The sequence below is a fragment of the Lactuca virosa genome, chromosome 1, assembly GCF_052849685.1.
Source record: "Lactuca virosa cultivar CGN04683 chromosome 1, Lactuca_virosa_CGN04683_v6, whole genome shotgun sequence".
NCBI lineage: Eukaryota > Viridiplantae > Streptophyta > Magnoliopsida > Asterales > Asteraceae > Lactuca > Lactuca virosa.
Genome location: NC_136426.1, coordinates 152,512,573 through 152,584,661, shown reverse-complemented (window position 1 = coordinate 152,584,661; position 72,089 = coordinate 152,512,573).

The window sequence follows — 72,089 nt, the reverse complement described above, 5'->3', positions numbered from 1 at the left end:
AATGATGGAATTTTTGAAGGCAAATGAGCTTGATTCATTTGATATATGTGAATCCTATTTATATGGGAAGACGATTCATAAGTTTCTTTATCTATTAGTAGTTAAAGAACAAAAATACATGGCAAAGAGTTATACACAAGTGATGTATGTAATCTTTTCAATCCATGGATAGATTTGGTGATAGATACTTAATCAATTTCACCGACGACTTTTATTCGTTGTTGATGAAACCTTTTGATTTGATCAAAATTTTCATAGTGAAGATTGAAATACAACTTAATGAGATCATCATTACCCTTTCGTTGTGATAAAGAAAATGAGTTTTGTTAACCAAGTCTTCTTAGAACATCTTAAGAGTTGTGGAATCGATTCACAACTCATTCCAACAAAACACTCACTTGTCATTAGTATGTTTATTGCGGCACAGGATCACCTGGTCACTTGAATCTATCTTTTGATATTCGAGGTAGCCTTTGAATTCTATAGTGGCATATGGTCACCTAGCCACTAGCTGAATATCGATAGTACAAGTTTTTCAAGAGGATATAAATAGACCTTGCAATCTATTGTATAATTTTTTAAAAGAACTATTTACTTTACAAAATTTTGGAATTATGCTCACTGCAACAAATATATATTGAAAATATATATTTGTTCAATCAAACAAGTGGATTAAATACTCTCATTAGACTAAGGATGTAATGGTTTATCCTTATCTAAAAGGTATAGAGTTATAGGGCTTATGTTAGACAATAAGTTTAACCACTCTAGCATCAACTAACTGCATTTATGTAGAATATCCTAAATGATTGTTTAGAATGAAGTTTCTACTAATCCCACTAATTGTCATTCCATAAGACAAATGATTAGAAAGTGCTTTTTCTAAGTGGGAGCAATTTGGAGATTTAAGAGCTAAAGAACCATAAGCTAAATGCATCATAGTTTGGAACTAGCAAGTTTTCAACTGTTGTTGAATCTGCTCAATAGTTGATCAGAAAATAATAAAACACATAGAGATGCATTCATGTATGATTATCAAGTATGGGCTTGATTAATCTTCCTTGATATAGTTTGACTATAAAGAGTAAGTGAGTTTTCAAGGGAGAAAACATACATGATTGAAAATCTTTTCAGATTTAAGCTAACATCTCAAAGTAAGAATCTTCTTTCTTATAAGATAATTACATGGTGTGATTTAATTATGAATCTAGATGACTCTTATGTTTTTCTACAAAGCTAGTGGGAGCGCAGTAACATTCCTAATGTTATATGTATTCGACATATTAATTCATGTAATAAAGATCAATATAGATAGATAATGGCAACTTAAAGGATTAAGTAAAATTGCATTAATTGTCAAGGATCTTAAAGAGCTTAAGATAAAGGACTCTGAGAGAGTCATCTTGTCAAATACGACAAGACATGATTTTGAGCAAAATCCTAGTGCAAATGTTTTTGAACTAAATAACATGATTGTATTCCATATGCTGCTGCAATTGGAGAAATCATATATGTTATGATTATGCATAAAGGCCAAATAAGTCATATTCTTAGAGCATGTCGAATAATACCAATATAATCCGAGAACAAGTCATTGTGTGAATTATAGGAACATTCCAAAGTACTTGCGAGAACTAGAGAAATATTCATAGTCTACGAAGTATTTGAAAGAAAGTTATGTTTAAAGTTGTTACACATGTGCTAAATTTTCAAATAGATTGAGATGACTCTTAGTCACAATCGTGCGTGTCCTCATTATGAATGAATAGATAGTTACTCGGATAGTAGTTCCATGTAGATTTCAATTACAGTTACACATCAGAGTTAGAGTACCTCGTGGTTTGGAGAACAACGTATAAAGATGCTTAATGTATAGTTCATTATGACTGTGAGTAATCCTGTTACGCAGGTATTGGTATCTAAGTCATATTCAAGCATCTGATTCATTATCAATAGTTTTTCTTTATATATGAGTTATATATAAAACCAAAATTATTGTAATCGAAAGTTTACACAAATCAAGTTTGTCAAATCTACTTAACAAAGCTGGTTTATTAGCTAAAGCATGAAAGTCAAGCTGGTGCTATAGAGCATTGTTGATACAAGTAGATATATTTGATTGGAATTTAGTATTTGGATATTGGAACAATAAAGCAACATATATTGTAATGAATGATATATTGGATATGAGTCTTTCATTAAATAATTGTTGTGTTTTATATTAGCATGTTTAAATCCTTGAATAACTAGGTTATTCTAAATGTCTATAGTCGTTCATAGTTGTGGGAGCATCTATGAGGTAAGACTAATATGAGTGGATTGGTGGATTCTCATGGAGATGAGAATGGCAAAGAGTTGCTACCAACTTCATAGGTACTTGATTGGGAGAATAAGTATTGGACTTGACCCACATCAAAACCACTTTATGGATCATAGTCAAGAGTGATGTTTTGATCAAGGTTGTATCTTTTAATCTTAGACCTAAGGTACATATTTGGGTGTCACGCCCCCAAACCATAATGACGGAAACATTCGGGGGTGGATGACTTCATGTAGTATCATAACAGTTGAATATTTGTAAAGAAAGTAAACACAACCATCATAAATATAATTTAAAAGTTACATTGTTGAATACAATACATGTCTCAAAATAAATTACAATATGATGATTTAATAAGTTTTAAGACTGACGTCTTAGCGTCCCTTCTCCAAAAGCTGATGATTTACCTGTATTACTGAATCCCTGAGAAATACAAGTAGTTTTGAAAAAGTGTCAACAATTAAGTTGGTGAGTTCATAAGAGTTTTTGTATAAGAATAGTATCCTTTTTGGTGTAAAATAATTGAGTTTGTTCCTAGAAAATCCAATATTTTCCATATATGTGTGGTAGTTTGAAAAAGTTCCAATGACTGGATGCATAAGTGTTTTCCATACTTGAAATAGTATAAGTAGATTTATATAAGTATATATAATCACTAAGGCGTTTAACAGCCCCGTAAATCGAGATGTATTGATGTTCCATGTGAGTTATTATAACCGTGCTATTGACCCAGACTGCCTGTAACAACGTTCTTCAGGCGTTGGAATAATATGACGTTTGTCACCCCAGACCTGCCGGTCTAACTGTAGCTAACAGTTTAGGTGCGGGATTGTCAGTCCCATATAGATTTATACACAAATATCACGCTCTCCCTATAAGAGATTATGGCTTATAAAACAAGACTTAATCTGTGAACTGAATGGTTCGATGAATTCAGATATCTCACAAAATTTGGTATCAACAGGTTTATGTATGAAAAGTCCATTTTTCTTGTGAATATAAGTATTCCTTCTTTTGTTTATAGTATGTAAAAATATCATGAATATCTCGTAACTATACTGATTATAGTTTTAAAAAGGGGTGTTCCGTTAGAATCAAAAACCTTGGTGTATTACCAACCTTGCATGAAAAGTAGCCTTTAATGTTAGTAGTTACGTTATTTTATGTATTTAACATTTATACATAAGATGTAGGTAAAACATTTGAACTTATAAGCATTTCAACGTAAGTTTTTCTTGTGTTTCACTTGTATTCCCCCCCTAAAACATAGAAAAGACGTGAAAATATAGGGGTATGAACTCACCTGATAAGTGGTGAATCGGGCAGCGTGTCGTTTCTAGGAATGATCTTTCTTGACGTAACCGCGGGTTTCTGGTGAAGAAACGAGCTTCACGCGTGCAGCACTTCGACTGGAAAGAATGTTTTTCTCGGGAACTTCGGGGCGTCGGGACTCGTGTCGTGCTTTAGGGGTGTTACCGGGGCTTCGGGGTGGTTTAGAGGGGCTTAACAGTGTGTAGAAGTAGGAGAGAGGATAGATTTTAGCAACCAAGGTCGGAAGGCTTTGATTTCTATATATAGCCCAAGATTTGACTCTCACGTCGTGAGTTTTGCATAACTCACGTCGTGAGTTTGGTCCTGCTTCGCTCATGGTATGCGTCACAAGTCCACTTGCTCTGGAAGAGTCAATCAGCCTGCTCATGTCGTGAACACTGTGTTCACGTCGTGAGTTTTGACATAGTGTCGAAGTTCGTGTCCCAAACTTTAGAAATTCATATCTTTCGCATACGAACTCCGTGTTCGACGTTCTTTATATCCACGTGTAGGTGAGATTATGCTCTACAACTTTCGTTTAGACTCCGTCAGCTAATTTTGACTCTAATTTTTATTATATTATTTTTAGTAGGCCGGGACAGGAAAACTCCGTTATAAACTCATAACTTCTTCATCTGACGTCCGTTCTCGGCTGTCTTTTTACCGTTGAACTACTATCGACGAGATCTTCGATTCTCGTTTAGATTGTTTCGGCTAGAAATCCCTTGATCTCTTATTCGAACTTCGGGCTGCATACTGCTAAGCTGAAACTTAGAAAATTCATAACTTCCTCATACGAAGTTAGATTTGGACGTTCTTTTTATTTATGTTTACGGTTTAATGAGATCTACGACTTTCATTTAGATACCTAAGGCCAAAAAGTATTTTTTTGAGATTTCGCTTTTTACGCTTAACAGTGTTTTACCGGTTTTGACGCGGATCTTTGATTGGTCGTAACTTCTTCGTTATAACTCGGATTTGAGTGTTCTTTATATTTCCGAAAACCTTGACACGATATCTATCATTTTATGCAACCGAATTGAGACTTTTGAACATTTCATTTTTGACGCTATATTTATTATATCAAAATAGATTACCATACTTGACTTTAGGTCATTATATTGACTTGAAATATTGGGTTGTCACATTGGGACTTGAGGTGTAGAGATTATTGTGCTTAGACATGGTTCAACGCTGTTTCGTAAAGGGGCAGTCATAAAGGCCATCGTTGGGTATGAAATGAACTGCATTGATAGGCGTATGTAGTCTAGATGATCTTTTTATTCTTAGACCTTAGATGCATATCTGGAACTTGAAGTGTAGGGATTGTTGTGCTTAGACATGGTTCAACGCTATTTCGTAAAAGGCAGTCATAAAGGCTATCGTTGGGTATGACATGAACTGCATTGATAGGCGTATGTAGTCAAGATGGGATTTGTCCCTCTTATTCGATGAGAGCATGACATCTAAGGCCTTAGTTAAAGTTAAACAGTAAATGAGATTGATCGCGATCCATATCTCATGTTCGACATGATGTCTGAGACAAAGGAATAATTGATACCATACCTTTAGTAACAATTGTTGCTTAGAGCTCATGGAATTGGTTGTTGATGAGATGACACCCTTCATAAATTGTTAGGGCAGTAGCCCGTTGCTAGACGTCAGCTATTGTCTATATCAGTCTTTAATGAATCTTGTGCAAGTAGGAGATTGTTGAATCTATATGCCCAAGAATCATTATTGAGTGATATTGCTAATAATATATGATCCTATAAGGTCATACCTTTATCAAGTTGACAATTATTGAATATTTATTAAGTATTTGATATTAATAAATAATTCAACTCTTGTATTTAATTAGAGAATAATTATTGTTTTATGAGAATAATAATGAAAGAAAGAACAAACTAGTTATTATATGATATGGTATCATATAATAAGTCATGTACAAAGTTTTGGACCTTTTGGTTAACCATAGATAAGTTAAGAACTTACTCTACCATGGTTAAAAGAGTTGGAGACAATTTTTGTCTTCATTCCCACACTTGTCCCTTGTTACTTTATGCTTTATAATACTTTAGAATATTATAATCCATGCCTTGTCCCATTTGACTTTTTGCTTTATAATACTTTAGAGTATTATAATCAAAATGTCTTTCTTTACATGGTGTATATAAGAAAAGTCTTGGGGGTTCATTTTAGCAAGTTCTTTTGTTCATCTTCTTCTCCATTTTCTATCCCAAAATCGTGAGCACCAAGAGAGATCTCTCTCTCTCCATCTTTTGAAGATGGTGCTTGCATTTTGGTGTTCACTTTGTGTCTCCCTTTAGTGCTTAATTGTTTATGCACTTAAGGCTTAAAGATCAAAGTCATACAAGAACGAAACTAGCATTTCATGGTGCCTTACTCTTGATGGTGGATACTTGTAGAGAAGATCATACACTTTGATTTTTTGTTATCTTCATCAACACCCCAAAACCAAGTGGGTTCAAAGGCTTCAAAGGTTATCTCTAAAACATCCTATGGTTGGTTTTATTTCATTCTAACCTCTATAAATGGATCCATGATGGTTCAGTTTTGTTATGAACTAAAAATAAACTTTTTATTTTTAAAGTCTTCCGTTGCCGGATTTTATGAAAAACAAACTTTTATTTCGTATCAAACCCCAACATTTCATTATACTTTTAATGAGGATTTAAGTGTCCTGTCAAACCCATTCGGCTAACTACCCTCTACTGGTCAAGGGTGCGGTGGGTAAGAGTGGATACCCAATGGCGGTCATTTACATGCCGCTTCCTTAAACACCCCTAATAGACCAGCTTCGTGAATGAGGCCTACTAACGGTAAGACTGACTTTTTCACTTATACATATATAATATATTAAACTTTTAATTTTATATAGCATAAGGGTGTTTTTTAAACTTTTAAAACACTTTGTGGTTTAATCTATTAATTAAACTATACTCTTAATTTAATTAAACTTGAACCATTGTTTATGGATTTATTAATCTCTTTTAATTAAACATTTAATTAACTATTAATAAAGTCCATAAGAGTTAATTTGAACTATTCAACAAAAACATCAAGGTTCCAAATACTAAATTCAAAATTAAAACCATTTAATTAATTTTTTTAAGTTATGAACCCAAGAGTTTTAGAATTCAATGTTTCATAAAAAACTTTTCAAGTTCCATAACTTATGGAGTTAATGTTTAATGAAGATGATGAATGAGACTTTTCATGTTCCATAACTTCAGGACAAGTTATGAAACTCTTTAAAAACCTTTTGATCTCCAAAACTTGATGGCTTGTTTTTGTAACTCCTTTAAAACTTTTGAGTTCCAAAACTTGATGAGAAGTTTTTTAACTCTTCAAAACATTTACATCAAATTTTAAACTTGTAAAATAACCATTTTATCTTTTACCAATTTGATCATAATACAACTCTTGTAGTAAGATAATCTCAAATCAAAATTACAAATAATCAGCTTTATCATATAAACTATTAATTATTTTATAACTTGACAATTTATCTTTTAATTGGATGAGGATAACCACTACCATATCAGAAAAAACATATTTTATGATACAAAACAGTTTGTGGTAATGATCATAATCCAATTTTGGCCAAAAAAACCCAAAAAATTGCAAACAGGTGATCCAACTCGCCGAGTTTGATAATGGACTCGTCGAGTTCATCACTGATGAACGTGGACTCGTCGAGTTCATGTATGGACTCATCGAGTCCTTCAGTCAGAATGCAATTTTTCAACTTTTTCAACTTTGAACAATTAATCTATGCATCTATATAACAGAAAACACCCATGGCTCTGATACCACTATTGGGTTTTATGTACTCTAACATTCCTATGGTGCACACACAACCATAATAGCTTTGGATCTAAGTTTTCTCTAGTTATACATGCACCAAAAATATCCAAAGCATGAAGCCTACAACTAGCATACAAAAATTTAATATATGAATCATAAACGAGCTAGAATATTACCTTTTGATGTAGCTAGTAGAACTTTGGCCTTAAGAGAACTTAGCACCCCAAGTGTTGTGCCTCAAACAAGTCACAAACACCATGAGCAAGTAGAAGATGACGAGAGAGAGTCTGGGAGCTCTATAATCGGCTAGGGTTACACATGGAAGACTCATAGTCCCGATTTTAGCAAGCTAGGGGTTACATATATACTGTAGAATTCCAAGAGTCATATGAAACCCTAATTCTTACACTTAGGCTTATGATCCATAACTTATTTGGACTAACACTTTATGGACTTTCACATAAGCTTAGCCCATTACAAATCAATCATGGATCATTAGCCCAAACCATATGTATCACTGATTTACATAATCAGTCCCCGCCAATCTAATCAGTCTCTTTTGATTACTAAATTAATTCCAAATTAATTATTGATCAAATACTAATTAAATAATATGATTTCTCAATTAATATATTATACTTATAATATAGTAATAAATCACAAATAACCTCTTTCTCAAAATCCATCCTATCAATTTGTCCTGATGAAGGAAACTCGAAATGGACCATGCTACTCTGGGGTCAAGTACATACCAATTATAGTTATGGGCTTAGACACCTAATCCAACAAAGGTCCTATTAAATTCATCCCTTTAATTTTATTATATGAAATTTTGGCCCCCATGTCTATGAGAATGTGCCTTGAATCCCTAGCAGCATTCTCATAATTTCGGTAGGAGAAGTACGCCAAACGTACATGTGTGTACGCTGAGCGTACTAGGGCGCACCCTAATATGCTGGGCATACACTTATGTACGTGGGGCGTACTAGCTAAAGTTGGAAATCCTAATTTTTAGGGTTTGGGCTGTATTTAAACATCTTTATGTCTTCGTTTCTCTCCACCTAAACAGCCTCTACCCTCTCTTCGTGATTGAAACCCTAGAATCATCTTGTGAGGTCATTTCAAAAATCAAAGAGTGTGTTTGTGTGATTAGAAGAAGAAGGAAGGAGGTCAAGCTCAACTTGGAGAAGTGAAACATCTTGGATCTCGAAGTTTTGCACCATTCTCCATCATTTCAATGTATGAAGCTCATACCTTGATGACTTGTTTGCTAGATCTCATTTTTGGCTGTTTTATGTTACCTTTTTGGTCCTAAAAGTCTAATATTGTGCATGGGTTGTTCTTTTCGATTTGAGATGTCCTTTCAGACCCTAGGATGGGTCCTAAGCCATAAAAATGAGGTCCCATGTAACATCCCGATTCTCAGGTATGAGATTTATTCTTTTAAAAGCAAGTTTCCCTTGGAACTCGACGAGTTGATGGCCTCAAATCGACGTGTTGAAAGGATTTTAGGCCACACATCTTTTTGGACCAACTCAACGAGTTGATGAAGAAAACTTGACGAGTTGGCGGCTGGGTGAGAAACCCTAAATTTTAGGGGTTTGCACCCTATATAACCTCCTTAAGTCCTTGAGGCTGATCTTTTATTAGCCTCCAAACTCTCATATCGTCCTTGTGAACCCTAATCCTCATTCAAATCCTTATTGTGAGCTAGTGTGGTATTTTGGAGCAAAAAGGAGAAGAAGCAAAAAGAAGGAGGCAAGGATCTAGCAAGCAAAGCTCTCATCTTCAGTTTGAGTTTCTTCTAGACCTTTGTAAGTGTCCAAGACTCGATTTTTATCTATCTATGTAGCTAGATCTTAAGTTTTGCCCCTTTTTCTCCTCATTCTAGAATGTTGGAATGGATGGACTTCATATAGGTTGCAACTTTATGGATCTCATGATCAAGGTGACCCTATTATGGTTTGGATCTGGTCCTTAGTCAAGTTTTGATGCCATGCATGGAGTTAGGTCACATTTTTCCCTCTTTTGACCCATTTTGGGTTCAATACATGCATTGGACATGCATGTCTATAAAGAACCAACATTTGGGATGTTTTTAGGCTAAAACCACTTCTGGAAGAGTTGGATTCCAGATCTCAAGGATTTTGTGCTTAATGGCTAAGCCTTTCAGTTTTCAAGCCTTGTGGATGTTTTTTTGAGCATTTGGAGTAGTCCTAAAGGATAAAGTTGGAAACTTTATCCTTTTAGACACATTTGGAGTTTAGATCTGAACCTTAGAGTCCCTAGAATCGCAGAATCATCTGAATGTGTTAAGCTGGGGAAAACTCGGCGAGTTGGCTAAGGTGTTCCCCGACATTCTAAGTACTATAGAAACTCGATGCGTTGATGGGTGCACTCGACGAGTTCGGTCAACATGGATTGTTGACCTTGACATTTGACCTTGACTTTGACCATTGTTGAACAAGCTGATCTTTGAGGGCATTTTGGGTATTTTGGGGTTTTTAATGGAATTGGTCACATGGTGGTTGTAGGCATTTGAGTTAGGAGCTGATATTCGGAGTTAGATCTTATCAGTTCTGCTGCTTGTGAGGTGAGTGTTCCTCACTATACTTTCGGGTAGAAGGCACCAAGGCCGACCCTTTGGTTTGATAACCTGATATTGCTAATATGATAAGTACGGAATAGATATACATGAGTATGCTAGTTATTGTAATGCTAGTATGGTAGATCTGTAGGACTACCCGTGACACTGTCTGTTTATCTGTATGTGAGATTATCTGTTATATGTCGACATATTGTGTGGGTTGGGTTGAGATTATACTGCTTTGTGCTATAATCAACAAACCCTGGAGTATGCCAGATATGAGTTGAGGGCTAGGGAGGATTGCCAGACTCATACTGAGGACTCATAAGCATTCCAGATACGAGCTAAGGGTCGGGTAGGGCATGCCAGACTCATACTGATGGCTTAGTAGTATTCCAGATACGAGCTGAGGGCCGGGTAGGGCATACCAGACTCGTAATGAGGGTCGGGGAGTACGCATAAGTTGTGGGCCTAGGGGGAAAACCAGACTTATGCTATGGGCTTAGGGGTAATCCAGTCTGTTAACTTGTGGACCCATTACATGCTGTCATTATATTTGTGCTATTTGTTATGTATCAGTATTTTAGGGGAACTCACTAAGCTTTCGGCTTACAGTTTTGGATTATGTTTTAGGTACTTTAGAGGATCATAGAAAGGCGAAGGTGTGATCATGCACCTCCTCATATTTTATTTCACAATTTTGGGATTTCTCTGATGTGACACTTATTTTGAAAACAATTTGTAAACAAGGATGATTTTTGGGTTGTTTAAAAGGTTTAAAATTTTCTAGAATTTTATGAATGTTACAAGTTGGTATCAAAGCCTTGGTTTGAGTGAATTGGAGGAACACTCGTGTGAATCCAGTCGCAAACTAAGGAAATATTTTATAAATGATTTTTTTCAAATGATTTTCAAAATACTCTAGGAGGATGCGATGTGTACGATCAGCCGGAGCCTGTAAGTAGACCCCAAAATACCATACTGTTAATTGATATTATGATATGTTAGAAAAGTATGCTAGTGATAGACTAGGGATCTTCAGGAATTGCATGATAGAATTGCCTGATTATATGATGCCTGATACCCTAGGACCTTTCTTTTATGGAATTGACATCATTACTATAGTTGCTTAGTGTATGCATCATGGTTATATATAACCAAGATCTTATAGCATGAGAATGTTTGGTTTAGCCTTATTTCCTGTTCTTGTTCGATGAAGGGCTTATGGTAGGATCAGTTATTCGAATGTCTACAGGGTCCAGTGTTATGTATGGCTAGCATACACGAGTGCTGCAGGGTTGGTGGAAGTTTCATGAATGAATCGTATGGGGTCATCCAGCCAGTTGTGAGATGTTTAGCCTTTCCTCTAGGGAGTGAGGATTGAGTGTTCGTCTTTTCTTATGAGTTTTGTTAGGGCGTTGTAATGATCCTTGAGACAAATATAGGTAGGTGTGAAAGGTAGTGTGGGCCCGTACTACTGAAAGCATAGGACCCGTACGTGTAGCAATGAAGTCACAACCTCTAGGGTTTCGTTGGGAGTTGGTTCCCCGCTATGCTTTATCGATTATCTGATATCTTCCTGGTGTATTTTCAGTATGGTGACTACGAGACGAGTTGAGATTGGATCCGGGTCGGGATCAGGATCGTATCAGGGAGATCGTTCACAAGGAGGTGGTTGCTATTGTTCAGAGTCAGATTCCGGAGATGTTCGGGTCTATCAAGACCGTGGTGATGGAGTTCTTTCATGATCGCTATGCAGCCATTGCTGAGACGGCTGCTGCTATAGCCTCCACAGCTGTAGCGGCTGCAGGTGTTGGGACTCGGCGGGTCTTTCAGTATCGGGGCTTCGATAATAGGATGCCCCGACTTTCGATGGAGTTCAGGACCTGATCGTAGCCATGATGTGGCTATCTGATGTGAAGGGATGTTTCTTCACTTGTTCATGCCCAACTCACCAGAAGGTCAGGTGTGATCTGAACCTTTTGAGGTCTGGAGCCCAGGATTGGTGGAGATTCCCTACTAGTTCTTATTCTGTTAAGGATAGGGCTACTGTGACTTGGGAGCAGTTTTCTGAGATGTTTCGCTCCCAAAATGTTTATCTGGTGGAGAGGGAGAGGTTAGCACAGGAGTATCTGGATTTTAGACAGGGTTCTGAGACGGTGACGGAGATCACCAAGATGTTCACGAAGATAGCTATGTTCTGCCCTGAGTTTGCTTCATCTGAGCAGGATCAGATGACCCGTTACTTGAGCATGCTCAAGACGGAGATCGGACAGTTTGTTTCTACACATCGCTTTAGTTCATTTTTGGAAATGCAGGAGGCCACGAGGCGACGTGAGATTGAGATTGATAGGCAGAAGAGGGAGCAGAGGAAGGCCCTGGCGCAGTCATAACCTGCACCAAAGAGGTTTAAGACCGTTGATGTTAGATCTGGGGCCGAAAGGGCCGCACTTACAGGAAGTGCCACAAGGCGCACGAGGTTGCCTGTCGATCATCGTCTAGGTGCCATAATTGTGGCCGGCAGGGTCACATGGCGAGGGACTGCCCCCAGCAGGTTCCAACACTCAGTTCTAGGATTTGTTATCATTACGACCAGGTTGGCCATGTGAAGGCCAACTCTCCATCGCTCGCTACTAGACCGGCGTAGGCTCCAGTGCCGGGTACTTTGAGGATCACTGACGGGAGTCAGGGCAGGGCGGAGCCCCCGAGGGCTCGAGGTCGCGCTTTCCATCTTACTTTCGAGGAGGCCAGGGCAGCACCAGATGTTGTGACTGGTATGTTTCTATCCCTTATCTTATTGATTATGTTTGTTTTATGCTCTTATGTTTGTACCTCTATAGGTATGTTCTTAGTGAACTCCTTGCCTGCTCTTGTAATTTTTGACTCGGGTGCGAGTAGGTCCTTTGTTTCTTAGTCTTTTAGTAGGGAGTTTGCTTTTCCCATAGGGGAGTTGGAGTTTCTGTTGCGAGTTTCTATCTCCAACGAACATGGGGCTTCTGCTACTTTGATTTATCATGATTACGTTATGAAGATATTCAGAGTATCCTTCCCGATCGATTTGATTCCTATTCCCATGGGGGATGTCTGCATGATAGTGGGTATGGATTAGCTAAGCCGTTTTAGTGTAATGATCGACTCCGAGGGTCAGTGTGTGGTAGTTCGAACCCCAAGTGGGGGAGAACCGGTTATTTATGGAGAGGGCACCAGGATGGATTCAGGCTTTTGTTCGGCAGCCATGGCTCGACAGTATATTCAGTACGAGTGTGCAGGTTAGTTGGCTTATGTGGTGGATATGCGGGTTGGGGATCCAGTGTCGGTTACTGATGTTCCAGTTGTCGGGGAATTTACGGATGTATTCCCGGAAGAGTTACCCGGTGTGCCTCCTGAGAGGCAGGTCCAATTCAGGATCGACCTTGTACCAAGTGCGACCCCTATTGCCAAGGCGCCGTACCTATTGGCACCACCTGAGATGCAGGAGCTATCATCTCAGTTGCAGGAGCTGCGAGTCAAGCAGTTTATCCATCCGAGAAGTTCTCCGTGGCGAGCACCGATTCTATTTTTCAAGAAGAAGGATGGTTCACACAGGATGTGCATCGATTACCGGGAGTTGAACAAGTTAACGGTGAAGAACCGTTATCCCTTCCATTGATTGATGATCTCTTTGATCAGCTATAGGGAGCGTCTTGGTTCTACAGGATAGATTTGAGGTCTGGATACCATCAGGTCAGGGTGAGGGAGGAGGACGTGGAGAAGATAGCGTTCCAGAATCGTTATGGGCCTTACGAGTTCATGGTGATGCCATTCGGGCTCACTAATGCACCTCCAGTATTTATGGAATTGATGAATTGAGTATGCAGGCCGATGCTCGATCGTTTGGTTATCGTGTTTCTTGATGACATCTTCGCGAGCTCCTGGGGGTTTTTAGGTGAGAACTACTTTATGCTTAGTTCTCCAAGTGCGAGTTCTAGTTACGAGAGGTTCAGTTCCTTGGAAACCTCGTTAACCAGGATGGGATTTTGGTCTATCCGGCCAAGATCGAGATGGTAATGCGGTGGAAGGTTCCGAAATCTCCTTCGGATATCAGGAGTTTCTTAGGTTTGGCAGGGTACTACCAGAGATTTATTCAGGATTTCTCCAAGATTGCAGTACCCGTCACTCGTCTGACGAAGAAGGGGGTGGATTTCCGGTGGGGCCCTGAGCAGCAGTCAACATTTGAGACCCTTCGGTAGAGACTTTGCGAGGTCCCAGTTTCGACTCTCCCTAAGGGAGTCGGGGATTTTGTGGTTTTCTGTGATGTGTCCATCACGGGGTTTGGGGAAGTTCTCATGCATAGAGGACGAGTGATAGCTTATGCTTCACGGCAGCAGAAGCGACATGAGACGAGATATTCCATGCATGATTTTCAGTTGGGGCCGATTGTTTTTGTTGGATTAGATGTCTAAGCCCATAAATATAATTGGTATGTAATTTACCTGATAGTAGCATGGTCCATTTGGGTTAAATTCACCGGAGCAATTTGCTAGGAAGGATATTTGAGAAAGTGGTTATTTGTGATTTATTAATATATTATAAGAATAATATATTAATTAAGAAATCATATTATTTAATTAGTATTGGTAAAGAATTAATTTGGAATTAATTTAGTGATCAAAAGAGACTGATTAAATTAACATGGGCGGATTAAGTAAATCAGTAATACACATAGTTTGGGCTAGTGATCCATGTTGATTAGGATGGACTAATTTTATGTGGGAGTCCATGAAGAGTTAGTCCAAAGGGCTTATCATATGTATTATTGCACTAAAGGCCCAAGGAAGTGAATTAGGGTTTACAAGTGAAACCCTAGGAATTCCACACTATAAATGTAACCCCTAGCATCACCAAAAAGGCCCCTAAGAGTTCTAAGAAGAACCCTAGCTGTTTTGTGTGCCTCCTGGCCTCTCTCTCATTATCCTCCATTTTTTCTTGGTGTTTTGTAACTTATTTGAGGCATCACATTGGAGGTGCTAAGCTCTTGAAAGGTCAAGTTTTACAAGTTACAACAAAGAGGTATTCATCTAACTAGTTTTTATGTTTCAAGTATCAAAGTTGTATGCTAGTTGTAGGTTTCATGCTTTTTGATAATTTATTGCATGTATAACTTGAGAAAACTTAGATCCAAAGCATTAGGGTTTGTATGTGCACCATAGGGATGTTATAGTGCTCAAATCCCATCAGTGGTATCAGAGCTTTAAGGTGTTTTCTGTTATATTGATGCATTGGTTAAAATTTCAAAGTTGAAAACGTCTCATTTCTGGCCTCTGACTGATGGACTTGACGAGTCCAATTATCTGACTCGATGAGTTCACTCACAGATTGACAACTCGGCGAGTCCAGTTCATGCACTCGACGAGTAGGATCTTCTGCTTGCATATTTTTTAGGTTTTTTTTTGCCAGAATTGGATTAGGATAATTTCCATAAAATGTTTTGTATCATAAAATATGTTTTTTCTGATATGGTAGTGACTATCCTCATCCACTCAAAAGATAAATTGTCAAATTATAAGATAATTACTAGTTTATATGATAAACTAATTATTTGTATTATTTGATTTGAAATTATCTTGCTATATGAATTGAATTAGGTCAAATTGGTAAAAGATAAAACCATATGATTATTTTATTAGTTTAAAATTTGATCTAAATGTTTTAAAAAGTTTCAAAACTTGCCCTCAAGTTTTGGAATTCAAAAGGTTTTGAATAGTTTCAATACTTGCCCTCAAGTTTTGGAATTTGAAAAGTATCATTTATGAAACATCAAATTCCAGATCCCTAGTAATTGAAAAGGATTCAAAAGGTGCAACTCTTGGTTTTGTAACTTAAAATTTAATTAAAAGTCTTAATTTTGAAATCTAAAATTTAGAACCTTGATATTTTGAATAGTTCAAATTACACCCTTATGGTTTTATTAAATTAATTAAGTGTTTAATTTAAAGAGAGAATTAATAAATCCATGATGAATGGTTTAAAGTTTTAATTGAATTAAAAGTCTAATTTATTTAAAAGATTAAACCTCCAAGTATTTTAAAGGTTTAAAATACACCCTTATACTATATAATATTAAAAGTCTTATATATTATATATGTATAAGTTAAAAGTCAGTCTTACCGTTTGTAGGCCTCATTCACGAAGCTAGTCTATAAGGGGCGTTTAAGGAAGTGGCCTGTAAAATGACCGCTAATGGGTATACACTCTTAACCACGCACTCTTGACCAGTGGAGGGTCCTTAGCCGAACGGGTAGGATAGGACATTCTCATTAATAAGTATAATGAAAATATAAGTAACTAAACCTCTTATAAATTCCCAATCTTAGTTACCAAATGAAAAATGTGAATTTGATGCTAACCCATGAAATTGCACATTGCACCTTATTGGTCGTTAGTGGAGCGTGTGTAGTTAACCGGCACACTAATATGGGACTAATGAAGGATGGAAATGGGTAGCTCGTAGGTTATCATAGATCAATGGAGTGTGTGTAGCTAACCGGCACATTGATTAGGTGATAAATGACTTTGAGAGTACCAAGCTAATTTGCATGGTTATTCACTCATTGTTTGTGATCCTAGGTATCCCAGTCACAAACTTGAAGGGCATAATCAAGATTAAACATGCCACTGAAAATTTCAGTGAATCTCAAAAGATCTAGGAGTTTCATTTAAAAAACCTAATTCATTCAAAATTTCGTTTTCGTGGTGGAATTGGTAAATCATCATTTACCTATCGACAAATAATTTACAATTGGATTACGGCATCCCTCTTCCGAATTGTGAATTATTGTGTTGGGTCCTAGCCTTAATATTTCATTTGGGTGTTATATTCAGGACTGAATCAACTAACTTGAATTTCTCCCTTGTAGATGTCTAGTTCTGACAACTATGGTCTTCCCGAATCTTTTGGAAAAAGCTTTGCTCATGAAGATGGTATTCCACGTGACAATCAAGGTGAAAGATCAATCCCTTCATTGTACGTTGGTGGAACTTCTCTTCCTCCACCTCCTCCAATAGTTCTCCCTAACCCACATATTGGTCGACTTGAAAAGTTCAAGATCACTCAAGCCCTATTGGCAAGTAAACATGAAGATGGAAAGTCTGTATGTGCTCACGTCTTGGAGATGAAGTTACATATTGATAGACTAGGAATATTGGGTGTCGTTCTCCCAAGGAATCTAGCTATTGACTTGGTTCTTTAGCTATTGACTTGGTTCTTCAGTCACTTCCAGAGACATATAGTGAATTGATTAAAGTTTACTATATGATAGATCATGACGTGACCCTTATCGATCTTACCTATTTGCTAATTGTTGCTGAATCAGAAATGATTTGGCGCACTAGTAAAGCAAAATTGATTGGAAGATCTACTTCCCAAGCTGCCATGGACATAGGTAATCACATAGATAGTCTAGAAATAATCCCTTCTCCTATGGGAAGGGAATTGGCCATGGTCAAAAGATTTGACCATAAGAGAAAAGACAGTTCTGAGATAGCTCCATGTGCAAATGCCAAAGAGTCCACTTGTTTCTACTGCCATTTGAAGGGACACTGGAAGCGAAGCTGCTCTGACTACCTGAGAGATCTAAGAGATGGTAAAATCAAATTGTATGGTTCTACTTCAGGTAAGTCCATTATCTAACTCTATTAAGTTCGCATTTACAGATTCTTTATACATGATGTGATAAGATTACATTTTTTGATGTTTTGTAGGATCGAAGAAAAGAGAGGAAGCTTAAAGGAAGAGTAAGTTGAGTCTGGTCGCGAAGAGATGGATTTCGATCGCATGGTTCGATGATCAGATTTTTGAAGCTACTACTTAAGAGTTATGATAGATTGCTTAGAAATATTTAGTAACATAGTTTTCGTTTGTATTTGCATGGTAAGGACACGTTTTTCCGCATTTTATAAATAAAAGAAAATATTGCTTTTTTCTATTTTATATTTCCTTGCAATGACATTTGTGAAAATTGTTGTTTATATGTTTCTATTTATAACAATGTTGAAAATGTTTGATTCTTAGTAATATCGATTGTGGTAGTGTCGTAATTTTCTAAGTAAAGAAAGATTCTCACCGCCCAAGTTTCAATTGGATAGAAACTTGGAATCATATGACTTGAATTATATGATGTATGAAAATCTTGATACTTAGGAAAATTGAGACTGATTCCCTGTTTGCATATGTATTGATGTGAACTGGTCAGATCCACCGCAAAGAGCGATAATACTATTTGTCATGATTTACTAAAAGTTTGGTAAATATGGTTATACTTACAAGATTAAGTATAATTCTAATACCTTGAAAAATTTCAAAGTATAGTGAATGAATAAGAAGAATCAATTAGGTGGAAAGATAAAAGTTTCTCCAATCTGAATGGAAAGGAGAGTACTTTAGAATCGTGTTTTATGAACATCTTAGTGATTATGAAACCATATCACAATTGATCCTCTAAGGACACCTTAGTACATTTGTATGGCTAAGAAGAGGAATCGGGAATTGTTGAAATGGTTAAATCAACAAGATGAGTCATACTTCGTTTCAAAATCAAGTCTTAGAGTGATACTCAGAGATTATATCTTGAGTGACATATCCTAAGTAGGTCTATAAAAACATCATGAAATGATGAGCAGAAAAGTTTTATTACTCATTTACATTTGAAATTAGTAAGTTGTGATGTCTTGGATAAGACAAAGACCAACTAAGACCAATTATGTGTAGTGTTTGTCTTGATAAGAACCCACACTAACCCTTGAATATTTGTTTGTCAAAGAATGTTTCTTGACAAGAGAATCTTATATGTCAAGAGGTCAGTGGGAGTCTTAAAGATCTTGAAAAGGTTCAAGAACTAATCAAGAATAAACCTATTGTTAATCACTAGCACACGACTTGAGGTTTATAACTTATCGTGTTGACACATTCTTATTTCTGTGCCCACTCCGGTTAAAGTTGACTATGCATGTGAGTTCTCAATTGTTTTTATAAGGCAAAACACCTTTATCAGTGAAAGTACATTGATCAGTAAGGGTGAGTTGCGGAACAACTTGGAAGACATGTTAGGCCCTTGTGCTACCATATGGCAAGAAATTAAGATTGAACAAGCTCAGTCCATATGAGTTTGAATTTGTCATAGAGCTTGTCTTATGATAATGATTGGAAATGATAGATTCACATGGATAGGAACACATACACCATAAAATCTAAGTGACATAAGGTTTCTCTCCACTTCATGAAAATGATTGTGAGGAAGCACTTTCACTAAGAAGATTTTGAGGAGATAGCAATTGTGTTAATTGCATTCTCAAATTCGATTATGATTACGGCGTCCCTCTTCATAGTTCGAATTGTGAGAAACGGAAAAAAGCTTGAACATTCAGGACTTATTGTTGGAAGTTCTGAAATAGTTTAGACACACATATGAGCTTTCTAATAAAAAGTGTATGAGCTTAGATAAAGACTTATCGAATCATCTCGTATAAAAAATCTGAACTTTTGTAAGAAAGTCAATAAGTATTGACTTCTAAAATTTCAGGTGATCTCTGGGTACATGTCAAATCTAGTGGGAGCATAAGTGTTATGCTAATAAGTATGTAATTATTATGCTAGTGTGAGCATAATTGTTATACTACGTATTGCGAGTCAACAATGCTGTTTATAGCAAACAAAGTTTTAAATTGCAAAGTTGCAAGGTTTGAAAAGTTGTTTCACTATAGTAAGGGAGCGGATACTTATACTTTATTTCGAATCTAAAAGTGTAGATTGAAGGATTAATCAAGAATTAGTCATGAGCATATATGAATGTCAGGTTGAAATGTTTCAACATTGGAAATTCTATATTGGAATATTATAGCAAGAGACTGGTCAAGTATCATGTCTTTATGTAAGACATTATGAATCGTATCCCATATGCTTCGGATATAGGATCGATTGCATATGCTATAATATTCACCTGTTCTAATTTTTTCCAAATGCCTAGCGGATTAAGAGGGAAAAAGGACTAGAACTGTATATGACTAAAGTTTTTAAACAAGTGTCAAGGACAATCTAAGGTTCACCGAAGATTTTTTGCTTGTGACCAGTTGAAGGTATAGTAATTGATGGACCATATTGATATAATTCAGAATAGATAGGATTCTATTTAGAATAGATAGTCATACGACAATTATGGAAATGTTTCCATAATGGGAGTTGGATATTAAGAATCTTTGTGTGAGTTAGAAACTTTAATTCAAGAAGGATATTCAAGGAATGCTCTTTGAATGTGAGACCTTAATTCCAGGGAATTGTCTTGTAACATTCTCAAATGGAATACTTTGTAATATCATTGGCCAAGTCTCTGTGACTTTTGTGCCTAGATATTACAAAAGGATCATTGCATGTAAGTTTAGACATAAACATATTCTAGTAGTGGGAAGAATCTGGTATTCTTACACTTGTGATAAGGATTAGGAAATTATGAAATGAGCATCATTGGAAAAAGTATTAAGTTGATTAGTCGAAATATTATACAATGAATAATGTGTAATCAATATGGTGATTAAATAATAAGTGTCTTTATTTATATTCAAAAGTTTTGAGACCATATTGGATTAAATTATTCTTGTGTTTCACTTTGCATGTTTGACTTCCCGAATAATAAGATTATTCTAGCATCCATAGTCGATCATACTTTGGAAGTAAGTAATGAGGCAGGACTGTCATAAATCCGACTGTAAATTGTCTAAGTGTTTAGACATAGCACAAGTTTGTTGCAGTGTTCATGAGTACTTCTGAAATAAGAGTTTGAGTATTGGATTAAACCCACGATCACTTGAATCACTTCATGGATTTCATCATGAGTGATTGTGAGACGATAATATCTTATATACTTGAAACGTAGAGATATGATTTGTTGTTTACAAGTCGGTTGCACATTGATGATACGTAAACGAATCGGTAACTTTATCCTATAAAACGTATTGTTGTGTGTGATTTGATGAGTAAATAGTACAAGCATATGAGTCGAAGTTTATCCGTTCCTTTTACCCTAAGAGGGATAAAAGCGATATATGTGGGCCCCTCGATGATTTAGTGATGACACCCTAAGTGCTTGGCCAAGCCTGGACTGATTTGATTTGTTGGTGTTTTGTGACTTATTTGAGGCATCACATTTAAGGTGCTAAGCTCTTGAAAGGTCAACTTTTACTAGTTACAACAAAGACGTATTCATCTAACCAGTTTTTATGTTTCAAATATCAAAGTTGTATGCTAGTTGTAGGTTTCATGATTTGGATAACTTATTGCATGTATAACTTGAGAAAACTTAGATCCAAAGCATTAGGGTTGTATGTGCACCATATGGATGTTATAGTGCTCAAAACCCATCAGTTTTCGCCCTCAAGATTTGGAGGCATTAGCTTTATGGGGTCCGCTGTACCATCTACACGGATCACAAGAGTTTGAGGCATATTATGGATCAGCCAAACCTGAACATGAGGCAGCGTAGGTGGCTGGACGTAGTCAAGGATTATGACTGCGAAATCCTTTACCATCCGGGTAAAGCGAATGTGGTGGCGGATGCGCTGAGCCGCAAGTCGGATGGATCTTCTATTTCGGTGTCATGTATGAGGATATCTGTGGATTCTCCACTTGTGGGGTTGATTAGTGAGGCTCAGGCTGAGGGGGTGTGGGAAGAAAATTGGAAGATTGAGAGGATCAGGGTGAGATTACCAAATAGACCATGCTACTATCGGTTCAAGTACATACCAATTATAGTTATGGGCTTAGACACCTAATCCAACAGTCTCCCACTTGGATAAGTCTAATAACTATAACTGCAAGTAAGACTTCAAAAATCGACTAGCAATCGGAGCTCTCAAAAGCCGCTGTCAACCGGAGCAATTTGATGGGAGGGATATTTGAGAAAGAGGTTATTTGTGATTTATTAATATATTATAAGAATAATATATTAATTAAGAAATCATATTATTTAATTAGAATAATATATTAATATATTATAAGAATAATATATTAATTAAGAAACCATACGATGTCTTGAATAATGGAGGAATATATGATCCCTTATCTAAAGGACGCGTTATTGATCAGAGTTGACAGCGGCTTTTGAGAGCTCCGATTGCTAGTCGGTTTTTGAAGTCTTACTTGCAGTTATAGTTATTAGACTTATCCAAGTGGGAGACTGTTGGATTAGGTGTCTAAGCCCATAACTATAATTGGTATGTACTTGAACCGATAGTAGCATGGTCTATTTGGGTTGCATTCACCGGAGCAATTTGATGGGAGGGATATTTGAGAAAGAGGTTATTTGTGATTTATTAATATATTATAAGAATAATATATTAATTAAGAAATCATATTATTTAATTAGTATTGGTCAAGAATTAATTTGGAATTAATTTAGTGATCAAAAGAGACTGATTAAATTAACAGGGGCTAATTAAGTAAATCAGTAATACATATAGTTTGGGCTAATGATCCATGTTGACTAGGATGGACTAATTTTATGTGTTAGTCCATGAAGAGTTAGTCCAAAGGGCTTATCATATGTATTATTGCACTAAAGGCCCAAGGAAGTGAATTAGGGTTTACAAGTGAAACCCTAAGAATTCCACACTATAAATGTAACCCCTAGCATCACCAAAAAGGCCCCTAAGAGTTCTAAGCAGAATCCTAGCCGTTTTGTGTGCCTCCTAGCCTCTCTTTCATTATCCTTGATTTGTTCTTGGTGTTTTGTGACTTATTTGAGGCATCACATTTAAGGTGCTAAGCTCTTGAAAGGTCAAGTTTTACTAGTTACAACAAAGACGTATTCATCTAACCAGTTTTTATGTTTCAAATATCAAAGTTGTATGCTAGTTGTAGGTTTCATGATTTGGATAACTTATTGCATGTATAACTTGAGAAAACTTAGATCCAAAGCATTAGGGTTGTATGTGCACCATATGGATGTTATAGTGCTCAAAACCCATCAGTTTTCGCCCTCAAGATTTGGAGGCATTACCTTCATGGGGTCCGCTGTACCATCTACATGGATCACAAGAGTTTGAGGCATATTATGGATCAGCCAAACCTGAACATGAGGCAGCGTAGGTGGCTGGACGTAGTCAAGGATTATGACTGCGAAATCCTTTACCATCCGGGTAAAGCGAATGTGGTGGCGGATGCGCTGAGCCGCAAGTCGGCTGGATCTTCTATTTCGGTGTCATGTATGAGGATATCTGTGGATTCTCCACTTGTGGGGTTGATTAGTGAGGCTCAGGCCGAGGGGGTGTGGGAAGAAAATTAGAAGATTGAGAGGATCAAGGGTGAGATTACCAGATTTGTGCCGGACAATCGTGGTTTATTGACTTGTTGCGGTCGGGTATGGATTCTTATGTCTGGTGGGGTCAGACAGATTGTGTTGGAGGAGGCTCATCAGTCTCATTTTTCTATCCATCTGGCGGCCACCAAGATGTATCGGGATCTGAGGTTGAGTTATTGGTGGTTGTGCATGAAGAGGGAGATCACCTGGTACGTCAAGAGGTGATTGACCCGTAGGATAGTCAAGGCCGAGCATCAAAGGCCGCATGGAAAGTTATAGCCTATGGAGGTTCCCATATGGAAATGGGAGCAGATTTCGATGGATTTCAATACCAAGTTGCCGAAGACGGGAAAGGGTTTTGATGCTATTTGGGTCATTGTGGACCGATTGACCAAGAGTGCCCACTTTCTAGCAATTCGGGAGAGCTCGTTGGCCGAGAAGTTGGCCGATGTCTATATTCACGAGATCGTTACTCGTAATGGGGTTCGGGTCTCTAATTTTTCAAACTGTAATGTTTGGTTCACCTCCCGATTTTGGCAGAAGTTCCATGAGGAACTGGGCACGAGGCTACACTTCAGCATAGCTTATAATCCGCAGACTGATGACCAGAGTGAGTGGACCATCCAGAATCTTGAGGATATGTTGCAAGCATGCATTATTGATTTTTTTTGGGAGCTGGGACTCCTACCTACCACTTGCAGAGTTCTCCTAAAACAACTATTTTCACTCCAGCATTGGTGCTCCGCCTTTTGAGCTTCTATATGGGCAGAGATGTTGCGCCCCAGTCTGTTGGGGCGAGGTTGGTCACAGGTTCAAGGGTCGGACCAAGGTGGTTCTGCAGACTACAAAGATGATTCAACAGATCAGGCATGGATTGCACACTACTCAGAGTCGGCAGAAGAGCTATGCTAACCAGCACTGGTTTGAGTTGGAGTTTCAGGTTGGTGACATGTTGTTACTGAAGGTCTCACCTTGGAAAGGTTTGATTCGCTTCAGGAAGAGGGGGAAGTTGGGCCCCCGATATATTGGACCATTCCGGATTGTTACCAGGGTTGCCAAGGTTGCTTATAGATTGGATCTTCAGAAGGAGCTCAGTCAGATTCATAGCACTTTCCACGTTTCGCAGTTGCAGAAGTGCATATTGGACGAGGATGAATTGGTTTTATTGGATGATATTCAGGTTGAGGAGCTCCTAAACTATGTCAAGAGGTCGGTAGCTATTATGGAAAGCAAGGTAAAGCCTCTACGTAGCAAGGATGTACACTTGATAAAGGTACATTGGTAGCATCAGAAGGGATCTGAGTGGACCTGGGAGCCGGAGGCTGAGATGCGGGAGCATTATCTGGATTTGTTCACCACAGCAGACTTCGAGGACGAAGCCTAGGCCAAGTGGTTGAGAGTTGTAACATCCCGATTCCCAGGTATGAGATTTATTCTTTTAAAAGCAACAATTCCTTGGAACTCGGCGATTTGGTGACCTCAACTCGACGTGTTGAAAGGATTTTGGGTTACGCATCTTTTTGGACCAACTCGACGAGTTGGTGAAGAAAACTCGACGAGTTGGCGGCTGGGTGAGAAACCCTAAATTTTAGGGTTTTGCACCCTATATAACCTCCTTAAGTCCTTGAGCTCCTAACTCTCATATCGTCCTTGTGAACCATAATCCTTATTCCATCCCTTATTGTCAGCTAATATGGCATTTGGGAGCAAAAAGGAGAAGAAACAAGAAGAAGAAGGCAAGGATCTAGCATGCAAAGCTCTCAACTTCAGTTTGAATTTCTTTTGGACCTTTGTAAGTGTCCAAGATTCGATTTTTATCTATCTATGTAGCTAGATCTTAAGTTCTGCCCCTTTTTCTCCTTATTCTTGAATGTTGCAATGGATTGACTTCATAAAGGTTGCAACTTTATGGATCTCCAGACCAAGGTGACCCTATTGTGGTTTGGATCTGGTCTTTAGTCAAGTCTTGATGCCATGCATGGAGTTAGGTCACATTTTCCCTCTTTTGACCCATTTTGGGTTCAAGACATGGATTGAACATGCATGTCTATAAAGCACCAACCTTTGGGACGTTTTTGAGGCTAAAACCACTTCTGGAAGAGTTTGATTCTAGATCTCAAGGATTTTGTGCTTAATGGCTAAGCCTCTGAGTTTTCAAGCCCTGTGGAGGGATTTTTGAGCATTTGGAGTACTTACAAAGGATAAAGTTGGAAACTTTATCCTTTTAGACACATTTAGAGTTTAGATCTGAGCCTTGGAGTCCCTGGAATCGAAGAATCATTTGAATGTGTTAAGCTGGGGAAAACTCGGCAAGTTGGCTAGGCTTTTCCCTGACTTTCTGAGTATTGTAGAAACTCGACGAGTTGGTGGGTGCACTCGACGAGTTAGGTCAAAATGGAATGTTGACCTTGACCTTTGAACTTGAATTTGAGCATGGTTGACCAAGTTGACCTTTGAGGGCATTTTAGGTATTTTGGGGTTTTTAATGGAGTTGGTCACATGGTGGTTGTAGGCATTTGAGTCGGGAGCTGAGATTCGGAGTTAGATCTTATCAGTTCAACTGCTTGTGAGGTGAGTCTTCCTCACTATACTTTGGGTCGAAAGCACCAAGGCCGACCCTTTGGTTTGATAACCTTATATTGCTAATATGATAATTATGTTGCGTTTTGAGCATTCTAACACTCCTATGGTGTACATGCAACCCTATAAACCTTGGATCTATGTTTTCTCTATTATACATGCAAATATTAACTATTCCAAGGTTTCATCCTAACTAGCATATTATGAAGCACCTATACTACAAAATTCTAGTTAGATGACATACCTTTTGATGTAGCTTGATTTCTTCAAGCTTTAAGAGCTTAGCCCCAATAGTGTGGAAGCCTCAAATGGAATCACAAATCACCAAAACACCTTGGAAGAACTTGAGAGAATATGTATGCACACTAAAATCGGCCCACTCTTATTTTCACACACTTGTGCCAATTTTGTGAGCCAAGGACCCCTTTATATATTATGGAGGATTAGGGTTACATCCATGTAAACCCTAATACCCATGACCTTTCATTTACATAGGATCCATGGGTTAAAAGCTCCATGGACCATCCATGAAAGCTTAGCCCAACCTAAATGAACTTAGCCCATTCCATATATATAAGAGTCCATATTTAATTAGTTCTTTTTGATCACTTAATTAATTCTAAATTAATTCTTGATCAATACTAATTAAATAATATGATTCCATATTAATATATTAGAACTTATAATATATTAATATAAATCATAAATATACTATTATCAAAAGACTATCCATATAAATTGTGCTTGTGCCGGTGAAGTGCAACCCAAATGGACCATGCCGGGTCGGGTCAAGTACATACCAAATATAGTTATGGACTTAGACATTAATCCAACAGTCTCCCACTTGGATAAGTCTAAAACTATTATTGAGTATGACTTCAAAACCTAACTGGCAACCGTAGCTCTTAAAGCCGCTGTCGAACTCTGACCTTGTCAATGACTTGTCCATTAGATAAGGGATCATATATTCCTCCATTCTAGATATCATATGGATTGAGACATGGATTATAATCATTCTCTCTGTCCATTTGTTGTTTCCTGATTTTCGATTTATGATGACTGATTGATTGAACAAATCAAATCAGTCCTGGCTTGGCCAAGCACTCACATGTGTCATCGCTAAATCATCGAGGGGCTCACAGATATCGCTTTTATCCCGAAGGTAAAAGGAATGGATAAACTTCGACTCATACGGCTTGTTCTACTACTTGTTGAATCATACACAAAGGCACGTTTTATAACATCGAGTTACCAATGCGTTTTCGTGCAATCAATGTATAACCAACTCATAGTAACAACTCATATCTCTAGGTTTTAAGAATATAAGATATTATCGTCTCATGATCACTTGTGATAAAATCCATGAAGTGATTCAAATGAGCGCGGGTTGAATCCAATACTCAGAACTTATGAGCACTCATGAGTGTTGTAGCACCACTTTGTCCTCCAACTTGGACCTCTACAAACCAACCCATGACAGTCTTGATTCATATCTACTTCCAACATATGACTGACTGTGGATGGTTTGAATAACTTAATCATTCAGGAAGAGCGACTTAGCTATTCTGGAAGTCAAAACATGCAAAGTGAAACACAAGAATAAATGAATCAAATATGGTATCAAACCCTATGAATATAAATAAACACTTTTATTTATCACCATACTGATTACTCATTATTGATTGTTTCGGTTTTATCAACTTTATACTTGAATTAAAAAACACTAGTTGTCCCATGCTCCAAGCATGTACACTATGTTTTTCTTAAACAATAGCTTTGCCATACACCAAGTATGCACTCTATGTTTGTCTATGATCCTTACTTTGTGAAATAAACCAATTGAACATAATTTCAATGATTCTAATTTCACACTGCCAAATCCTTATCGAAAAATGTGAGAATTTCAAATTCCTATCATTTATCGAAATTTGTTTAGATTGTAAACTTATATGCACTGACCCTCCTGTAATGAATATGTACAAAGTCACACAGACTTGTCAACAGTCATTATAAGGTATTCCAATGGAGATCAACTCCATGGAAACTAAGTCTCATATTCAAAGTATATTGCTTTGGACATGCTTCTTGCATTAAGTTTTCTAATCTTACACATATAACTTCCACCTATGGAGACAACTCCATATTCTCATTTTGACTATCACTTCTGAATAAGAGATGCCTCTTTTCAGAATATGTCAATATGGTCCTTCCAAAATTAGCACTATACTTCCAATTGTCCCTGAGCAACCAATCTTTGGTAAACCTCAGATTGTCCTCGACAATTGCTTAATCATTTTAGTCATATCCAATTCTAGACCTTTTCCCTTCTTAATGCCTCTGGGCATTTGGAAAAATTTAGAAATGACAAATATTATAGCACATGCAATCGATCCTATACCCAAAGCAAATGGTACACGATTCATGATGTCTCACATAAATACATGATTCTAGACCAGTCTTTTGCTACAATATTTTTATTTGCCATGTTTTCAAAATTTGACTATGAAGAGGGATGCCGTAATCATAATCAAATTTTGAGAACGCAATATATAGAATTTCCTTATGTTGAACCAATCCAACATGAAATTCATATATATATTCTTGACTAAAGATGATTAAGGTCTCAATCTAAGCCTTTAGAACTGAAATGAAGTATATCCTCTCCCTTAATTATAGCAAAACAACTTTTTCAATCCCTGCAGCCTCACGAATTGAAACTTTTGTTTTCTATAATTAACATTGCTAACTTGCAACACTAACAATAATTATCATGCTCCCACTAACATGATGATTATTAGCATAACACTTATGCTCCCACTAGCTTTGACATGTACTCAGAAATCAGCTGGACTTCTAGAAATCAATACTTTATTGACTTTCTTACCAAAGTTCAGATTTCTGATACGAGATGCTTTGATAAAACTTTATCAAAATCATACACCTTTCCTTAGATAGCATGCATGTGTGTCTAAACAATTTCAGAACTATGTAAAGGGATGCCGTAATCATAGTCTCAATTGTTTAGACCTTTTGCCATCTGCTTCAAATCTACTTGGTGGAAGTGTTTCCTCACCATCATTTTCATGAATCGGAGAGAAACCTTATGACCCTTAGATTTTATGGTGTATGTGTTCTTATCCATGTGAATCGTCAAAACCATAGTCACAAGACAAGGATAATGACAAATCCAAACTCATATGGACTGAACTTATGCAATCTTAACTTCTTGCCACCTGGCAGTACAGGGCCTGCCATTGCTTCCAAGTTGTTATGCAACCAATTGAGAACTTTAAGAACTCCTATGCAAAGCCAACTTTAACTGGAATAGGCACAGAATATGTCAACACGATAGGTTATAAACCTCAAGTCGTGTGCTAGTGAAGAACCTCAGGTTTTATTCTCGATTAGTTCTTGAAATTCTTTTTAGGATCTTTAAGACTCCCACTATCCTCTTGACATATAAGACTATCTTGCCAAATATTCAAGAGATAGTGCGGATTCTTTATCAAGACAAACACTTCACACAATTGGCCTTAGTTGGTCTTTGTTTTATCCAAAACATCACAACTTACCAATTTCAAATGTACAAGAGTAGGACACTTTTACTCTTACATTTGACAAGTGTTTTAAACCTTTCTTTAAGATATGTCACTCAAGTTACAATCTTGGAGTATGACTCTAAGAATTGTTTTGGAATGAAGTATGACTCATCTTCCTGATCTAACCATTTCAACAATTCATGACTCCTCTTCTTAGTCATAAGAATGCACTAAGATGACCTTTAGAGGACTAATTGTGATATGATTTCTAAATCATTAAGATGATCACAAACATGATACTAAAGTACTCTCCCATCTTTTCAGATTTGAGAAACTTTTATCTTTCTGCCTAATTTGATTCTTCCCATTCGTTCTGCCATACATTGAGACTTTTCCAATGTTTCAGAATTATACTTAAACTTGTAAGTATAACCATATTTACTAAACTTTAGTAAATCAAATAGTCTTAACGAGCTTTGTGGTGGACATGACCAGTGCACAAGAATGTGTACGCCATCCCTTTAGTCCTTCACTTGACTCACACATCCATGTGAACAAGTAATTAGTCTTGATTTTCCAATGCTTGAAAGTTCTCATTCATCATACTATTCAACTTGCATGATTCCAAGTTTCGTTCCAATTGAAACTTGGGTGATGAGGAACTTTCCTGATTTGGTAAATTTAGACACTACCACAAATGAAAGAATCAAATCCATTTTCCAATATTGCTGTCAGTGGAATCATATAAGCAACAATTTTCCACAAATTCCATTGTAAGGATATTTCAAATAAATAAAATTAAATAATTTTCTTTTATTTTAAAACTTTGCGGAAAAACTTTACCTTACAATCCACATGGAAAATTGTTGTTATCTATTCCTTAGCAATATATCATAACTTCTTAAGCAACTGCTCAAAATTCTGATGCGATCGAAATCCACCTTCGCGATCAGAATCAGCATATACTTCCTTTAAGATTTCTCTCTATTCTTTGATTCTTAAAACATCAACATGTGACCCAGTCACATCATGTAATGAGGATCTCAGAATAAAACTTAACAGAGTTAGATAATGGGCTCTACCTGATGTAGAGTCAAACTTATTGACTTTAACATCCTTAGGTAAATTTGGCAGCTTTGCAATCAACACCCCTTCCTTTGGCAAAATAAACATATGGACCCTTTGGTAATGGGACTATCTTAGACTTAGCCTTTCTCTTTACCATTTGGTCAACCGGGTTGACTATGGCCAATCCCTTTCCAATGGGAAGAGAATGCTTTTTCTGGATTTCCAGTGTCACCATTGTCACTGCCCATAAAGTTTTTGGGAAGTTGATCTTCTAATCAAATTTGCTTTACTATCGTTCCAAATCATTGTTGATTTAGCAACACCAAGCAAATAGATATGATCATTAAGGTTCATGTCATAGTTGTTGGATATAGTGTCTAAGTCCATAACTTTATTTGGTATGTACTTGACCCGACCCGGCATGGTCCATTTGGGTTGCATGACATTGCAATACTTGGATAGACTAGATGAGAGAATAAGGCACTTATGATTATTAATATATTATAAGTTCTAATATATTAATAATAGTATTATTTAATTAGTATTGATCAAGTATTAATCTAGTATTAATTTGGTGATCAAAGTGAGACTAATTAAATATATAGGGTTGATTATGACAATCATCAATTCTTTTATGGTGGATTAATGATCCATGGTTTATGGGTTTGGTTATAACCATATGGAGCTCCATGGATAGTCCATGGGAGTTACAAACCCATGGGTCATGAGAAATCAAGAGTCATGACAATTAAGGGCATTCATGTGTAAACCCTAATTGTGACAACACTATAAAAGGAACCCTATGGCTAGCAAAATCGTGACCTAGTGTTTCTAGTGAGGGCATAACCGATTTTCAAGTGTAAGAAGTATTCTCTCAAGTTATTCCAAGTCTTGTGGTGTTGTGTGAAGCATTTGAGGCACAACATTTGGGGTGCTAGGCTCACAAAGTCTTGAAGGAATCCAAGCAACAACAAGGTATGTATTTCTACTAGTTCCCCATGCCATGCTAGTTAGGAAATAACCTTGAAAAGAAATTTGCATGTATATAGAGAAAACATAGATTCAAGGTTATTAGGGTTGCATGTACACTTAGGAAGTGTTAGAATGCTCAAAACCCATCAGTGGTATCAAAGCCTAGAATTGTTTTCTGTATACTTGATGCAAGACTGCTTAAAAATCGAAAATTCTGCACTCTGACGACTGGACTCGCCGAGTCCATGGGGAGGACTCGCCGAGTCCATGAACAAATTCATCCTACTCGACGAGTAGAATAATGCACTCGATGAGTAGGAGCGTGCTGGGCAGGTTTTTTTCGAGTTTTGTTGCTGGAAATGGATTAAGATCATTATCCCAATCTGTTTTGGACTTGTAAAATCTGTTTTTCAAAATGATAATGATTATGTTAACCCATTTTACATGACTTTTATCAATTTTCAAGTATTGTATATGTTTATATGATTTTCTTGAAATTGCTTGACATGAATTTGTGTTCATATGAGTTTAGAAGATCATAGGAATTATGTGTAACCTCCATGTGTGTTTAATTCATGATCTTAATGGCTATGATGGTGTCCATAACTTGTCCTCAAGTTATGGATAACCAAAAGTCACTTCTTTTAATTATGATTAAAGAACTAAAGAGGTTTCATAAAATGAAGAGTCTTCATTTTTATGAACCATTAAAACTCATAAGTTACAAATTGAAGAGACTTGGAATAGTTTCAAATCTTGCCCTCAAGTTTTGGAATTTGAAAAGTCTTACACTTTAATACTTTAATTCCAAATTAAACCTTAGATTTTTAAAAAGTTTAAAAATCAACACTTATACTATTATTATAATTTTATTATATAGATATGTATAAGAATATGTCATTCTTACCGTTAGTAGGCCTCATTCACGAAGCCGGTCTATAAGGGGGGTATAAGGTTGTTGCCTATAAAATGGTGACTTAATGGGTGTCCACTCTTACCCACCGCTTCCTTGATCGGTGGAGGGTCGTTAGCCTAACGGGTAGGATACGACTTTAAATACTCGTTAAAAGTATAATGAATTATAAAGTAACTATACATTATAAATTCCCAATCTTAGTTACTTTAGGAAAATGTGAAATTGGTGCTAGCCCATAAAATTACACTTTGTACCTTACCAAGTCGTTAGTGGAGCGTGTGTGGTTAACCGGCACACTAACATGGACTAGTAAGAGTGGCAAAGGGTAACTTGACCTTATTATAGATCGGTGGAGCGTGTGTGGTTAACCGGCACATCGATTAGGTAATATTGTTGAGGGTACCAAGTCAATTTGTATGGTTATTCACACCTTGTTTGTGATCCTCGGCATCCCAGTCACAAACTTGAGAGGGCACAATCGAGATTCAAACATGCCATTGAAAAGTTCAATGTATCTCAAAAGATCTAGGAGTTTCAAAACCAATAAAACCTAATAATAAAATATTTCGTTCTTATGGTGGAAATTGGTAAATCGTCATTTACCTACCTTCAAATATTTTATAGCATGGATTACGGCATCCCTCTTCCAACTATAAATAGTTTGTTGGATCCTAGCCTTAATATTTCATTTGGGTGAATTATTAAGGATTCCTAATCTAATGAAACTTGTCTTTCTTTCCTTTCAGATGTCTTCCAACAATGTTTCTGGCTCAAACCCAACAGGCTCCTTTTCCCTTATGAACTTGTGTGGTAAGGTCATCTTTGATGGATCCAATTTCAATGAGTGGATCAGAAACATCAGAATGATTACCCGCTATGAGGACAAAGAATATGTCCTCGATAGGGAGCTTAAGGTTGTGAATGAAGCCACTGCTACTCCTGAAGAGTTTGCGGAGTTTGTTGCACATGAAAAGGATGCTACTAAAGTAGCATGCATCATGATGGCCACCATGACTCCTGAACTTCAAAAATCCTATGAAGATTTCTACCCCTATGAGATGCACCTGGATCTGATGGAAATGTACCATCAGAGCACGCATCAGGAGAGGTATGAAATCATCTCCTCCATGATAACCGCAAAGATGAAGGATGGTGAACCCATCACCGGTCGCTTGCAGAAGATGCAAAGGTTCGTTGACCGGTTGCTGAAGCTAAATGTTGACTTTCCTGAGGAAATGGCGATTGACATCATTCTCCATTCCTTACCTCCAAGTTGTGATCAGTTTCGTATGACTTATCATATGAACAAGGAGGAAGTCACACTTACCAAACTTCAAGGACTCTTAAGGACAGCTGAAAATGGCCTTAAGGGTAAAGCGGTTGCTACTTCTACTCCTTCAACAGCCCCTGTTCTGGCTATTTGGCAGGGAAAGGGTAAGAAGAGGAAAAGCCCTTCGAAGGGTACCAAGGGTAAGACTCTTGATGGTTCCTCTTCAAGTAGGACAAAGAAAGGTCCCATTACTCCTTCTTCAAACCCAAAGGAAGCACAGTGCTTCTATTGCCAGGATAAGGGACACTTCAAGCGAAGCTGCCCTAAATATCTGCAAGATGTAAAGGATGGGAAGGTTAAACCCACCCATGCAGGTATTTACACAATATTGTCTAATAACTCATCTAATGCTAATTCTTGGGTGCTTGATACAGGTTGTGGTATTCACATCTGTACTGATTTGCAGGCACTAAGAAGAAGTGAGCAAGTGGAGCACGGGAAGATAAACTTAGTCATGGGCAACAGGAAAGCATCACCTGTTACCAAGATAGGAGTTTATTCTTTATTGCTTAATAATGGGTTAATGTTAGATTTGAATAAGTGTTGTTACTCGCCCGAAATGTCGAGAAATATTATTTCTTTTCATGGATTGTACAAACAAGGTTTTTCATTTTCATTTGATAATAAAAATGGTGCTATTAATGTTTATTACAATGATGTATTTTACTTTAAAGCATTACCTTGTGATGGTGTATATGAAGCCGTGAATGTTGTAGACAATCTAGGAAATAATGTGTTGTATATTGATTCTTCAGATAGCTTGGATAAAGCATCCTTGTGGCATTGTCGTCTTGGACATGTTAACAAGAAGCGCATAGGCCAACTCCAAAAGGCTGGAGTCTTGGAATCATTTGACCTCAAGTCAGATGATAGTTGCGAGTCTTGTTTACTTGGAAAAATGACGAAGTCACCCTTCACAGGTACTTGTGATAGGGGTGAAGGTTTGTTGGACCTTGTACACACGGATGTGTGTGGGCCCTTCAGAGTTGCTACAAGGGATGCTAATCGCTATTATGTGACTTTTACTGATGATTACAGTAGATATGGATGTATTTACTTAATCAAGCATAAGTCAGAAACCTTTGAAAAGTTCAAAGAGTTTAAGCAGGAAGTGGAGAATCAATTGGGCAGGAACATCAAGATGCTCCGATCCGATCGGGGAGGAGAGTATCTTAGCATTGAGTTCCTTGACTATCTTAAGGAATGTGGGATTGTCTCACAATTGACACCTCCCAGAACACCACAGTTGAATGGTGTAGCTGAGAGGCGCAATCGAACCTTGTTGGATATGGTTCGTTCCATGATGAGTCGAGCTTCGTTACCAATCTCTTTCTAGGGGTATGCCTTAGAGACTGCCGCCCATATCCTTAATCTAGTCCCTACTAAAAAGGTTGCCAAAACACCTCACGAGATGTGGACTGGGAAAGTTCCCAATTTGGACCACATCAAGATTTGGGGTTCTGAAGCTTTCGTGAGGCGTGAGACTCATGATAAGCTTGAACCTCGAAGTGAGAGGTGTATTTTCATCGGCTACCCACATAGATCCTTTGGTTACCTCTTCTACAGACCCAGTGATAATGTGGTCTTTGTAGCAAGAAGAGGAGTCTTTCGTGAGAGAGAATTCATAAGCCAAGGGGACAGTGGGAGGCAAATTGACCTTGAAGAGCTTCAAGAGTCAAGTGGTGAAGGAACCTCAAATGCTATCGACCAACCTGAGGAGGAAACTCCTGTTGATCCGATAGATGAGTCTGTACCTCCAAGACGTTCCACTAGGGTGAGGAACACACCTGATTTTTATTATGGTTATCACATCACCACTGAAGGTGATACATTTATTAGTGATAGTACACTAATAGATTTGGATGAACCTAATAATTACAGGGAAGCCATGGCAGGCCCTGAGTCTGCTAAATGGAAGGAGGCTATGGACAGCGAGATTCAGTCCATGTATGACAATCAAGTTTGGAACTTGGTTGACAATGTACCAGGTCGTAAGACAGTTGGGTGCAAATGGATCTTCAAGAAGAAGACCGAAATGGATGGGAAGGTACATACTTACAAAGCGCGACTGGTTGCGAAGGGCTTTACTCAAACTCCGGGAGTTGACTATGATGAGACCTTCTCACCAGTAGCTAAGATTAAGTCTATTAGAGTATTGTTAGCCATAGCTGCATTTCATGATTATGAAATATGGCAAATGGATGTCAAAACCACTTTCCTTAATGGAAAGTTGGCTGAGGATGTTTACATGGCTCAACCAGAGGGTTTTGTCGATACAACATACCCTAATAGAGTGTGTAAGCTTGATAAATCCATTTATGGATTGAAACAAGCATCTCGCATATGGAATCTTTGCTTTGATGAGAAAGTCAAAGAGTTTGGCTTTTCTAGGAGTGAGGATGAGTCTTGTGTGTATGTCAGGGCTAGTGGGAGCATAGTTAGCTTCTTGGTGTTGTATGTGGATGACATACTTCTCATAGGAAACGACGTCCTAACCTTGCAGGAGGTTAAGTCCTGGCTTGGGAAGTGTTTCGCTATGAAGGACCTTGGGGAAGCTGCCTATATCCTAGGGATAAGGATATTGAGAGATAGGAGTAAGAGACTAATTGGACTTAGTCAAAGTACTTACTTGGATAAGGTGCTGAAGAGGTTCAGCATGCAAGAATCCAGGAAAGGGGAATTACCCGTCCAGAGTAATGCCAAGCTGAGTAAGACTCATAGTCCGAGTACAGAGGCTGAGATAGCTGAGATGAGTCATATACCATATGCTTCCGCTGTGGGCTCGATCATGTATGCTATGACTTGTACTCGCCCTGATGTGGCCTTTGCTTTGAGCATGGTCAGTAGATATCAAGGGAACCCTGGCAAGGCACACAGGACAACGGTAAAGAACATTCTCAAGTATCTGCGGAGGACTAAGGATTGGGTCCTTACCCTCGGAGGCAGTGATGACTTGAGAGTGGAAGGATATAGCGATGCTAGCTTCCAGACTGATAGGGATAATTTCCGCTCTCAGTCAGGCTGGGTCTTTATCCTAAATGGAGGGGCAATTACTTGGAAAAGTTCCAAGCAGGAGACAGTAGCAGATTCTACTTGTGAATCAGAGTACATAGCAGCAAGTGAAGCAGCTAAGGAGGCGATATGGCTAATGAACTTCATCGGAGACCTTAGAGTTGTACCAGCTATAAAGGAGCCAATGGAAATTTTCTGTGACAGCGAAAGTGCGGTTGCTTTGGCTAAGGAACCGAGAGATCACGGGAGATCTAGGCACATTGACAGAAAATACCATTTCATCAGACATCGAATAGAAGAAGGACTCCTCGTGGTTAAGAGGGTATCATCAGATGAGAACCCGGAAGATCCCCTCACGAAGGGACTGAGCAGGGTTAAGCATTTACAGCATGCGAGGTGCATTGGGCTGAAGGATGATATTAGTTTCAATAATTAGATTCCTGAAACTTGTAAAATGTAATTGACATTTGATGATAAATAAAAGTTGTTATTTATTTATGAGTAAGGTGTTACTATCTTGTGTTGATTGTTTACTATGTTTCAATTTTGCATGTTTTTACTTCCAGAATAATTATGTTATTATTCAAACCATCCACAGTCAGTCAAACTTTGGAAGTAAGTATTGATTTAAGACTGTCATGAATTTGGCTTGTATGATTTGTCTAAAAGTGCTTTGGACAATGCAATGGTTGCTACAACATTCATGAGTACTCATAAGGGCTGAGTATTGGATTCAACCCACGCTCACTTGCATCACTTCATGGAATTTATCTCGAGCGATCGTGAGACGGTAATATCATATAAATCTTCAAAACTAGAGATATGAGTTGTTGACTATGAGTTGGTTATTCATTGATTGCACGAAAACGCATTGGTAACTCGATGTCATAAAACGTGCCTTTGTGAATAATTCAACAAGTAGTTAGTACAAGCATATCAGTCGAAGTTTATTTGTTCCTTCTAGAAATAGAAGCGATATCTGGGCCCCTTGATGATTTGGTTTTGACCTATGTACCGTGCCCGGTCAGAACCTAATTGACGTGTTCAATTTAGTTCTATGTCGAAACAAATCAGAGATCGAGAAACAAATGCTGGACAATAAGTAAGACCATGTTCCATGTGTTTGTCCGGCTGATATCATGAGAACAGAGGATTATATGATCACTTATCTTAAATGGTGTATCATCATCATCTCAGTTCCGAGAGACTTTGAAAGAGCTACGATTGCTAGTCGGATTTTGAAGTCATATTTGCAAATATAGTTATTAGACTTATCCAAGTGGGAGACTGTTGGATATAGTGTCTAAGTCCATAACTTTGTTTGGTATGTACTTGACCCGACCCGGCATGGTCCATTTGGGTTGCATGGCATTGCAATACTTGGATAGACTAGATGAGAGAATAAGGCACTTATGATTATTAATATATTATAAGTTCTAATATATTAATAATAGTATTATTTAATTAGTATTGATCAAGTATTAATCTAGTATTAATTTGGTGATCAAAGTGAGACTAATTAAATATATAGGGTTGATTATGACAATCATCAATTCTTTTATGGTGGATTAATGATCCATGGTTTATGGATTTGGTTATAACCATATGGAGCTCCATGGATAGTCCATGGGAGTTACAAACCCATGGGTCATGAGAAAGCAAGAGTCATGACAATTAAGGGCATTCATGTGTAAACCCTAATTGTGACAACACTATAAAAGGAACCCTATGGCTAGCAAAATCGTGACCTAGTGTTTCTAGTGAGGGCATAACCGATTTTCAAGTGTAAGAAGTATTCTCTCAAGTTATTCCAAGTCTTGTGGTGTTGTGTGAAGCATTTGAGGCATAACATTTGGGGTGCTAGGCTCACAAAGTCTTGAAGGAATCCAAGCAACAACAAGGTATGTATTTCTACTAGTTTTATGTTCTATGTAATCCCCATGCCATGCTAGTTAGGAAATAACCTTGAAAAGAAATTTGCATGTATATAGAGAAAACATAGATTCAAGGTTATTAGGGTTGCATGTACACTTAGGAAGTGTTAGAATGCTCAAAACCCATCAATAGTCTGTTTCATAGTAGTCCCAAAGGAACTCACTATGTGACTTAGAAAGTGATTGAACATCCAACTTTCTCAAGACTTTGACACCCAACTCTCCCGGCTTGTCAATATGTGACTTCATCTCTAAGATGTGATCACACATAGACCTTGCTTGCCATTAGGGCTTGAGTGACCTTGAACTTGTGGGTTAGGGAGAATAATTGGAGGAGGTGGAGGAAGAGAAGTATGACTTCCATGAGCCAAACTCGGGAAGTCATATTCATTAGGAAAGCTTGGTTTGGGAAGATCATTGTTGTCTAAACCAGACATCAACAATGGGAGAAATTCACGTAAAGTTGATTTAAGTCCTTAATATAACACCCAATATGATATATGAAGGCTAGGACCCAACAAACTATTTTATAACTTGGAAGAGGGATGCCGTAATCCAAGCTATAAAATATTTGAAGGTAGGTGAATGACGATTCACCAATTTCCACCAAGATAAACGAAATGTATTATTAGGTTTTAATTGGTTTTGAAACTCCTAGATTCTTTTGAGATTCATTGAACTTTTCAATGGCATGTTTCAATCTCGAGTGTGCCCTTCAGGTTTTGTGACTGGGATGCCGAGGATCACAAAACAAGGTGTGAAGTAACCATGCAAATATACTTGGTACCCTTAATATTTACCCCTCAATCGATGTGCCGGTTAACCACACACGATCCAATGATACTATTATAAACATTAAGTTACCCTTTTCCTACCTTGTTAAGTCCAGGTTAGTGTGCCGGTTAACCACACACGCTCCACTAACAGCTTAAACAAAGTGCAAAGTGTAAGTTCATGGATTAGCACCTTATTCACATTTTCCTAAGTAACTAAGATTGGGAATTTATAAGTGTTTAGTTACTTAGTATTTATCATTATACTTATAATGAAGGGAGAATTATAGTCCTTGTCCTACCTGTTCGACTAACGACCCTACACCGGTCAAGGAAGCGGTGAGTGAGAGTGGACACTCATTAAACTGCCATTTTATAGGCAGTAACCTTATACCCCTCTTATAGACTGGCTTCGTGAATGAGGCCTACTAATGGTAAGACGACTTGCTCTTATACATATAATATATTAAACTTTTAATATTATAATAATATAAGGGTGTATTTTAGACATTTAAAATACTTGGTGGTTTAATCTATTAATTAAACTAAACTTTTAATTTAATTAAACTCAAACCATATATTTATGGATTTAATAATACTCTTTTAATTAAACGCTTTAATTAACTATTAATAAAGTCCATAAGAGTTAATTTGAATTATTCAATAAAACATCATAATTCCAATTATTAAACTCAAAATTAAAACCATTTAATTAATTGTTTAAGTTATGAACCCAAGAGTTTTAGAATTCAATTCTTTTTTTTCATAAAAAGCTTTTTCCAAATTCCAAAACTTGAGGGCAAGTTTTGTAACTCTTGAAAACCTTTGGATTCCATAACTTATGGAGTTAAATACTTGTTTTATGATGAAGCTTTTCATGTTCCATAACCTAAGAACAAGTTATGGAATTCTTTAAAACATTAAGTCCAAATTTTGTAACTCCATAAAAACTTTAAATCAATTTTTTTTTAAAAAAACTTTCATATCCATAACTTATGGAAGTTTCAAAAACTCTTAAGATCACAACTTTAAAAAAAACTTTTGAGCTCCAAAATTTTATGACAAAATATGTAACTCCTTAAAACATTTAGATCAAACTTTTAAAACTAATAAAATAATCATATCATTTTATCTTTTACAAAATTTGACCTAATTCAACTCATATAACAAATGATTCAAATTTTACAAATAATTCGTTTTTCACAAAACAAGTAATTATCTTAAAATTTGACAAACGTCATGTTTTTTTTTTCTTTTTTTTTCAACTTGAAAATAAAACATTTGCATCAATATAACAGAAAACAACCCATGGCTTTGATACCACTGTTGGGTTTTGAGCATTCTAACACTCCTATGGTGTACATGCAACCCTATAAACCTTGGATCTATGTTTTCTCTATTATACATGCAAATATTAACTATTCCAAGGTTTCATCCTAACTAGCATATTATGAAGCACCTATACTACAAAGTTCTAGTTAGATGACATACCTTTTGATGTAGCTTGATGTCTTCAAGCTTTAAGAGCTTAGCCCCAATAGTGTGGAAGCCTCAAATGGAATCACAAATCACCAAAACACCTTGGAAGAACTTGAGAGAATATGTATGCACACTAAAATCGGCCCACTCTTATTTTCACACACTTGTGCCAATTTTGTGAGCCAAGGACCCCTTTATATATTATGGAGGATTAGGGTTACATCCATGTAAACCCTAATACCCATGACCTTTCATTTACATAGGATCCATGGGTTAAAAGCTCCATGGACCATCCATGAAAGCTTAGCCCAACCTAAATGAACTTAGCCCATTCCATATATATAAGAGTCCATATTTAATTAGTTCTTTTTGATCACTTAATTAATTCTAAATTAATTCTTGATCAATACTAATTAAATAATATGATTCCATATTAATATATTAGAACTTATAATATATTAATATAAATCATAAATATACTATTATCAAAAGACTATCCATATAAATTGTACTTGTGCCGGTGAGGTTCAACCCAAATGGACCATGCCGGTTCGGGTCAAGTACATACCAAATATAGTTATGGACTTAGACATTAATCCAACAAATTATGGAATAGATATGCATGAGTATTGTCACACCCCGAAACCGGAACGACAGAAATGTTCGGGGGTGGAGGACGTCATGTACAGTATCACAAAATTTGTATAATAGTAATCAAAGGAACAACGACCATTGTATTAATAATATAGAGTTTACATTGTATTTGAATCACATATGATTGACTCCAAAAGTAAATAGCAAAACAAAGACTTGAAGCAACTATGCTCCATCTTCTCGAAACCTGTGCGCGTATCTGTCTACTAGTTTCCTCATAATACAAGTGATTTTGAAAGTGTGTCAACATTTAAGTTGGTGAGTTCATAAGCATTTTGTTTTAGAAAACAGGTTCTTTGTTCTTTGTAAAACATGATGTGTTTCTTCAGAAAATCCTATATTTTCTGATGTGATGAAGGATAAGTAAACTGACTCGTACTAGTTCCCTCTACGAGTACTTACTGTATAAAAGTTATATACAATCCAGATTGAACATACAATCGATTGGGTGGTTCTGCCCCAAGCCCACAACAAAACAAGGAATAAGAAATGAGGCGGAAAGCCAAACATTCCACTGCATGTCGGATCCTCATTGTATATGACCGTAACGTATTCACTAAGTACTTACAGAGTTAACTGTAATAGTTCTTTATGTTTATAATCTGTGATTCAAGGTTCTTATTCATGTAATTGGTATGATCCATACTATTACCTCCTATGATTACTTAGTGTATACAAATTATATATAATAAAAATCGAACGGACAGTCGATTGGGCGAATCTGCCCTAAGCCCACAACCAAACAAGGAACATGAAGTAAAGCGGAAATCACACATTCCACTGTCTATCGGATCTCCATTATATAAAATTGTATCGTATACATTAAGTGATCATAGACTTTAGTAATAAGAATACTTGATATATGTTATTCTGAACTTCTGTTTGTATCATATCGGTAAATATTATAAAGTTTTGCTTTTCATGTAACTACGTGTAAATCTAGAACTTATGTACTAGCAAAATAATGTAATTTAGTTTTATATTTAAATAAAACCCTTGAAAGTATATTTTGCTCCGAAATTCGAATATAAGGCTAATAATCAATTAAGATTATTTGATAACATATTATTCGTAAGTATGTCATTGTTTTCTCTTCACTAGAATAGTATTCTGTGTTTGTACTCGTATAAACATAGTATAATTGTAACTATCTGGATTTACCAGCTATACTTGTAAAATACTGTATTATAGTTTTATTATTTAATAAAACTATGTGAAGTTATTTACTTATTCATACACTGATCGTATAGTTCAATACCAAATTGTGAGTTATCATAACCAAACTTGATGACATCGGAATGCCTGAACACGATGTTCTTCAGGCGTCGTAAATTTGAACGACATTTGTCACCACAGGCTTGCCGGCCTAGCTGTTGCAAACAGCTTAGGTGCGGGATTGTCAGTCCCGTATAGATCTGTACACAAGTGTCACGCTCTCCCTCCAGGAGACTTTGGTTGTAATTTCAGGACTGGGATTGAAGTAAGTCTCACAAAGCTATATTGACGGTTAAGTGCAGAATAATGAAAACTCATTTTTGAAATGAATAAACTGTATGTATGTGTCATAAACTATACCTATCGTAGTTTATATGTTTGTTTCTGTAATGTAACCCGGACTTGTAAAATAGTATCTTTGTTCCATAAACCATAGCTATTATAGTTTATATGTTTGTTTCCATGTTGGTGTGAAAACCGTTACGTCCTAATACGTTCCATAAACTATATTTATATAGTTTATCATAGGATTCAAGTTATACTCAATAATTGTATATATAGTTATATATAAATAATTGAATAAAACGAAATCACATGTATTTGTTTATCGTATCGTTATGTTTTACCAAAACTTTTCACGTTGTAATATATGAATTTGATAGTAAAATCTTTTCATAAAAATAGAAAGATAAAAGTATTTGGAGGTTTGCGTTTTAAAGTAAATTTTCTTTTATATTACTTGTATTCCCCCCCTTAAAACATGGAAAAGACTTATCAAAAGGTGGTGATTTGGACAACACTTCGCTTCTAGAAATGATTTTCCTTGACGAAACCGTGAGTTTTTGTTGAAAATCGGGCTTTTTGCGGGCCGAGGTTCAAACCAGAAAGAATATTTTCTCTCGGACTTCGGGTTCTCTGGGCTTTCTTCGGGTGTTAGGTAGGTTCCCGAGGCTTCGGGGTGGTTTAGAATGGCTAGAGAGGTGTTTTATGGTGAAAGAACGAGCGAAGCAGCAACCATAACCGGGAGGCCTCGCATCCTATTTATAGTAGCAGCCTGGTCTTCGGTACGCTGGGCGTACTTGCGAAGAACGCTGTGCGTACGAGATACGTGTCCTCTGATCGGGTTCCGAGCCTTCGGACGTGCCAAGGCTACTTATATGCGTCGAAGCAAGCCCGACTACGCTGGGCGTACTCCTTTGTACGCGGGGTGTACTCCTTTGTACACGGGGCGTAGTGGCTGCATGCCTTCTGTTCGGTTTCCGGGCTTCGGACGTGTCAAGGCTACTAACATGCATCGAAGCTAGTCCGAGTACGCGGGGCGTACTCTTTTGTACGTGGGGCGTACTCCTTTGAGGATTTATTTTTCAAAATTCAAAAATTCTTAACTTTCGCATACGAGCTCAGTTTTTGACGTTCTTTATATCCACACATAGGTGAGACCGTACTCTACGACTTTCTTTTATATTCCGTCGGCAAATTTTGACTTTATTTTTAATGTTATATTTTTAACAAACCGGGACAGGAAAAGTCTGTTAAAAAATCATAACTTCTTCATCCGACATCCGTTTTCGTCTGTCTTTTTAGCGTTCAGCTATTATTGTTGAGATCTTCAATTCTCGTTTAGGTTGTGTCGGCTAAAAATCGCTCGATCTATAATTCGCATATTGGGTTGTACACTGCTGTGCTGAATCTTAGAAAAATCATAACTTCCTCATACGAAGTCAGATTTGGACGTTCTTTTTATGCACGCTCTCAGTTTAACGTATGTTACAACTTTCATTTAGATACCTAAGGTAAAAAAGCATTTTATTGTAAACTCTTTTTTTTGTCACACAGCGTTGTGCCGGTTCTGTCGCGGAACTTCGATATGTCATAACTTCTTCGTTATAACTCAGATTTTGGCGTTATTTATATTTTCGGAATCCTTGTCACGACCACAACTATATTGAATTGAAATAACGGGTTGTTACATTATCCCCCCGTTAGAGGGAATTTCGTCCCGAAAATGTTTCTAAAGTCGTACTCATGAACTAGGAAAAAGATGTGGGTTTGGTTTACACCTCTATGTTTGTTTGAATAATAGCATGCCCACTCGTAGTCTTAGGCAACTTTTCCCCTGAAGTTAAGGATAAGACTCATACTTGGTTCATCCACCACCACCTCGTGTATACAAGTCATATATAATTAAGATTGAAAAGACGTTCGGATGGGTGACTCTGCACCAAGTCCACAACCAGACAAGGAATAGGAGGTAGGTCGGAATCACACATCCTAAATTCATAGAATCTTAATTATATACCACCCTCGTGTATACCCTTAGTAATGATAGACTAGTTGCATGGATTCTTAGTCTCTATTCTTGAACTTGCCTTGCAGTACGTGTGGTATTCCTAGGAGGTCTGCTGAGGATACTTCAGGAAGGTTACGGAAGAGATGGTACTCCTCACATGAGTACTTCGGAGGTTTGAAGCGAGAGACTATTTTGAGGTATGTGTCGGGTTTGTCGTTATGAGTGACAAAGGTTTTGTTATTCGGTTGGTTAGGAGGAAGGGTCTCTTTGGTAGTACGTGGAATAGGTATGATGAGAATCAAGCCAATCCATTTCTAAGGATGATATCAAAACTTCTTATCGTAACGGTTGTTAAGTCGATTAGGAAGAAGTGTTTGTTAGAGTGGTATCACTTTCTATGTTTATGTCTTTAGTGTTCTTTGTTATATCCTTGTATTACTACTGCGAATATTTGTACCGTATTTAGCAAGTACTAGCAGTACAAGTGTTCTGATAATTGAAAACAATGAACTTTTATAAATAATCCCTACCAGGTCCCTCTATAATCGCTTGGTGTATACTAGTCATGTATAATTACGATTGGAAAGACATTCTACTGAGTGACTCTGCCCTAAATCCACAACCAGACAAGGAACAGGAAATATGGCGGAATCACTCACTCTAAGCCTATAAATCTTAATTATAAATGACCCTAATGTATACACTAAGCCATCATAGCTCACCTGCAAGGGTCCTTAGTTTTTATATGAATGATGTGTTAATTTATGATTTTAAATTTTTAATTGTCAAATATTTTCCGTGAAAATTCGATGTTTATTTATTATTATTTAGAAAACATACCAAAAATCGTAAAAGGTTCCTCGTCGCTCTTTTAAGCCTTGTCGTTAAACTTCTTCCTCTCCTCTATCATTTCTCTCTGTTGGATAATCTCTCTTGAAATGTCCCATTCCACCACATGCATGGCATACATGACTTGTACCAGCATCGGTGGTTAAAGTAATGTGTTGGACCAGACTTCTACAGAAACGGGTAGTGTGCCCATTCTTGTTACAGTTCTTGCAATGCAACTCTCGGTAGGCTCCATAACGATGGAAATTACACTTGTTGCATTTTGGGCGAATCCTAGCATATTGTCGCACTGGCGTTGGTACTAGAGTGGCAGATGTTGTTGCTGCAGGGGCTGCCACAGGTTGCTGTCTCTTGGCAAGTCTTTGAGATAATCTATGCTCCTTTTTGTTCCAGGACTTTCGTTTCTTGCTCTTAGGTTTGTGGGTTGAAGTATCTTTGATGACGGACAATCTTTGGTTTCCTTGGTTGTTACTACTGTTTGAATTGTCGATACTGTTTTTATTTTCATTCGTGTTGTTAGCGTTGAATTGCGCCATAACAACTGTCACGAAAGCTGTTACGACGGCTTAGAATGTAGCGGAGTCTATATGTAGAATCGGGAATTCGTCGGTTAACCGGTTAATTTCATGTGAATGCATGATTTTGTTACAAGATGTGAAACGAGTTGGTTAAATAACTTTCGTCGTTGCTAGTTGTACTCTATCTATTTATATATACATAGAAATTTCTCGTTTTGTTGTACAATTCTCAATGTTTCGACCTACATCCCTATGATGTATTCATGATAGTGAGTAGAAATAGATATTGTACAAAGGTTAAGTTCACTCACCGTAGTACTACTCTCGTCCAAGCATGTTTAACTGCAGAGTTCTGATGGGATCTGGTGCATTAGTGCAGGTATGATCGCACCCTATAAGTCTACGAGAAGGCATCTTTCTACCATAAGGTTTAAAAGAATTAAACAGTAGTAAGTATTTAGTAGTAGCTATAACTCGTGTGTCGATTGAACTATGTTATTTTGGTTTTGTGACTATCATGTTTTGACTTTTATAGAGTCTTGTAATCAATTCATAACAAAGGTCTATATAAAATAGACTTATGAATTTTACTAGTTATTACCCTTATACGAAATCATGTGACTTGATGTATTAGTATTTGTTGCTATGAAATAAGTGATAAGCCTAACACATAGTGTGAGTAGTATAATCACTGACTCACTAGGTTATATTAGTTTGTATAAAGTGCTTTCTGGTTTTCTCCTGATAGGATAAGGTTTGTCAATGATTTCTCTAGTGTGTTCCCTTTTTTCCGATCCTTTGTCGGAATCCTCCTTGTGAACCCTCTCTTGGTTCTGCCTCGACTCCTCTGTTGGCTGTTTATGTGTCACACCCCCAAACTGGAACGACGGAAACGTTCGGGGGTGGAAGACGTCATATACAGTATCATAACAATGCACAATAGTAAAACAAGCAACAACATCCATTGCATTAAATAGAATATTTAATACATGTTTGTTCTTTGTATAGTTTTATGACACCAAAAATATATAGCAAACTATAAAAGACGAGTCTTGAACATGCTCCGTCTTTTCAAAACCTGGTCCAGTGTACCTGTCTACTGGTTCCCTGAGAATACAAGTTATTTTGAAAGAGAGTATCAACATTTAAGTTGGTGAGTTCATAAATATTTTGTGTCAAATGTTTGTAGTTGTATCATGAAAATGTTTGTATTTGTTTAGTGAAATGTTTGTATACTTCCCAGAAAATCCTATATTTTCTTCTAAAAATGAAAAGTAGTCTTCTATCCAAGACCCGACTGTTTTGTATGTTTGTTCTCTTGTAATACTGTAAAATGTATGTTTGTACTTGAGATAGTATAAAATGTATGTTTGTACTTGAAATAGTATAAAATGTATGTTTTCCTTATTTGTAAACCATCTTTACTAGAAAAATAGTACACATTTCTCACATGAGAATACCACTGTATGAATGTAATGGAAAATGAAGGTTTACAGTAGAATTGTATAAAATACACTACTGATGCATTAACTGCCTTGTAAGCAAGCTGGTTAATTAAGGTTTAAATGTGATTAGGTTATAACCATGCTTGATTGACTAGTATAAAACATGACGTTCTTTAGGCGTCGAAAATGATATGACATTTGTCACCCGTAAACTTGCAGGTCCCACTGTAGCTAGCAGCAAGGTGTGGGATGGTCAATCCCATATTGATCTATACACAAACTCACGCTCTCCCTCCAGGAGACTCTGGTTACAAAACGTGACTTAGCAAGAATATTGGTATGCCATGAAATAGTATCTCACATTTTAGTTATCTTGTTCTTGTTATAGTATGTAAGTTCCTTCTTGTTCTTGTAAATGAATAGTATACTTTGTAATGAATAGTACCAGTATGTATGTATCGATTCATGTATTGTTTCTCTGTTCTAGAAAATAGTATGTATTGATCCTCTAAACTATACCTATTATAGTTTACTAGTGTGTTTGTTTAAACTGTAAATGATTTGGAGAAAAGACTCAATTGCCCAACATATGCAACAGAATTAAGTATGTACTTTGAAAATGGGGTTTAATATTCATGTATATATTTAGAAAGTATAATTATGGTTTAGCCGACAGTCGGACTAGTGATCCTACCCTAAGCCCACAACCAAACAAGGAACAGGAGTTACGATATTTAGCAATAGTCCTAAGTCCGTTAAAGCATACTTCTACATAAATATGTAAATGAATATGATTTTGATATAAACAGAATTCTAATAGTAGTTTAAAAGAGTTTTTGAAATGACTTTAACAACATTTAAAAGCATAAGAAATCCTTTGTTTGTTTGTTTTCACATGTAAATGTTAACACAATTAAATTGTGTTCAACTTGTATTACCCCCCCCCCCTAAAAACATTGAAAACGGTAAATTGTAGGGGTATGGACTCACCTTGTGTGAGTGATTCTTTTGAATGTTCGATATAGGATGATTGTTTCCACAAGTTAGATCCCGAGACAAAACAAGTCCTAAAATGCATTTCACATAATATATATGTATACAATTAGTGAATAGAATCATAAAAATGATAAGGAATTGAACTAACTTGTAAGTTTAACTTACAAATAAGAGTGTTAGAAGCAAAATGGAAGGCTGCTAGGAGTTTACGACCATCCCCAAAAGTTAACGGTCCAAGAAGATCTTGGTGTTCTTGAGTTTGCGGTTGAGTGTTCTTGAAGGAATGAAGGAGATTCAAGGGTTTACGGCCCAATGATCTTGATGAATGAAGAACACTTGAAGATCCAAGAAAGATCCTAAGAAGCTTCAAAGGAAGAAGGATGATAGTTGAGAGAGAATGAGGATTTTCGGTTGGTGTTCTTGAGTGTGAAAGGGGGTGTTTTCGGCTGGAATTGAAGAAGTGAGGAAGGGTTTACGGTCCAGCCCCTATATAGGGTCAAAACTGATGGGACACATTCGTTGGTTACCACACCGGATGGATAAGACAGGAGTTTACGGATGCGAACCGTTTGCGGCTCGGATGAAGGGTCTCGGTTCCATGCAATTCACTTCTAATTCAAGCAACACTTCTAATTATAGGTTTTAAACCAAATATAGAATTTAAATCTACTTTATATAAGATGATCAAAGTAAGAAGTTTGACTTTAATTCGACTTTTAAGATAAAGAAAATAACGGGTTGTCACATCATCCCCCAGTTAAAGGGAATTTCGTCCCGCAATTAAGTCTAAGAGATACACATGGATTAAGGGAAAAGATGCGGATACTTATGTTTCATTTGATCCTCCCGCTCCCAAGTGAATTCAGGTCCCCGCTTTGCATTCCAACGAACCTTCACTATCGGGTTACGACTTTGGTTGGTTTGATTGACTTCCCCATCCATGATTTCTACTGGTTCTTCCATGAAGTTTAGGCTCTCATTGATCTCGATTTCATCAAGTGGGATAACAAGAGTCTCATCACATAGACAATTCTTTAGGTTCGATACGTGGAAGGTAGGGTGTACGTTACTAAGTTCATGTGGTAGTCGGTGTTTGTAAGCTACTGGGTTGATTCTAGCGAGAATCTCAAAAGGCCCAATGTACCTTGGATTTAGTTTGCCACCCTTTCTGAAGCATATCATGCCATTCCAGGGTGAGACCTTCAATAGAACAAGGTCACCAACCTGAAATTCCAAGGGTTTCCGTCTTTTGTCAGCGTAGCTTTTCTGTCTGTCTCTAGAGGCTTTCAATCATTCATGAATTTGTATAATATTTTCAGTCGTCTCTCTGATGATTTCCGGACTAGTGAGAGTGCTATCAGGAACTTGTCCTTTAGCTAGTTGTGTGTCACCCACCTCATCACAGCACAGAGGGGATCTGCACTTCCGGCCATAGAGGGCTTCAAATGGAGCAACTTTGATACTAGTTTGGTAGTTGTTGTTGTATGAAAACTCGACCAATGGTAAATAGATATCCAACGTTTTACCAAAGTCGATTACACAAGCTCTCTGCATGTCTTCCAACGTTTGTATAGTCCTTTCACTCTGTCCATCAGTTTGTGCATGGTAGGCTGTACTCATGTCCAGCCTAGTTCCCAGAGATTTTTGTAGTGACTACCAGAATCTTGAGGTGAATCTACTGTCTCTATCAGAGATAATAGATATGGGAACACCATGCAGTCGTATGATCTCCCTAATGTATGTTCTTTTCAGTTTCTCCATCTTGTTGGTTTCTTTGATTGGTAGGAAGTTTGCGGACTTGGTTAATCTTTCGACGATCACCCAAATGGTATCAAGTCCACCCGTTGTCTTGGGTAACTTGGTAATGAAATCCATTGTAATCCGCTCCCACTTCTACTCAGGTATCTCTGGTTGTTGTAGTAAACCTCAGGGCTTTTGGTATTTGACCTTAACCTTGGCGCAAGTAAGACACTTGCCCACAAAGGTAGCAATATCTGCTTTCATGTTAGGCCACCAATGTAACTTTTTGAGATCCATATACATCTTTTCTGAACCTGGATGAACAGAGTATCGAGTATTGTGTGCTTCGTTTATGACAACGTCTCTAAAACCACCAAGTTTCGGTGTCCAGATCCGATTCATGAGGTATAAGGGTCCGTCACCCTTGACTTCTAAGTTCTTATCCATCCCTCTTAGGGTTTCACCTGTCACATTTTTAGGTTTTAAGGCTTCCTGCTGAGCCTCCTTAATTTGTGTCGACAGATGTGAATGGATTGTTATAGTCAATGCCTTGACTCTACGACCTGAGTATTCTTTCCGACTTAGGGCGTCAGCTACTATATTTGCTTTACCGGGATGATAACGAATTTCACATTTGTAGTCATTTAGTAGCTCGACCCATCGTCGTTGTCTCATGTTGAGCTCCTTCTGGTCGAATATATGTTGGAGGCTTTTGTGGTCTATGCAGATAGTGCTTTTTGTACCATACAGGTAGTGTCTCCAGATCTTTAGAGCAAATACAACTGCTCCTCACTCAAGATCATGTGTAGTGTACTTGACTTTGTGTGTCTTAAGCTGTCTTGAGGCATAGACAATGACCTTTCCCTGTTTCATAAGAACACAGCCAAGCCCTAGGTTGGATGCATCGCGGTATACCACAAAATCTTCTATCCCTTCTGGGAGGGACAATATCGGTGCGATGCATAACACTTGCTTCAGCGTTTGAAACGCCCTTTCTTGTCTCTCTCCCAGTCAAAGGTTACACCTTTCTGCGTCAAGATGGTAAGTGGTTTTGAAATCTTTGAAAAGTTCTGAATGAACCTGCGATAGTAGCCAACGAGGCCTAGAAATTGACAAATTTCTGTAGGTGTCTTTGGTGCTGAGCAGTTCTAAATGGTCTTGATTTTGGAAGGGTCCACGTGAATTCCCTCTTTGCTGACCACGTGACCCAAGAATTCGACTCTTCGAATCCAAAATTCGCATTTAGAGAACTTTGCATAAAGCTTCTCTGCTCGTAGTGTTTCTAGGATCTGTCTTAAGTGTTGACTATGTTCCTCCTTACCGCGTAAGTAGATAAGTATGTCATCGATGAAGACTATCACGAACTTATCTAGGTAAGGACGGCACACCCGGTTCATTAAGTCCATGAACATCGCGGGTGCATTGGTTAATCCGAATGGCATCACTACAAACTCGTAGTGACCATAACGAGTTCAGAAGGCTATTTTGGGAACATCTTCCTCTAAAACTCGTAACTGGTGATACCCAGATCTTAAGTCAATCTTTGAAAAGTAGCTTGCTCCTTGAAGTTGGTTGAACAAGTTGTCTATCCGTGGTAGAGGGTATCGGTTCTTAACGGTAACTTTATTTAGCTCGCGATAGTCGATGCACATACGGAACGATCTGTCCTTCTACTTTACGAACAAGACCGATGCTCCCCAGGGTGAGAAGCTTGGTCTAATGAATCCCTTGCTCAACAGTTCATTCAGTTGACTGGATGGTTCCTGCATCTCCGTTGGTGCTAGTCGATAAGGCGATTTGGCTACATGGGTAGCTCCTGGAATTAAGTCGATTCTGAATTCGACTTGACGTTGTGGTGGTAATCCAGGAAGATCTTCGGGAAAGATGTCGGGAAACTCGCGCACTTCTGGAATGTTCTTTATGTCCTTCACCTTTTGGCTCATATCTACCACGTGAGAAAGGAACGCATGATATTCCTTTCGTAAGTACTTCTAGGCTTGAATACTCGAGATGATTCGAAGGTTCGTGCCTGGTTTGTCGCCATAGATAACTAGGGCTTTGCTATTTGGTAGATTAAGACGAACAGCTTTCTCAAAACACATGATGTAAGCACAATGAAGACTCAACCAATCCATGCCGATAATAACGTTGAAACTTTTAATTGAGACATGCATGAGGTCGATTTGAAATGAATAGCTATCTAGATTTAGGGTGCATCCTATGTATATTTTGTTAGTGCTCTCAGTCTTCCCGTTATCCATTTCTACGGTGAACGGGTCTTTTAGTGCTTGTGGTTGTTTTTTAAGTAAGTGTGCAAATTTTTGGTTCACGAAACTCCTCTCCGCTCCACTATCAAATATTATGTATGCATAAGAGTTATCGAGGAGAAACGTACCCGTGACCACCGTAGGGTCTGCCACGGCTTATTCATGGCCTATCGCCAAAAATCTCCCTACTCCACCCGTATTCCCTGCTTTCGGGCAGTTCTTCTTGTAGTGTCCAACTTCCCCGCACTGGTAGCAAGACTGGCCTACTCCAACACTAGGGACCTGTGTGATTGGCCTTGCCGGAGCCTTACAGAAACGGGCCGTGTGCCATTTCCTGTTGCAGTTAGAACACTGCATCTCCCGGCAGGGTCCGTTGTGGTGGAAGTTTCACTTGTTGCACTTCGGTATACTGCTTTGATGGTGTAGGGACAGTACGGGTTGTTGCGGCACGAACATCCATAATCTGTTGTTTCTTGGCATAGCTCAGTGTCGATTTTTTCTTCTTTCCGTCCCAAAACTTCCTCTTATTTTCGGTCGTTTTGGCTGGTTTTGGGACAGCAGGGTTGTTGCGTGCGGACGGACTCCGTGGTCGATGAGTTTCTGTACCAATCATTTGGCACTGTCGAATGTAGTGGGGTTTGAAGACAAAACGTTCCCCTGAAATGGAGGTACGAGTCCCCAAATGTACCTCTCGATCTTTTTGCTCTCCCTGGGGACCATCCCTAGACATAGAGCCACTAGATCACTGAACCTAGTCGTGTGGGCTACTATTTCGGAACCTCTCATAGTAAGGCTCCAAAGTTCCTGTTCGAGCTTCTGAACTTCGCCCCTCGGGCAGTATTCCCCTGTCATCAGTGTCTTTAGATTCTCCCAGCCCAATGAGTTAGCCACTATGAGAGTAAGTGACTTGACATGGCCATTCCACCATGTGATGGCCCTGTATGAGAAGGTACAGACAACAAATTTGACTTTTCTCCCTTGGGGGCAGGAGCAGATTTCGAAAATCGACTCCGTCTTCTCGAACCATTGTGATAAAGCAATGATTCCTCCACTCCCATTGAAGTTCCTGGGTTACAGTTGGTGAAATCTTTATAGGAACACTCCCTAGGGTATCCATGACTTTCACCATGATTAGAGGGGTGAGCACCACTTCCCGATCCACTGGTACCTGTTGTGTGTATGTGTGACATGGCGGCTGCCACGGCTGCTCTGACCGCTACCTGAAACATAGCTGCGTCAAACTGTGGAGGTGGCAGCGGAGGTGGAGGTGGTGTCGGAGTTGCATTAACATTGACACATCTTGGATTTCTTCTTGGAGGCATCCTTTTAAGATTTAAAAGATGGAAATGTAGTAATACATCAATAGTGAGTATAATGTGAGTGCTCCTTGAATTATATCACCCTAGTTCAACATGTAATTGTTTAAGTGTTTGCAATAGAGGTCTACCACTAGAAAGATGAAAGGATTTGGATAGAGATTTTTCCAAGAGAATTAGATGCCTGTCAATATCATTGGTATTATAGATGTAAAGAATTCAGGAAAATTCGACCTTGTAATAGGTCTACAACATACCAATATAGAGACAATTTTGATAGCGTAAAGACCAAACGAAACTGAAAGCTCAAGGTCTAAACATAAGCAAGAAAATAACACTAGAGTCTACAAGTAGACTTAATCTACATCCAAAAGAGTGAGTAGAGTATGCTCTACTCGCGAGAAGTGTTTTTCTGGTTGGTACTAGATTCTGCCCTGGACTCAGCCAGCTGGTGTTCTGTTTCCCATACTCGCCTTTCCAATGCAACTTGACATGTCGACGTTCTCTAACTTTAGATCGACTGGCATTCAGTTCCATCTGTAGTGCGTCAGTGCGAGTCCATGTTAACTCCTGGTCATCAGTCAGATGACAGAGGCGAACTGTGTTGACTCCTGAGTTCGCACGGATTTCCATGACTTGGTCGATGGTTGTTCTTCCTTGTTCAACATTACGATCAATGCGACAAACTAAGATAGGGAGAATTTTGTCAGCGGAGCCTCCATCGTTCAAGTTGTAGAAGCTTCGGTCTCCATTATAAGGAGGTGGCTGTCCCTGTTCGTGGCTCCACTGTGACAACCCGAAATTTCTATCTGTACAGTCATTCAATTCAATCAAAGTTAGAATTGGTCCTGCTATCACTTAGCATTGTTTAGGGTCTGTTTGAGGGTTCCAAGCCTAGTACATTCAAGGATTGGGTGTTAGGAAGTATCTTCTAGAGTTCGGTGTGCTGAATTCAAGCCGGGAAACTCCAAGTCTTGGAGTTTACGGCCGTAATCTCTTGGCTGGCCGTAAACTCCTCCCTTCTGTAGGATATTCCTTCATTATTCTCCATTTCTTACACTTTCAACTCAAGAACTTTCATTTCTCTCTCAAGTATCATCAAGATCACTTCGATTTCCTGGAAAATTTGCAAGTGATTCTTCCGTTTATTAGTTGATACCTTTCTTAATCTAGTAAAATCCCTTGATTTCATCCGTGAAATCACCTATTTTGGATTAGATCTTCAAGAACACCAAGAACACCAAGAACATGCTAGCTCTTTGGACCGTGAACACCCCTTCGAGCTTCAAAACATAAGTATCCTTTCCATATACTAGTCTCCCATTAGAAGCTCTTGAATCACACCCTTGAAATCAACCACTTTAGCTTGTTAATCAAGAGTTTACGGCCATAGCATCTCCTTTGGCCGTAAACCCTTCTCAAGAACACCAATGGCCGTGAACATCTAGGGCCGTAAACCCTAGCTTCTTCTTGTGTTGGCCGTAAACTCTCATGGCCGTAAAATCCCATGGCCGTGAACACCATGGCCGTAAACACCTTGGCCGTACACACTCTTGTGTGGCCTTAAATCCCTTTGATGCAATCATATGTGATTCTAACACTTCAATAAAAGTGTTTCCTTGTCCCTAAGGTGGTTTCCTTGCATGATTAGATGTATATCCACTAATTATATACATATATATGTATCATTATATGTGTTTAATAGGATCCGTTTGTGCTCGAGGCTTCACTTGACACTTAGCATCCTATATCGAACATACATTCGTATCACTCACTACATGTGAGTTCATACCCCTTAACTTATCTTTTAAATGATTTTAAATGCTTTTATGGGGGGAATACAAGTAGAAACATTATAGTTATTACATCAATCACATGTGATTAATAACTATCAAACAAGTGGATTTCTTATTCTTCAAAAACTGTGTTATCAAACAAAATTCTTCAAATCGTTTTATAAACTCTTTTATATGTTAAACTCTTTATCATGTTACAAAACTCTTTTTAAACTTATATATATTCAAGATCATGTCTATATAGATATAGTTATATAAATAAGGTTGAAAGGGCTTAGGACTGATAACTCGCCTTATTTCCTGTTCCTTGTTTGGTTGTGGACTTAGGGTACCCGTTGTTTCTCCGAGTGTCATTTGAATCTTAGTTATATATTATGCATATGTGTATAGATATAAAAGTTGTTACATCAGTTCAACAACTATGGGTAGCAAAGGTGTACAAACATGCTCAGTCATTCAAACAACATTTCTAGTAAACTATAATAGGTATAGTTTAGCAGATTACTACTCACTATTTCTCGTACAATGAAACATACAAGAGTCAGTTCATACATGAGTCAGTTCAAACATACTATAATGAGAAACAAATAGGAACATACTATACACTAGAACAGAGAGAACATACAATACACTAAAACATACTATACAAATACAAGAATACTATAACATTAATGTGAGCCACTACTACATGACACGACAATATACTGCTGTGCCACGTCTTGTAACCAGAGTCTCCTGGAGGGTGAGCATGAATTTGTGTATAGATCTATACGGGATTGACAATCCTACTGATGGGTTTTATACAAACAAACAATCTTATGTGTGCATGCAACCCTAATTTGAGGATTTATGTTTTCACTATTAGACATACAAGCATTGAACACAAAAACTAGAAACCCTAGGAGGTACATGTAATTTTCGAAATTAACATATAATTAGGGTTAGGATACATACCTTTATTTTTATATTGTAATAACAATCAAATCCTTGAAGATCTTGAACTTTGGTAGCAAGCGCCACAAGTGTCGCGCCTCTAATGGCTCACAAACAAACCTAGCAAACAAGGATTACTATGGAGAGAGAAGGGAAGTGGAAAATTCGGTCCTAGCCCCTCTTGGAGTGCCCTTCCACGAAATTCAACCCTATAGGGGTTTATATAGGTGATAAGGAAGGTTTAGGATAAGGCATGTGTATCTTAGACAACCCTAATCCCTTAACTTCCTCCCTAAGGCTTCCAAGGCACCCTTAGAGCCCAAGGAAACCCTAGGGCACTCTAGATTTCGTTCCATCCCTCTAAGGGAGGTTCTAGAATGCTCAATGCTTAACTTTTGAACATTGTCACCTTTAGTCCCTGCAGTTTCAATTAATTCCTTTAATCCCAAAATTAATTCCAAATTAATTTCTGATTAAATATTAATTAGACAATATGATTTCTAATTAATATATTATATCCATAATACATTAATAAATTAATTTATTAACCAAGTAATAAATTAATAAATCATTCTTCTCTCTACAACAATAATCCTATTCAATTGCCAGGTTTGAAGACAACCCAAAAGGACATTGCTACTATCAATTCAAGTACATACCAATTATAGTTATGGGCTTAGACACCTAATACACCAGTCTCCCACTTGGATAATTCTAATAACTATAGTTGTAAGTATAACTTCAAAATTGAGTAGCAAATTTTCGCTACCAAAAGCCGCTGTCGAACTCTGATCTTATTAGTGACCTGTCCTTAAGATAAGGGATCATATATTCCTCCATTCTAGATATCGTATAGACTGAGACATGGATTTTAATCATTCTCTCTGTCTATGTGTTGTTTCCCGATTTCCGATTTATGACGACTGACAACAGACTACAATTGAACACATCAACTTAGTTCTGGCTTGGCCAAGCGCTTAGGGTGTCATCACCAAATCATCGAGGGGCCCACAGATATCTCTTTTATCCACTTTGGGTAAAAGGAACTGGTAAACTTCGACTCCAATGCTTGCTTGTATCTACTCATCAAATCACACACAACAATATGTTTTATAACACCAAGTTACTGGTGCATTTACATATTATCAATGTGCAACCGACTTGCAGAATACAACTCACACGTCTCGGTTTCAAGAATATAAGATATTATCATCTCACCAATCACTCATGATAAAATCCATGAAGCGATCCAAGTGAGTGTGGGTTTAATCCAATACTCTAATATTATAGAAGCACTCATAAACTCTGCAGCAAACTTGTGCTATGTCTAAACACTTTAGACAATCTACAGACGGATTCATGACAGTCTTCATTCATACCTACTTCCAAAGTATGAGCGATTGTGGAGGATTTGAATAATCATATTATTCGGGAAGTCAAAACATGCAAAGTGAAACACAAGAATAATACTAATCCTATATGGCCCCAAACCTTTGAGTATAAATAAAACATTTTTTATTTAATCACCATATTGATTACTCATTATTTGTTGTTTCGGGTAATCAACTTCTTACTTGAATTATAACAACAATTGCCCCATGCACCAAGCATGCACACTATGTTTACCTATGGTCCTTACTTCGTGAAATAGATCAAATGAACACATTTTCAATGATGCTCATTTCACAATTCCTAACCCTAATCATTAGTGTGAGAATACAAAGATCTCGCCACTACTAGAATATGTTAGATTCTAAAATTTTATGCAACAGTCCTTTCGTAATGTCACGGCACAAAAGTCACCAAGACTCGGCCAATGAAATTACAAAGTGCTCTATTGGCGATTGTTACACAACAATCCCATAGATGTGAAGTTTCACATTCAAAGTACATTCCTTTGAACATCCTTCTTGCATAAAAGTTTCTAATCTAGACATAAATTCTTAACGTTCAACTCCCAATATGGAAACATTTCCATATTTTCCATATGACAACTCATTGTAAATAGAATCTTGTCTATTCATAATAATGTCAATATGGTCCGTCCATTAGTATACTACCAACTGCTCACAAGCGACCAATCCTTGGTGAACCTTAGATTGTCCTTGACAGTTGTTTAATTATTTTAGTCAAATCCAGTTCTAGTCCCTTTTCCCTCTTAATGCCCTAGACATTTGGAAAATTTTGAACGGTCAAATATTACAGCATATGCAATCAATCCTATATGAGAAGCGTATGGGACACGATTCATAATGTTTTACATAAAAGCATGATACTTTATCAGCCATTTGCCATAATATTTCTATTTGCCACGTTCTCACGATTCGAACTATGAAGAGGGATACCATAATCATAATCGAATTTTGAGAATGCAGTTAATATATCCTTGACTAAATTTGATTAAAATTTCTCGATCTAAGCTTTTAGATTTGAAACGAAGTATAACATTCTCTCCCTTAATTATAGCAAAACAACTTTTCAACCCCTGCAACTTTGCAAAGTGAAACTTTTGTTTTCTATAATTAATATTGCCAACCTGCAACACTTAAAATAATAATCATGCTCCCACTATCATGATGATTATATCCATTCCAACATAACATTTATGCTCCCACTAGCTTTGACACGTATTCAGAAATCAGTTAAACTTCTAGAAAACAATGCTTATTGATTTCCAAAGTTCATCTTTTCTAATACGATATGCTTCGATAAGCCTTTATCTAAGCTTCTCAAACTCATACACCTTTCCTTAGATAGCTCACATGTGTGTCTAAACTAATTCAAAACTTATATTACTAAGTCCCAAATGTTCAGACTAATCGCCAAATCTCACAATTCGAACTAAGAAGAGGGATGCCGTAATCATAATCGAATTTGAGAATGTAATTTACATAATCGCTATCTCCTTAAAATCTCTCTTAGTGAAAGCATTTCCTCACAATCATTTTCATGAAGGAGAGAAAACTTATGACACTTAGATTTTATGGTGTATGTGTTCCTATCCATGTGAATTTGTCATAACCATCATCGTAAGATAATGTTCGTGACAAATCCAAACTAATATGGACAAAACTTGTTCATACTTGATTTATTGCCATCAAGGGTCCCACCATTGCTTCCAAGTTACTTAGAAGTTTACCTATACTTGTCAATGTTCTTTCATTGAACAAGGTGCTTGCCTTTATGCAGTCTATTGAGAACTCGTGGAACTTATATGCATAGTTTACTAAACTGGAATGGCACATAAACAAGGATATGTCAACACGATAGGTTACAAACCTCAAGTCGTGCGCTAGTGTTTAATAATAGGTTTACTCTTGATTAGTTCTTGAAACTTTTCAAGATCATTTAGACTCCCAATGACCTTTTGACATATAAGATTCTCCTGTCAAGAAACATTTCTTGACAAACAAATATTCAATAGTTAGTGTGGATTCTTATCAAGACAAACACTACACACAATTGGTATTAGTTGGTCTTTGTCTTATCCAAGACATCATAATTAACCAATTTCAAACGTGTAAGAGTAAGAAAAACAATTTTCTACTTCACATTTGAAGAGTGTGTTAGAACTTCTTAAGATGTGTCACTCAATTCACAATCTTGGAGTATGACTCTAAGACTTGATTTTGGAACGAAGTATCACTCATCCTTTTGATTTAACCATTTCAACAATTTTTGATTCCTCTTCTTATCCATACTAGTGCACTAAGATGTCCTTAGAGGATTAATTGTGATATGATTTCATAATCAACAAGACGATCATAAAACACGATACAAAAGTACTCTCCCTTCTTCTTAGATTGGAGAAACTTTTATCTTTCTACCTAATTGATTCTTCTTATTCGTTCTGCCATACATTGAAACTTTTCAATGATTCAGAATTACACTTAATCTTGTAAGCATAACCATATTTACTATACTTTTAGTAAATCATGACGAATAATCTTATTGTTCTTTGTGGTGGACTTGACTAGTGCACAACATTGTGTACCGGTTCTCCTAGTCCTTCACTTGACTCTTTGTCAACGAATTAGTCTTAATTTTCCAAATATAAAGGTTCTCATTCATCATACAATACAATTTGTATGATTCCAAGTTTCTGTCCAATTGAAACTCGGGCGACAAGAATCTTTCCTTATTTGGTAAATTCTCAACATTTCCACAAATAACATAACTAAGAATCACATCCATTTCAACATTGCTAAAACTAGAAATACACAAACGTCAATTTTCATACATGACATTGCAAGGAAATAAATAAATAAGACAAAAAAATTATTTTATTTATTAAAGGTGCGGAAAAACTTGTCCTTACAATGCAATTCATATGAAAAACTACGCTATTACATATTCCTAAGCAATCTATCATAACTCTAAAAGTAGCAGCTCCAAAAATCTGATCATTGAATCATGCGATCGAAATCCATTTCTTCGCGATCAGACTCAGCTTACTTCTTCCTTTAAGCTTCCTCTCTTTTCTTCGATTCTATAAAACATCAAAAATGTAATCTTATCACATAATGTATTAAGAATCAAAAATTAGGGACTCACAGAGTTAGTTAGTGGATTTTACCTGAAGTAGATTGATACGTCTTGACTCTCCCATCTCTTAGATCTCTCAGGTAGATAGGGCAGCTTCGTCTCCAATGGCCTTTCTCTTGGCAATAAAAGCAAATTGACTCTTTTGGACTAGCACACGGAACTACCTCAGACTTCGCCTTTCTCTTCTGGTTAAACTTTTTGACCATGGAATGCCTTTCGTTGCCATTGCCTATATCCATGGAGGTTTAGAAGGTAGATCTACCAATCAACTTTGCTTCTCCAGTGCGCCAAATCATTTCTGATTCAGCAGCAACAAGCAAATAGGTGAGATCGATGAGGGTCACGTCGTGGTCTATCATATAATACTCTCTTACGAACTCACTATATGAGTCAGGAAGTGACTGAAGAACCCAGTCAACAGCCAGCGTCTCACAGATAACGACTCCTAACATTCTTAACTTGTCAATGTGTGACTTCATCTTTAAGACGTGTGCACACACTGACTTTCCTTCTTCGTGTTTACTTGCCAAAAGGGCTTGAGTGAGCTTGAACTTTTCAAGCCTTCGAACTTGTGGGTCAGGGAGAACAATAGGAGGAGGTGGAGGAAGTGAATAATGATCTCTTGTTCCTCGATCGAATAGCGGAATGTCATCTTCATGTGGAAAGCTTGTTCCAAGGGATTTGGGAAGACCATAGTTAGAATCAGACATCTACAAAACGGGAGAAAATTCAAGTCAGTTGATCGAGTCCTTAATAAAACACCCAAATGAGATATTAAGGCTAGGATCCAACACAATATTCTACAATTTGGAAGAGGGATGCCGTAATTCAAATTGTAGAACATTTGAAGGTAGGTAAATGACGATTTACCAATTTCCACCATGAAAAACGAAAAGGAAATTTAAGTTTTAAATGAGTTGAAACTCATAGATCTATTGAGATTCATTGAACTTTTCAATGGCATGTTAAATCTCGATTGTCCCCTTCATTTGTGACTGGGATGACGAGGATCACAAAGAAGGTGTGGATAACCATGCAAATTAGCTCGGTAATCTCGACGTTACGAATCACCTAATCAATGTGCCGGTTAACCACACACGCTCCATTGATCTATGATAAACATCAAGCTACCCATTGCCATCCTTTATTGGTCCCATATTAGTGTGCCGGTTAACCGCACACGCTCCACTAATCGACCAATAAGGATGCAATGTGCAATTTCATGGATTAGCACCAATTCCACATTTTTCCTAAAGTAACTAAGATTTGGGAATTTAGAAAAGTTTTTAGTTACTTCGTTTTTCATTATACTTATAATGGAAGGTTGTGTCCTATCCTACCCGTTCAGATAACGACCCTCCACTAGTCAAGAGTGCGGTGTGTAAGAGTGGATACCCATTCAATCGCCATTTTATAGGCAATTTCCTTAAACACCCCTTATAGACCAGCTTCATGAATGAGGCCTACTAACGGTAAGACTGACTCTTTACTTATACATATATAATATATTAGACTTTTAATTTTATATAGTATAAGGGTGTATTTTAAACTTTTAAAATACTAGGGTTTTTTTTTAAAGTTTTCAAAAATTAAAACCATTTAATTTAAAATCTTAAAATTTTTAAAAAAAAACTTTTGATTTAATAATTATTCAAAAAATTAAACGATTAATTAAATTATTAAATCAAATAAGGATTACCAATTTAAATTAAACATATTAACTTAATTTAATCATTTATCCATGGATTTCGAAATTAAGGTAGGGATATCTTTAATTATCCAATTAAACAATTTACAAGATAATTACTAAAAATAACAACCTACTAACTTATTCCTTAGATTTCGAAATCTTCTACTTGGGGTGGAGGGCAAGGCTTTCAACCTTGCAAAAAAAAAAATCAAAAAACCCTAGGGTTAGGAAACCCTAGATTTCGACTCCAAGGTGGCCAAAGGAAAAGGTTTGAAAAACGCTTAGGGATTTTCGAAAAACAGGGTTCTAAAACCCTAATTTGCGAAAATTTAAAGGCCTTAGGTTTTAATAGCCATAAAACCTAATTTTGTCTAGTTCAATCAATTGTACCAAATCTAATTGAAAACAAAAAATACATACGCTCTGATACCACTGATGGGTTTTATACAAACAAACAATCTTATGTGTGCATGCAACCCTAATTTGAGGATCTGTGTTTTCACTATTAGACATACAAGCATTGAACATAAAAACTAGAAACCCTAGGAGGTACATGTAATTTTCGAAATTAACATATAATTAGCGTTAGGATACATACCTTCATTGTTATATTGTAATAACAATCAAATCCTTGAAGATCTTGAAATTTGGTAGCAAGCGCCACAAGTGTCGCGCCTCTAATGGCTCACAAACAAACCTAGCAACCAAGGATTACTATGCAGAGAGAAGGGAAGTGGAAAATTCGGTCCTAGCCCCTCTTGGAGTGCCCTTCCACGAAATCCAACCCTATAGGTGTTTATATAGGTGATAAGGAAGGTTTAGGATAAGGCAGATGTATCTTAGATAACCCTAATCCATTAACTTCCTCCCTAAGGCTTCGAAGGCACCCGTAGAGCCCAAGGAAACCCTAGGACACTCTAGATTTCGTTCCATCCCTCTAAGGGAGGTTCTAGAATGCTCAATGCTCAACTTTTGAACATTGTCACCTTTAGTCCCTACAGTTTCAATTAATTCCTTTAATCCCAAAATTAATTCCAAATTAATTTCTGATTAAATATTAATTAAACAATATGATTTCTAATTAATATATTATATCCATAATACATTAATAAATTAATTTATTAACCATGTAATAAATTAATAAATCATTCTTCTCTCTCCAACAATAATCCTATTCAATTGCCAGGTTTGAAGGCAACTCAAAAGGACATTGCTACTATCAATTCAAGTACATACCAATTATAGTTATGGGCTTAGTCACCTAATCCAACACCTACACCTTGCTTCTAGCTACAGTGGGACCTGCAGGTCTATGAGTGACGGATGTCATACCATTTCGACGTCTCGAACGTCGTGTTTTACTAGTCAATCAAGTATGGTTATAATCTTATCACATTTTACCTTAATTAAACAAACAGGTTTAAGGTAGTTAGTACATTGGTAGTTACTTATATATAAAACTACAATACTTATTTATTTTTTTCCATTTCATTCATATTGTGATCTTCTCACATAAACGGTAATGAAAACTATATTTTGGTAATGGTAGTCATACTTGGGAAAAACACTCACTTTTACAAAAGAACAAACTTTCAAAACAGTTGAGTCTTGTTAGAAGACTACTTTAGTAGAAAATATTGGATTTTCTAGGAAGTATTCAAACATTTACAAACTTTTACATTGAACATTTACAAACACTTTCATCAAACATATACAAACAATGACATTAAATACTTATGAACTCACCAGCTTTAATGCTGATCTACGCTTTCAAAATAACTTGTATTCTCAGGTCACCAGTAGACAGGTACCGATGACTAGATTTTGAGAAGACGGAGCATGTTCAAGACTCGTCTTTTATTTTGATTCATATTTTGGTGTCTTATAAACTATACAGAACACACTTGTATTAAAATTATATTATTAATGCAATGGATGATGTTGTTGCTTGTTTTACTATTATGCATTGTTGTGATACTGTACATGACGTCCTCTGCCCCAGAACGTTTCCGCCGTTCCGGTTTGGGGGTGTGACAGATTTGTATCAAAGCATTGTTTATAGTGGATTGAGTATATCAACCCATAAAAGATATACAACTATAAACACATAGGGATTAAAATACTCTGACCAAGAGTTTATAATTTTAAATAATAAAAATATTTAACTAAAGTATACATACCTGCATTCATACTAAAATCAGTGTCACTAGGACAGAAGAAAAGTATTGCGATTGTTGGACAACACAAGTTGGCTTGGGGACATATAATCAGATCTGGGAGTGATATAGCCTGATCAACTATATTTTTCCGAGAAGTGATTAGCATGTGCCTAGGAATAGTTGTGGTGTTGCAGCAAGTCTAAAAACTTACCAACACTACTACAATGAAAACATTAGAACAGAACATAAACTTAAAATACTATAGGAGTATTTTGTGTTACTATAATTACTTATGTTCAAACTAAAAAGATCTTTATTAGTATGTTAATAGTTGCTGAGTGGATACGCTAAGGTTATATGTGATTAAGGTATCATAGACTTAGAATCTATGATCTTTGCCTTACTTCCTGTTCCTTGTTTGGTTGTGGACTTAGAGTTAGGATCACTTATTCGATGTTCTATCCTGTTTGGTTACATATGACTGGTATGAACTACGTAAATGTTGGAGTAACTGGTAAGGATCATATTATAATTATCTTAATTAGTACGTCTATTAATTATTTCTTTTACCCCCATTCTCGCATAGATAACATGGCTGGTTTCCATCCCCACGGCGACCCGTATTTCCCCAACCAATGTAACGGTAGATGGCTCGAGGATGAGCCAGAAGTGGAACATGCAATTCCATTGGATGATGACATCGCAGAGCACTTCCCGGAGTATTCTGACTCCGAGCCAGAAGTCAACGATCTACCTCTGGTAGCTCCAATCCCAAATCCTAACCCTCGTCCGGCTTTTCAAGGCCCGACGCCTCTGTGGGCGGAAAACTTGGGAACATGGAGTCAAGAACAAGGTCAACCCATGCCATACAATGGAGACCGAAGCTTCTACAACCTGAGCGAGGGAGGCTCAGCGGACAGAATCCAGCCTATTTTGGTCCGCAGGGTTGCTCGTAATGAAGAGCAGGGTAGGACAGCCATCAACCGAGTCATGCAGGTTGATGCCAATGCGGGAGTCAATACTGTCCGCATTCGTTGTCTAGAAGATGTTCGCGAGAGAGCTGCGAGAGACAATGAGTCTCTACTGCAAGAACTAGCTGTGACTCGAGCTGAAGTCATAGAACACCGCATACGCCAGCGAGTGTACGAGCGACGCCTTCTTGATATGGAGCATCAGCTGGCTGATTTAAGGGTTCGCCCGGGGGGTGCCCCTCACCAGTAGGATATGCTCTGCTCATCCTTTCTTTTGGTTAAAGGAATAGCCTTCTTATCTATGCTCTAAGTAGCACTTTTCTGTGTAAATTCCTGTTTATCTTAAGACCTTGAACTTTAAGTGTTGGGTCAAAACCCTAATTTGCGAAAATTTAAAGGCCTTAGGTTTTAATAGCCATAAAACCTAATTTTGTCTAGTTCAATCAATTGTACCAAATCTAATTGAAAACAAAAAATACATACGCTCTGATACCACTGATGGGTTTTATACAAACAAACAATCTTATGTGTGCATGCAACCCTAATTTGAGGATCTGTGTTTTCACTATTAGACATACAAGCATTGAACATAAAAACTAGAAACCCTAGGAGGTACATGTAATTTTCGAAATTAACATATAATTAGCGTTAGGATACATACCTTCATTGTTATATTGTAATAACAATCAAATCCTTGAAGATCTTGAAATTTGGTAGCAAGCGCCACAAGTGTCGCGCCTCTAATGGCTCATAAACAAACCTAGCAACCAAGGATTACTATGCAGAGAGAAGGGGAGTGGAAAATTCGGTCCTAGCCCCTCTTGGAGTGCCCTTCCACGAAATCCAACCCTATAGGTGTTTATATAGGTGATAAGGAAGGTTTAGGATAAGGCAGATGTATCTTAGATAACCCTAATCCATTAACTTCCTCCCTAAGGCTTCGAAGGCACCCGTAGAGCCCAAGGAAACCCTAGGACACTCTAGATTTCGTTCCATCCCTCTAAGGGAGGTTCTAGAATGCTCAATGCTCAACTTTTGAACATTGTCACCTTTAGTCCCTACAGTTTCAATTAATTCCTTTAATCCCAAAATTAATTCCAAATTAATTTCTGATTAAATATTAATTAAACAATATGATTTCTAATTAATATATTATATCCATAATACATTAATAAATTAATTTATTAACCATGTAATAAATTAATAAATCATTCTTCTCTCTCCAACAATAATCCTATTCAATTGCCAGGTTTGAAGGCAACTCAAAAGGACATTGCTACTATCAATTCAAGTACATACCAATTATAGTTATGGGCTTAGTCACCTAATCCAACACCTACACCTTGCTTCTAGCTACAGTGGGACCTGCAGGTCTATGAGTGACGGATGTCATACCATTTCGACGTCTCGAACGTCGTGTTTTACTAGTCAATCAAGTATGGTTATAATCTTATCACATTTTACCTTAATTAAACAAACAGGTTTAAGGTAGTTAGTACATTGGTAGTTACTTATATATAAAACTACAATACTTATTTATTTTTTTCCATTTCATTCATATTGTGATCTTCTCACATAAACGGTAATGAAAACTATATTTTGGTAATGGTAGTCATACTTGGGAAAAACACTCACTTTTACAAAAGAACAAACTTTCAAAACAGTTGAGTCTTGTTAGAAGACTACTTTAGTAGAAAATATTGGATTTTCTAGGAAGTATTCAAACATTTACAAACTTTTACATTGAACATTTACAAACACTTTCATCAAACATATACAAACAATGACATTAAATACTTATGAACTCACCAGCTTTAATGCTGATCTACGCTTTCAAAATAACTTGTATTCTCAGGTCACCAGTAGACAGGTACCGATGACTAGATTTTGAGAAGACGGAGCATGTTCAAGACTCGTCTTTTATTTTGATTCATATTTTGGTGTCTTATAAACTATACAGAACACACTTGTATTAAAATTATATTATTAATGCAATGGATGATGTTGTTGCTTGTTTTACTATTATGCATTGTTGTGATACTGTACATGACGTCCTCTGCCCCAGAACGTTTCCGCCGTTCCGGTTTGGGGGTGTGACAGATTTGTATCAAAGCATTGTTTATAGTGGATTGAGTATATCAACCCATAAAAGATATACAACTATAAACACATAGGGATTAAAATACTCTGACCAAGAGTTTATAATTTTAAATAATAAAAATATTTAACTAAAGTATACATACCTGCATTCATACTAAAATCAGTGTCACTAGGACAGAAGAAAAGTATTGCGATTGTTGGACAACACAAGTTGGCTTGGGGACATATAATCAGATCTGGGAGTGATATAGCCTGATCAACTATATTTTTCCGAGAAGTGATTAGCATGTGCCTAGGAATAGTTGTGGTGTTGCAGCAAGTCTAAAAACTTACCAACACTACTACAATGAAAACATTAGAACAGAACATAAACTTAAAATACTATAGGAGTATTTTGTGTTACTATAATTACTTATGTTCAAACTAAAAAGATCTTTATTAGTATGTTAATAGTTGCTGAGTGGATACGCTAAGGTTATATGTGATTAAGGTATCATAGACTTAGAATCTATGATCTTTGCCTTACTTCCTGTTCCTTGTTTGGTTGTGGACTTAGAGTTAGGATCACTTATTCGATGTTCTATCCTGTTTGGTTACATATGACTGGTATGAACTACGTAAATGTTGGAGTAACTGGTAAGGATCATATTATAATTATCTTAATTAGTACGTCTATTAATTATTTCTTTTACCCCCATTCTCGCGTAGATAACATGGCTGGTTTCCATCCCCACGGCGACCCGTATTTCCCCAACCAATGTAACGGTAGATGGCTCGAGGATGAGCCAGAAGTGGAACATGCAATTCCATTGGATGATGACATCGCAGAGCACTTCCCGGAGTATTCTGACTCCGAGCCAGAAGTCAACGATCTACCTCTGGTAGCTCCAATCCCAAATCCTAACCCTCGTCCGGCTTTTCAAGGCCCGACGCCTCTGTGGGCGGAAAACTTGGGAACATGGAGTCAAGAACAAGGTCAACCCATGCCATACAATGGAGACCGAAGCTTCTACAACCTGAGCGAGGGAGGCTCAGCGGACAGAATCCAGCCTATTTTGGTCCGCAGGGTTGCTCGTAATGAAGAGCAGGGTAGGACAGCCATCAACCGAGTCATGCAGGTTGATGCCAATGCGGGAGTCAATACTGTCCGCATTCGTTGTCTAGAAGATGTTCGCGAGAGAGCTGCGAGAGACAATGAGTCTCTACTGCAAGAACTAGCTGTGACTCGAGCTGAAGTCATAGAACACCGCATACGCCAGCGAGTGTACGAGCGACGCCTTCTTGATATGGAGCATCAGCTGGCTGATTTAAGGGTTCGCCCGGGGGGTGCCCCTCACCAGTAGGATATGCTCTGCTCATCCTTTCTTTTGGTTAAAGGAATAGCCTTCTTATCTATGCTCTAAGTAGCACTTTTCTGTGTAAATTCCTGTTTATCTTAAGACCTTGAACTTTAAGTGTTGGGTCAAAACCCTAATTTGCGAAAATTTAAAGGCCTTAGGTTTTAATAGCCATAAAACCTAATTTTGTCTAGTTCAATCAATTGTACCAAATCTAATTGAAAACAAAAAATACATACGCTCTGATACCACTGATGGGTTTTATACAAACAAACAATCTTATGTGTGCATGCAACCCTAATTTGAGGATCTGTGTTTTCACTATTAGACATACAAGCATTGAACATAAAAACTAGAAACCCTAGGAGGTACATGTAATTTTCGAAATTAACATATAATTAGCGTTAGGATACATACCTTCATTGTTATATTGTAATAACAATCAAATCCTTGAAGATCTTGAAATTTGGTAGCAAGCGCCACAAGTGTCGCGCCTCTAATGGCTCATAAACAAACCTAGCAACCAAGGATTACTATGCAGAGAGAAGGGAAGTGGAAAATTCGGTCCTAGCCCCTCTTGGAGTGCCCTTCCACGAAATCCAACCCTATAGGTGTTTATATAGGTGATAAGGAAGGTTTAGGATAAGGCAGATGTATCTTAGATAACCCTAATCCATTAACTTCCTCCCTAAGGCTTCGAAGGCACCCGTAGAGCCCAAGGAAACCCTAGGACACTCTAGATTTCGTTCCATCCCTCTAAGGGAGGTTCTAGAATGCTCAATGCTCAACTTTTGAACATTGTCACCTTTAGTCCCTACAGTTTCAATTAATTCCTTTAATCCCAAAATTAATTCCAAATTAATTTCTGATTAAATATTAATTAAACAATATGATTTCTAATTAATATATTATATCCATAATACATTAATAAATTAATTTATTAACCATGTAATAAATTAATAAATCATTCTTCTCTCTCCAACAATAATCCTATTCAATTGCCAGGTTTGAAGGCAACTCAAAAGGACATTGCTACTATCAATTCAAGTACATACCAATTATAGTTATGGGCTTAGTCACCTAATCCAACACCTACACCTTGCTTCTAGCTACAGTGGGACCTGCAGGTCTATGAGTGACGGATGTCATACCATTTCGACGTCTCGAACGTCGTGTTTTACTAGTCAATCAAGTATGGTTATAATCTTATCACATTTTACCTTAATTAAACAAACAGGTTTAAGGTAGTTAGTACATTGGTAGTTACTTATATATAAAACTACAATACTTATTTATTTTTTTCCATTTCATTCATATTGTGATCTTCTCACATAAACGGTAATGAAAACTATATTTTGGTAATGGTAGTCATACTTGGGAAAAACACTCACTTTTACAAAAGAACAAACTTTCAAAACAGTTGAGTCTTGTTAGAAGACTACTTTAGTAGAAAATATTGGATTTTCTAGGAAGTATTCAAACATTTACAAACTTTTACATTGAACATTTACAAACACTTTCATCAAACATATACAAACAATGACATTAAATACTTATGAACTCACCAGCTTTAATGCTGATCTACGCTTTCAAAATAACTTGTATTCTCAGGTCACCAGTAGACAGGTACCGATGACTAGATTTTGAGAAGACGGAGCATGTTCAAGACTCGTCTTTTATTTTGATTCATATTTTGGTGTCTTATAAACTATACAGAACACACTTGTATTAAAATTATATTATTAATGCAATGGATGATGTTGTTGCTTGTTTTACTATTATGCATTGTTGTGATACTGTACATGACGTCCTCTGCCCCAGAACGTTTCCGCCGTTCCTGTTTGGGGGTGTGACAGATTTGTATCAAAGCATTGTTTATAGTGGATTGAGTATATCAACCCATAAAAGATATACAACTATAAACACATAGGGATTAAAATACTCTGACCAAGAGTTTATAATTTTAAATAATAAAAATATTTAACTAAAGTATACATACCTGCATTCATACTAAAATCAGTGTCACTAGGACAGAAGAAAAGTATTGCGATTGTTGGACAACACAAGTTGGCTTGGGGACATATAATCAGATCTGGGAGTGATATAGCCTGATCAACTATATTTTTCCGAGAAGTGATTAGCATGTGCCTAGGAATAGTTGTGGTGTTGCAGCAAGTCTAAAAACTTACCAACACTACTACAATGAAAACATTAGAACAGAACATAAACTTAAAATACTATAGGAGTATTTTGTGTTACTATAATTACTTATGTTCAAACTAAAAAGATCT